Source organism: Strongylocentrotus purpuratus, unplaced genomic scaffold (assembly GCF_000002235.5).
Source record: "Strongylocentrotus purpuratus isolate Spur 01 unplaced genomic scaffold, Spur_5.0 spur5_contig_842, whole genome shotgun sequence".
NCBI lineage: Eukaryota > Metazoa > Echinodermata > Echinoidea > Camarodonta > Strongylocentrotidae > Strongylocentrotus > Strongylocentrotus purpuratus.
This window is the reverse complement of record NW_022145549.1, coordinates 1,111,704-1,183,792: the sequence shown is the minus strand read 5'-3', so window position 1 is coordinate 1,183,792 and position 72,089 is coordinate 1,111,704. Positions and strand designations below refer to the sequence as shown.

At 36.9% G+C, this 72,089-nt stretch overlaps 1 protein-coding gene across 1 annotated transcript; it reads left to right on the top strand.

Annotated features, from left to right (window-relative positions):
* Positions 1 to 19,371: 19,371 nt before the first annotated feature.
* LOC105442892 (protein crumbs homolog 2-like) lies at positions 19,372 to 28,634 on the top strand. Its single transcript, XM_030989666.1, has 5 exons — positions 19,372 to 19,480; positions 20,389 to 20,421; positions 24,987 to 25,100; positions 26,988 to 27,124; positions 27,943 to 28,634. The coding sequence occupies exons 1-5, from the start codon at positions 19,465 to 19,467 to the stop codon at positions 28,183 to 28,185; spliced, it is 543 nt and encodes a 180-aa protein (XP_030845526.1). The 5' UTR covers positions 19,372 to 19,464; the 3' UTR covers positions 28,186 to 28,634.
* Positions 28,635 to 72,089: the final 43,455 nt, after the last annotated feature.

Genomic DNA, 72,089 nt, shown 5'->3' with positions numbered 1-72,089 from the left:
AGTTCTTTCTCTTACTTCACTACCGTCAGGCTAAATGTATAATCTATTGCCTCACTCTAAACCCCGCGCATGGTTTTATTTTGATAACAAATGCAGCGATACACAAATAAAGGAATCTGTCGCTTGTAAAAAAAATAAGGCGCCATTGTATATTCAGCTGCACACCCCGCGGTATGTTTTGCGTTTCAAGAGGGAACAAATGCCGTCCTTAATTTTATTCTGGGGGTAATTCAATTTAAAAGTCTGGTTTCTTTGATTGTTAATTAACCCCTATCCTCTGTATTTACAAACAAAGATTTTATTATCAGAATCGGTTTCATATCCCCTTTTGAATGGTTTGAAATGCCATTACATTTATATACACTAAACTCATTATAATTTGAAAAATAATAGCTTTGTAATAATGTTCATTCTTTATGGGATGTCGTCTGCTAGGGCAGTATTGGTCCATCATGTGACGTCATTAAAACATCGTTATTTTTCTGGCGAATCTTTCTTAAATGGAGGTGGTTGTATTTGTATTTTAAAAAATCACCCGATATGTAGTTGACCTAAACCTTGTACGGTGGCCATCTGTTAAGTTACCAGTTTCTAGTGATACATTAGATGACATATTCGTGATTTTCTTTGAATTTCCACTTTAAGGAAGTTTCGGAAATAAAGGTCGGTTTCTTGAATATTAGTGGCAAGACCGTTTAAATGTTTTTTAATGCACTCATGGTTTGTCTGATTCTTTTCTTTTAATTTCACCCAGTAATGTTCACCATACCTCCATTACAATTAGATAATAATAAGAAGAAGATATTTGTATACCGCAAATTGCAAATTGCCTCTAAGCGGTTTAAAAGGGGAAAAAAGTTAATAGGTAAAGTATCTTCTTCATGATCATCCGGTGATTCATTAAGTTATTATCAACAATGCAACTTCTCTTGTCCGACTGCTTATAACCTAACGGGTCCGTCGTCAGCTGGCCATTAGGGACTTTTCGATTGAGTGGACGAGAACACGACGAACGCCGACTGATCATGCGTGTCAACGTACTCAACTGCCCATGTTGACTACAATTAGATTGCACTCGACGATATACATGCATGCAGGAAGTAACACTATGAACATGACAGACAAAATATACAGTTACTCCTTCTACCCTCAACAATTGCTGTGGTAGACAAAAGAACATCCCTTCTCTGCTATTAGGTACAAATGTGTAGAACAGGTGAATATGCATGTAACACCTGTTCTACACATTTTTACATAATAGCAGAGATGTTCCGTTGTCTACCTGAGGAACTGCATAGTGTATGCGCACGCGGCATACTAGTACCATACTAGATTTAGGAAAATCAAGGTTGACGCATTCTCGATCGCCGACTGGGACGACGTGACGCATGCGCAGTGCCTCAAAATGACGTCACACGTTGCAGTCAAAGCTGTCGACGTGCAAATATAAAAGTCCCTATTACCAGAAATAGGTTTGACTTAATTAAGTTGTATTCGGGCGTGTCCGCCACTTTTATTCATTTTCGAGTTATTTACTACATCTATAGCTCAGGGCATGCTCTCCGATTGGGGTAAGCAGCAAGGAGTGGGGTTTCGCCTTTTAAGGACGATTAGGAATTAAGGTCGGGTCCATGAATATTAGTGGCAAGACCGTTTGAAAGTTTTTTAAAGGCACTCATAATTTGCCTGATTCTTTTAATATTAACTCAGAGATTACGTGCACCGCACCTTTGGTAGACGAACACGTGAATTCTTCGTGTTCACCCAATACATCAGTAAGCTACAATGAACGATGCAACTTCTCTTGTCCGACTGGTTATAACCTAACGGGTCCATCATTTGTTACCTGCACGGGCTCGGGAAACTTCTCGGAACCGTTTCCTGAATGCGTGGGTAAGTGTAATATAGGAGTACTGTGGTGTATTGTTTAAAGTAGATATTCCTTGATTTTTAAAACTAACTTTATTTTCATTATTACAAAGTTGAAACTTGGATTCCACACGTTTATCAAAAATCTATTCTTGGAAACAGTCGCAGTAATGATTATGATAAATTACAAAATGCTTAAATACAGCCCCGACATATCACCTGAAGAGCTCTCCGAACGCTGCTGAGATGTGTGAGATCATAGGATGGACATGATTTGCACAAGCAGACGATGTCCCGTGACATCTCACATATTTTCAGCACCTGTTTTTTTTCATATTCTCTTGAGTTTTTTCTTTGATGCTACGGTCACAAAGGTTCGTACGAAAGATAATTTCGTACGAATCTCCCTGTCTTTCCATTGTCTGAAAATTGTTCGTACGGCGTTTGTAGGAGTTCGTAATGGCATTGTTACCGAGGCTTAACTAAACTACCGTCAGGCTAAATGTATAATCTATTGCCTCACTGTTTTGCTACGGTCACAAAGGTTCGTACGAACGATAATTTCGTACGAATCTCCCTGTTTTTCCATTGTCTTACCGAATTTTCATTGTCTGAAAATTGTTCGTACGGCGTTCGTAGCAGTTCGTTATGTCATTTGTAAACGAGGCTTTAACCCCGCGCATGGTTTTATTTTGATGACAAATGCAGCAATACACAAATAAAGGATCTGTCGGTTGTAAACAAAAAAAGACGCCATTGTATATTCAGCTGCACACACCGCGGTATGTTTGGCGTTTCAAGAAGGAACAAATGCCGTCCTTAATATCATTCCGGGGGTAATTCAATTTAAAAGTCTGGTTTCTTTGATTGTTAATTAATCCCTATCCTCTGTATTTACAAACAAAGATTTTAGTTATCAGAATCTGTTTCATATCCCCTTGCGAATGGTTTGAAATGCCATCACATTTATATACACTTAACTCATTATCATTTGAAAGATAATAGCTTTGTAATAATGTTCATTCTTTATGGGATGTCGTCTGCTTGGGCAGTATTGGTCCATTATGTGACGTCATTAAAACATCGTTATTTTTCTGGCGAATCTTTCGTATATGGAGGTGGTTGTATTTGTATTTTAAAAAATCACCCGATATGAAGTTGACCTAAACCTTTTACGATGGCCATCTGTTAGCTTACCAGTTTCTAGTGATACATTAGATGACATATTCGTGATTTTCTTTGAATTTCCACTTTAAGGAAGTTTCGGAAATAAAGGTCGGGTTCTTAAATATTAGTGGCAAGACCGTTTAAATGTTTTTTAATGCTCTCATGGTTTGTCTGATCCTTTCTTTTAATTTAACCCAGTAATGTGCTCCATACCTCCATTACAATATAAATAATAAGAAGAAGAAGATATTTGTATACCGCAAATTGCAAATTGCCTCTAAGCGGTTTAGAAGGGGAAAAAAGTTAATAGGTAAAGTATCTTCTTCATGATCATCTGGTGATTCATTAAGCTATAATCAACAATGCAACTTCTCTTGTCCGACTGCTTATAACCTAACGGGTCCCTCGTCAGCTGGCCATCACCAGAAATAGGTTTGACTTAATTAAGTTGTATTCGGGCGTGTCCGCCACTTTTATTCATTTTCGAGTTATTTACTACATCTATAGCTCAGGGCATGCTCTCCGATTGGGGTAAGCAGCAAGGAGTGGGGTTTCGCCTTTTAAGGACGATTAGGAATTAAGGTCGGGTCCATGAATATTAGTGGCAAGACCGTTTGAAAGTTTTTTAAAGGCACTCATAATTTGCCTGATTCTTTTAATATTAACTCAGAGATTACGTGCACCGCACCTTTGGTAGACGAACACGTGAATTCTTCGTGTTCACCCAATACATCAGTAAGCTACAATGAACGATGCAACTTCTCTTGTCCGACTGGTTATAACCTAACGGGTCCATCATTTGTTACCTGCACGGGCTCGGGAAACTTCTCGGAACCGTTTCCTGAATGCGTGGGTAAGTGTAATATAGGAGTACTGTGGTGTATTGTTTAAAGTAGATATTCCTTGATTTTTAAAACTAACTTTATTTTCATTATTACAAAGTTGAAACTTGGATTCCACACGTTTATCAAAAATCTATTCTTGGAAACAGTCGCAGTAATGATTATGATAAATTACAAAATGCTTAAATACAGCCCCGACATATCACCTGAAGAGCTCTCCGAACGCTGCTGAGATGTGTGAGATCATAGGATGGACATGATTTGCACAAGCAGACGATGTCCCATGACATGTCACATATTTTCAGCACCTGTTTTTTTCATATTCTCTTGAGTTTTTTCTTTGATGCTACGGTCACAAAGGTTCGTACGAAAGATAATTTCGTACGAATCTCCCTGTCTTTCCATTGTCTGAAAATTGTTCGTACGGCGTTCGTAGGAGTTCGTAATGGCATTGTGACCGAGGCTTAACTAAACTACCGTCAGGCTAAATGTATAATCTATTGCCTCACTGTTTTGCTACGGTCACAAAGGTTCGTACGAACGATAATTTCGTACGAATCTCCCTGTTTTTCCATTGTCTTACCGAATTTTCATTGTCTCAAAATTGTTCGTACGGCGTTCGTAGCAGTTCGTAATGTCATTTGTAAACGAGGCTTTAACCCCGCGCATGGTTTTATTTTGATGACAAATGCAGCAATACACAAATAAAGGATCTGTCGGTTGTAAACAAAAAAAGACGCCATTGTATATTCAGCTGCACACACCGCGGTATGTTTGGCGTTTCAAGAAGGAACAAATGCCGTCCTTAATATCATTCCGGGGGTAATTCAATTTAAAAGTCTGGTTTCTTTGATTGTTAATTAATCCCTATCCTCTGTATTTACAAACAAAGATTTTAGTTATCAGAATCTGTTTCATATCCCCTTGCGAATGGTTTGAAATGCCATCACATTTATATACACTTAACTCATTATCATTTGAAAGATAATAGCTTTGTAATAATGTTCATTCTTTATGGGATGTCGTCTGCTTGGGCAGTATTGGTCCATTATGTGACGTCATTAAAACATCGTTATTTTTCTGGCGAATCTTTCGTATATGGAGGTGGTTGTATTTGTATTTTAAAAAATCACCCGATATGAAGTTGACCTAAACCTTGTACGATGGCCATCTGTTAGCTTACCAGTTTCTAGTGATACATTAGATGACATATTCGTGATTTTCTTTGAATTTCCACTTTAAGGAAGTTTCGGAAATAAAGGTCGGGTTCTTAAATATTAGTGGCAAGACCGTTTAAATGTTTTTTAATGCTCTCATGGTTTGTCTGATCCTTTCTTTTAATTTAACCCAGTAATGTGCTCCATACCTCCATTACAATATAAATAATAATAAGAAGAAGATATTTGTATACCGCAAATTGCAAATTGCCTCTAAGCGGTTTAGAAGGGGAAAAAAGTTAATAGGTAAAGTATCTTCTTCATGATCATCTGGTGATTCATTAAGCTATAATCAACAATGCAACTTCTCTTGTCCGACTGCTTATAACCTAACGGGTCCCTCGTCAGCTGGCCATCACCAGAAATAGGTTTGACTTAATTAAGTTGTATTCGGGCGTGTCCGCCACTTTTATTCATTTTCGAGTTATTTACTACATCTATAGCTCAGGGCATGCTCTCCGATTGGGGTAAGCAGCAAGGAGTGGGGTTTCGCCTTTTAAGGACGATTAGGAATTAAGGTCGGGTCCATGAATATTAGTGGCAAGACCGTTTGAAAGTTTTTTAAAGGCACTCATAATTTGCCTGATTCTTTTAATATTAACTCAGAGATTACGTGCACCGCACCTTTGGTAGACGAACACGTGAATTCTTCGTGTTCACCCAATACATCAGTAAGCTACAATGAACGATGCAACTTCTCTTGTCCGACTGGTTATAACCTAACGGGTCCATCATTTGTTACCTGCACGGGCTCGGGAAACTTCTCGGAACCGTTTCCTGAATGCGTGGGTAAGTGTAATATAGGAGTACTGTGGTGTATTGTTTAAAGTAGATATTCCTTGATTTTTAAAACTAACTTTATTTTCATTATTACAAAGTTGAAACTTGGATTCCACACGTTTATCAAAAATCTATTCTTGGAAACAGTCGCAGTAATGATTATGATAAATTACAAAATGCTTAAATACAGCCCCGACATATCACCTGAAGAGCTCTCCGAACGCTGCTGAGATGTGTGAGATCATAGGATGGACATGATTTGCACAAGCAGACGATGTCCCATGACATGTCACATATTTTCAGCACCTGTTTTTTTCATATTCTCTTGAGTTTTTTCTTTGATGCTACGGTCACAAAGGTTCGTACGAAAGATAATTTCGTACGAATCTCCCTGTCTTTCCATTGTCTGAAAATTGTTCGTACGGCGTTCGTAGGAGTTCGTAATGGCATTGTGACCGAGGCTTAACTAAACTACCGTCAGGCTAAATGTATAATCTATTGCCTCACTGTTTTGCTACGGTCACAAAGGTTCGTACGAACGATAATTTCGTACGAATCTCCCTGTTTTTCCATTGTCTTACCGAATTTTCATTGTCTCAAAATTGTTCGTACGGCGTTCGTAGCAGTTCGTAATGTCATTTGTAAACGAGGCTTTAACCCCGCGCATGGTTTTATTTTGATGACAAATGCAGCAATACACAAATAAAGGATCTGTCGGTTGTAAACAAAAAAGACGCCATTGTATATTCAGCTGCACACACCGCGGTATGTTTGGCGTTTCAAGAAGGAACAAATGCCGTCCTTAATATCATTCCGGGGGTAATTCAATTTAAAAGTCTGGTTTCTTTGATTGTTAATTAATCCCTATCCTCTGTATTTACAAACAAAGATTTTAGTTATCAGAATCTGTTTCATATCCCCTTGCGAATGGTTTGAAATGCCATCACATTTATATACACTTAACTCATTATCATTTGAAAGATAATAGCTTTGTAATAATGTTCATTCTTTATGGGATGTCGTCTGCTTGGGCAGTATTGGTCCATTATGTGACGTCATTAAAACATCGTTATTTTTCTGGCGAATCTTTCGTATATGGAGGTGGTTGTATTTGTATTTTAAAAAATCACCCGATATGAAGTTGACCTAAACCTTGTACGATGGCCATCTGTTAGCTTACCAGTTTCTAGTGATACATTAGATGACATATTCGTGATTTTCTTTGAATTTCCACTTTAAGGAAGTTTCGGAAATAAAGGTCGGGTTCTTAAATATTAGTGGCAAGACCGTTTAAATGTTTTTTAATGCTCTCATGGTTTGTCTGATCCTTTCTTTTAATTTAACCCAGTAATGTGCTCCATACCTCCATTACAATATAAATAATAATAAGAAGAAGATATTTGTATACCGCAAATTGCAAATTGCCTCTAAGCGGTTTAGAAGGGGAAAAAAGTTAATAGGTAAAGTATCTTCTTCATGATCATCTGGTGATTCATTAAGCTATAATCAACAATGCAACTTCTCTTGTCCGACTGCTTATAACCTAACGGGTCCCTCGTCAGCTGGCCATCACCAGAAATAGGTTTGACTTAATTAAGTTGTATTCGGGCGTGTCCGCCACTTTTATTCATTTTCGAGTTATTTACTACATCTATAGCTCAGGGCATGCTCTCCGATTGGGGTAAGCAGCAAGGAGTGGGGTTTCGCCTTTTAAGGACGATTAGGAATTAAGGTCGGGTCCATGAATATTAGTGGCAAGACCGTTTGAAAGTTTTTTAAAGGCACTCATAATTTGCCTGATTCTTTTAATATTAACTCAGAGATTACGTGCACCGCACCTTTGGTAGACGAACACGTGAATTCTTCGTGTTCACCCAATACATCAGTAAGCTACAATGAACGATGCAACTTCTCTTGTCCGACTGGTTATAACCTAACGGGTCCATCATTTGTTACCTGCACGGGCTCGGGAAACTTCTCGGAACCGTTTCCTGAATGCGTGGGTAAGTGTAATATAGGAGTACTGTGGTGTATTGTTTAAAGTAGATATTCCTTGATTTTTAAAACTAACTTTATTTTCATTATTACAAAGTTGAAACTTGGATTCCACACGTTTATCAAAAATCTATTCTTGGAAACAGTCGCAGTAATGATTATGATAAATTACAAAATGCTTAAATACAGCCCCGACATATCACCTGAAGAGCTCTCCGAACGCTGCTGAGATGTGTGAGATCATAGGATGGACATGATTTGCACAAGCAGACGATGTCCCATGACATCTCACATATTTTCAGCACCTGTTTTTTTCATATTCTCTTGAGTTTTTTCTTTGATGCTACGGTCACAAAGGTTCGTACGAAAGATAATTTCGTACGAATCTCCCTGTCTTTCCATTGTCTGAAAATTGTTCGTACGGCGTTCGTAGGAGTTCGTAATGGCATTGTGACCGAGGCTTAACTAAACTACCGTCAGGCTAAATGTATAATCTATTGCCTCACTGTTTTGCTACGGTCACAAAGGTTCGTACGAACGATAATTTCGTACGAATCTCCCTGTTTTTCCATTGTCTTACCGAATTTTCATTGTCTGAAAATTGTTCGTACGGCGTTCGTAGCAGTTCGTAATGTCATTTGTAAACGAGGCTTTAACCCCGCGCATGGTTTTATTTTGATGACAAATGCAGCAATACACAAATAAAGGATCTGTCGGTTGTAAACAAAAAAGACGCCATTGTATATTCAGCTGCACACACCGCGGTATGTTTGGCGTTTCAAGAAGGAACAAATGCCGTCCTTAATATCATTCCGGGGGTAATTCAATTTAAAAGTCTGGTTTCTTTGATTGTTAATTAATCCCTATCCTCTGTATTTACAAACAAAGATTTTAGTTATCAGAATCTGTTTCATATCCCCTTGCGAATGGTTTGAAATGCCATCACATTTATATACACTTAACTCATTATCATTTGAAAGATAATAGCTTTGTAATAATGTTCATTCTTTATGGGATGTCGTCTGCTTGGGCAGTATTGGTCCATTATGTGACGTCATTAAAACATCGTTATTTTTCTGGCGAATCTTTCGTATATGGAGGTGGTTGTATTTGTATTTTAAAAAATCACCCGATATGAAGTTGACCTAAACCTTGTACGATGGCCATCTGTTAGCTTACCAGTTTCTAGTGATACATTAGATGACATATTCGTGATTTTCTTTGAATTTCCACTTTAAGGAAGTTTCGGAAATAAAGGTCGGGTTCTTAAATATTAGTGGCAAGACCGTTTAAATGTTTTTTAATGCTCTCATGGTTTGTCTGATCCTTTCTTTTAATTTAACCCAGTAATGTGCTCCATACCTCCATTACAATATAAATAATAATAAGAAGAAGATATTTGTATACCGCAAATTGCAAATTGCCTCTAAGCGGTTTAGAAGGGGAAAAAAGTTAATAGGTAAAGTATCTTCTTCATGATCATCTGGTGATTCATTAAGCTATAATCAACAATGCAACTTCTCTTGTCCGACTGCTTATAACCTAACGGGTCCCTCGTCAGCTGGCCATCACCAGAAATAGGTTTGACTTAATTAAGTTGTATTCGGGCGTGTCCGCCACTTTTATTCATTTTCGAGTTATTTACTACATCTATAGCTCAGGGCATGCTCTCCGATTGGGGTAAGCAGCAAGGAGTGGGGTTTCGCCTTTTAAGGACGATTAGGAATTAAGGTCGGGTCCATGAATATTAGTGGCAAGACCGTTTGAAAGTTTTTTAAAGGCACTCATAATTTGCCTGATTCTTTTAATATTAACTCAGAGATTACGTGCACCGCACCTTTGGTAGACGAACACGTGAATTCTTCGTGTTCACCCAATACATCAGTAAGCTACAATGAACGATGCAACTTCTCTTGTCCGACTGGTTATAACCTAACGGGTCCATCATTTGTTACCTGCACGGGCTTGGGAAACTTCTCGGAACCGTTTCCTGAATGCGTGGGTAAGTGTAATATAGGAGTACTGTGGTGTATTGTTTAAAGTAGATATTCCTTGATTTTTAAAACTAACTTTATTTTCATTATTACAAAGTTGAAACTTGGATTCCACACGTTTATCAAAAATCTATTCTTGGAAACAGTCGCAGTAATGATTATGAAAAAATTACAAAATGCTTAAATACAGCCCCGACATATCACCTGAAGAGCTCTCCGAACGCTGCTGAGATGTGTGAGATCATAGGATGGACATGATTTGCACAAGCAGACGATGTCCCATGACATGTCACATATTTTCAGCACCTGTTTTTTTCATATTCTCTTGAGTTTTTTTCTTTGATGCTACGGTCACAAAGGTTCGTACGAAAGATAATTTCGTACGAATCTCCCTGTCTTTCCATTGTCTGAAAATTGTTCGTACGGCGTTCGTAGGAGTTCGTAATGGCATTGTGACCGAGGCTTAACTAAACTACCGTCAGGCTAAATGTATAATCTATTGCCTCACTCTTTTGCTACGGTCACAAAGGTTCGTACGAACGATAATTTCGTACGAATCTCCCTGTTTTTCCATTGTCTCATGACTCATGATTTGCCTGTTTCTTTCAATATTATAACGCAGAGATAACGTGCACCGCAACTTCAGTAGGCGAAAACGTATCTTCTTCGTGTTCACCCGGTGATTCAGTAAGCTACAATGAACGATGCAACTTCTCTTGTCCGACTGGTTATAACCTAATTGGTTCATCGTCTGTTAACTGCACGAGCTCGGGAAACTTCTCGGAACCGTTTCCTGAATGTGAGGGTAAGTGTAATATGGGAACACTATGGTATATTGGTTAAGAATTTCGACTCAGTTACTTATCGTTTAACAAAATAACCATGCAATGAGAGCTATTCGCAAATCTGGTAGGATCAATCCTTGAAATGCACTGTGCGTTCATAACGGCTGCCTCCGGAGCTAGAGCTAGGCTAATAATTTTCAAAGCTCTTTGTAAGCATAAGGACGTTAGTTATACAGTGCGTTCCAGAAAAAAACGAAACCGAGAATTATCGATGTTTTATCATAACGTTATCACAATTATAATTAATAAATGACATATTTGTAAAGCTTAGATCCCCCTCTTTCATTTGATGAAACTCATATGATGCATATTTCACGCATGAGTGTTTAAAAAACGTCTTGAAGAGAGGAAACAAAAAAGTTAATTGGCGGGCGGTATCTGAATTTCAAAGAGTAATTCACATTCCTAGAAAGTCCAATATCTGCCCTTTCATATGAAACCTCAATCAGGAAAAATGAGCCAGGAATAACAAAGTTCTGTTTGTTTAAATTATTGCTTGCATTTCCATAATTTGATTAAACGAGTTCGTTTTCACTGGCTTCCTGCCGTAGCAACAAACAAAGTTGACAAAGACTTAACTCCGTTTCATTGACAATCAGCCATGCATGAACACTTTCGTCTATGTCTGATCATCAATGAAACGGAGTTAAGTCTTTTGTCAATTCCGTTTGTTGCTACGGCAGGCAGCCAGTGAAAACGAATTCGTTTAAATCAAATTATGGAAATGCAAGCATCTTTTTAAACGAACAAAACTTTGTTATTCCTGGCTCATTTTTCCTGATTGAGGTGTCATATGAAAGAGCAAAAAATGAACTTTCTAGAAAAGTGAATTTTTCCTCGAAATTCAGATACCGCCCGCAAAATGACTTTTTGGTTTTCTTCCTTCAAATTGCTTTTAATCACTCATGAGTGAAAAATACATCATATGAGTTGCATCAAATGAAATAGGAGGATCTAAGCTTTACAAATATGTGTCATTTATTAATTATAACTGTGATTACGTTATGATAAAACTTCGATAATTCTCGGTTTCGTTTTTTCTGGGTCGCACTGTATATAATTGCTATTATCTATAAATAATTACAAATCACAAGTTCATTAAATATATACAATCAAAAAACACATTGTCATTATTCATATTTTAATTGCTATTATTTATAAATAATTACATTCACATTTTCATTATGTATAAATAACTACAATTCGAAATGTAATCATTTATAATTAAATTCCCATTTTCCTTGTTTATGAATAATTGCAATTAACTTCAACATTTATATTAATATTTTATAAATAATAACGATTCCCCTCTTCATTATTTATATATTATAACAATCCATGAACCTATCATATATATTTATATAAATATAATGAAAAGCGTTTTACATTTTAAATATACATGTATATGTATATAATGGAAATGCGATTCTCATTATTTCACGGCGTCTCATTTTCAAGTGCCGCCCGGGTTTTGTGCGACTTTGCCACCTTGGCCTGATATGTCATAAACATCCCTTTTGGTTTCGTTGACGATCAGCCATGCAGAAGGAAGACGAAAGACTTGATGGGACTGGAAGTGTTTATACGTAGAGACTGGTGTATGGCGTGGGTATACAGCAATTTACGCTCAAAACGTCACAGAAATGAATAGAAAAAACCATAAAATTTCCTTAAAGCACTCATGGTTTGTCTGATTCTTTTCTTTCAAGTTAACCTAGTAACGTGCACCGTACCTCCATTACAAGATAACGTATCTTCTTCGTGTTCACCCAATACATCAGTAAGCTACAATGAACGATGCAACTTCTCTTGTCCGACTGGTTATAACCTAACGGGTCCGTCGTCTGTTAACTGCACGGGCTCAGGAATTTTTTCGGAACCGTTTCCTGAATGTGAGGGTAAGTGTAATATGGGAGCACTGTGGTATATTGGTTAAGGATCTTGAATCGGCGTAACAAGGGAGTTCGGTGGCGTGGCTCCCAGGTTACGACCGATGAAGTATTTGGATGGGACTGTAGGTGTTTATACCTAGATTCTGGTGTATGGCGTGGGTAAACAACAATTTTCGCTCGTATCAGTATCAAAACAATCAATATAAAAACAGTTAAACACGTTGACAATAATTCTGGGGCTATGATGGCAGTGAAGACAGTCCCGGCAATTTTTTTTTTTTTTTTTTTTTTGGGGGGGGGGGGGGGGGGGGGGGGGGGGCAGAGGGGATTTTTCGTGTCGGTCTTTCGTGCCCGTCTTTTGCTGGTCATCACCAGAAATATGTTGTAGGCGGTCGTGCCTAACACTTTTATTCATTTTCGAGTTATTCACTACATCCATTGCTCAGTGCTGACTATATGCTCTCCGATTACAAAGAATGATGGTTTCGCATTTACTAGGAAGTTTTTGGAAAATTAGGGTCGGGTTCTTAAATATATATGGGAAGACCGTTTGAATGTTTCTAAAGGCACTCATGGTTTGTCTGTTCTTTCATTATTAACTCAGTGACGTGCACCGTACCTTCATTAGGAGCAAACGTTAATTCTTCGTGTTCATCCGGTACATCAGTAAACTACAATCAACAATGCAGTTTCTCTTGTCCGACTGGTTATAGCCGAGCGGCTCCGTCGTCTGTTACCTGCATGGGCTCAGGAAATTTCTCGCAAATGTTTCCTCAGTGTGAGGGTAAGTATAATATGGGAGCACTGTGGTATATTCGTGAAAGTTCTTGACTCTCCTACCAGGGGTTCCGGGTTCGATCCTTGCTCGGTGCTTACATACTTGGACAAGCCGTTTTGCCTCCATGTCGACCTCTCTGCTCAGGTATAAATGTGTACCTGTCATTGATTGCAGGGTCCACAGGAAGAGTTCTATTAATGCTGATATGGCTACCCTAAGCGATTAAGAAACAATTAATATTTCTTTCCTTATTATTTTCGAAAACCAGTCAGGATGAAAAAATTGGTCCGATCATGCAATGCGGTGTGTGTATTGGGGTTTTACAGACGTGTATTAATCAGATATGATTTTTAAAATTACGAGGGCCAAAAAAAAAAAATGTGCTCACTAACCCCCCCCCCCCCCCCCCCCCCCCCCCCCCCCCCCCCCCCACTGAGCGAAGTTTCGGCCGGCGCGATTTTCAAATTTTCGGGACCCAAACAAAATAAAAAAAAGTTGGGCCCCCTCCCCTAGGAAATCCTGGATCCGCGCCTGTAAACAAGTACCTGTCATTGCTGGGTAACAATCGATTTCAGGGTCCACAGTAAGAAAAATATTACAACTGATATGGCTACCTTGGGTGAATAAAACACAATGAATATATTTTTCTTATTATTGTCGAAAAAAGTCAGGATCATAAAATTGGGCCGATCAAGCAATGAAAAATATATCTAACTATTTAAGGCTTAATTTCCGTAAAATAAAATGCTGTTATTGTTCTTAAAGATAAACTTGAGTTCTGTTTAGGAAAGAAAATGAATTCTCACAGAATCACACGGAACTTATAGTGCGGTACGGTATGTAATCCCGTAGGATTTTTGTGCCAAAGTTGATTTTTTTTGTTGCTGTTTTGGCTTCTAAAGGGTCCCAATTGGCCAAAAATGATGGGGTTCAAATTTTCAGACCCCTCCTTCATTTCCTGGGGGTCCTAGACCGGGAGCCAGTGGGGGTCAACCTAGCTGGGCAGGAAACCAATTTTCATGAGCACAGATGTAAAGATCGCATAGCTCCACATATCAAATTGACCGTCTGGAATGTTTTAAGTGGTGGGTGTGGCCAGGGGGAAGCCCCCACCAAAAAAGTGTCCCTTTAGACGACAAAATAGAATTTTGTAAATACTATTTTAAGGAAACCTTGAACCACAATGAGTTATGTGTCATATAAAAGAGAGTTAAATTATCTACATTTTGATACCAATTTCAAAGAATTTGGGATTAATTAACATCGCAAATTTAAGTAAAAAACATGATTTTTGTGATTTTTTCGAATTTTTTTATTTTTTTATAAAAAAACATTATTTTTCCATATATCAAAATTGGAGAATTGCATTTTTTCATAACTTTCCAGGAATTTGTTTATGTACAACGAAAATATCCTGTGCGAGGGAGAGGTTTATATATCGTTTCAATAAAAAGTTATAGCAATCCAAAGTTATTGATTTGATATCCACAAAAACAACATTTTTGCCTACATGTGTAATAGCTGTATGCATATACGTGCATTAGTGTGTTAAGGACCTGCTTGGTGTGTTTACATCGAGTTTTAAAGATAACTTGGAACTAAAACCTCTAATCACCATCTATGTGGTGTCAAACGATGGACAATTAAGATACCTTCATTCTGATATCAATTTCAATGAGTGATGTAGTGTGTGAAATATAAATTTTGACCCAAAAAGGTGCTTTATTGTAGATATTCCTCTGATTTTTGCCAGTATATCGGTATATTAACTGGACAAAAGTGATTAGGCATTTAGTATTGCAGAAAGTTCAAAGGATTTAGAGCGCTGAGTGCAATTGATAAGTTCTTCTCCTGTACTCTGGGACGTTTCAGGAAATGTTGGCATTGACAGTTGCCTCCCCCCCCCCACCCCCACCCCGCCCCTTCCAGCCGCTTGTCATAATATTGCCAATGCCCAAGACAATTTAGTGCATCGATCAACATGAATATAATATAATATCGCCATATTTGGTTTAATGGTTTATTTTGCCTGACTACTAAGAAAACATGTGTATGCTTAAAGCAACCAATACTCCGCATAATTCCTATTGTGATAAGATTAGAATGACATAAACTTTTCTCAAAAAATAGTTTCGGCTACGTATGCAAAGTTATTTTTTCTCTCGATTACAAGTAATTCGGTACAAAAATCAAAGGAACATTATGAAACTACTTGATTCGATTGAATCTCAGTTTTAGTCTTTGTGTGTTTCAAATAGGAAGTTCCAGAACTACAATTGAGATCAATTTAAAATCTTTCCTGCTTAGCCATAAATAATTTAAAATCGTTACTAACTCCTTAAACTTCTATAAAGGATCTCACGATTTGATGATTGTAAAATGTCATTAGGTACCAGCGTATAATTTTGACAACACATCACCGTCTACATTAGAGTTCTATCATGCCTGTTGCATAAATCATATGGTCTTTTTGAACATGTTGCTGAAATGACAAGATTTTCTGTGATTTTTTCTCTTTTTGGGAGGTAAATTATACTTTTGTATGCCTTTGTTGGAAAATGACAAGTCTCCCAAATTTAGAAGTAGGCAAACAAATATGATTATTTAGAAGCATTCATGTCAGGGCCTGCAGAACGGTAGGGCTCGAGCCCTCCTCACTTTTTTGAAAAAGTATGTTAAAGAGAAAAAGAAAGAAAGAAAGAATGAGTGACCTGCCAGTGTCACAAATGAGGTATCAAAATATGCTCTTCTGACCGTAATTAAATACCTAAACCCCTGAGCTTCCGGGGGCTCCACACCTTGGACCCTACTTCAATAAGTGACATGGCAGTGTCACAAATAAGGTATCTAAATATGCTTATCTGACCGTATTTAATGCCTGAAACCCGTGCAGCTTCCGAGGGCTTCGCCCATTGACCCCGCCGGGGCAAAGACACTGGACCCCACGCCAATTTACGGTGCACTCGCTTCGCTCTACCTGATCGTTAATACTCCACTTAGAAAAACGTTCCACGGGGCCGGCATGTAATGTGTAAGAGTGATGGTGGTGCAGATTTTTCTTCTGCCCCCCAAAAACGTTTTCGCTCATTACGCCACTGCCCCTGAAAGGTGAGCCCCTTGGAATGTTTGCCCCCTCCCCCAATCCCAAACTGTTGCACTTTCTGCACTACTAAATGTCTAATCACGTTTGTCCAGTTAATATACTGATAAACTGGCAAAAATCAGAGGAATATCTACAATAAAGCACCTTTTTGGCTCAAAATTTATATTTCACACACTACATCACTCATTAAAAGTGATATCAGAATGAAGGTATTTTAATTATCCATCTTTTGACCCCAAATACATGGTGATTAGAGGTTTTAGTTCCAAGTTATCTTTAAAACTCGATGTAAACACACCAAACAGGTCATTAGTACACTAATGCACGTATATGCATACAGTTATTACACATGTAGGCAAAAATGTTGTTTTTGTGGATATCAAATCAATAACTTTGGATTGCTATAACTTTTTATTGAAATAATATATAAACCTCTCCCTCGCACAGGATATTATCGTTGTACATATGCAAATTCCTGGAAAGTTATGAAAAAATGTAATTCTCCGATTTTGATATATGGAAAATCATGTTTTTTTATAAAATTACATTTTTCGAAAAAAATCACAAAAATCATGTTTTTTACTTAAATTTGCGATGTTCATTAATCCCGAATTCTTCAAAATTGGAATCGAAATGTAAATAATTTAACTCTCTTTCATATGACACATAACTCATTGTGGTTCAAGGTTTCCTTAAAATATGATTTACATAATACTATTTTGTTGTCAAAAGGGACACTTTTTTGGTGGGGGCGTCCCCCTGGCCACACTCACCACTTAGAACATGCCAGACGGTCAATTTGTTATGTGGAGCTATGCGATCTTTACATCTGTGCATATTACAATTGGTTTCCTGCCCAGCTAGGTTGACCCCCACTGGCTCCCGGTCTAGGACCCCCAAGGAAATGAAGGAGGGGTCTGAAAATTTGCACCCCATCATTTTTGGTCAATTGGGACCCTGTTGAAGCCAAAACAGCAACAAAAAAAAATCAACTTTGGCACAAAAATCCTACGGGAGCTGTCTCAGTGACATACCGTACCACACTATTACACTGAATGTTGAAGATTACAAATAAATGTCATTTGCCAAACAATTGTGTTAGAAAATGCATACTGGCTGAGTATTAGCATAGAAAGATAACGAAATCAAAATGAGTAACCCCGACACGATTTGTGTAGTCCCACATACATTTTTCTGTGTGCAGTGCTTGTTACTTTACCAAGACTGGTCCAAATTTATTATGATTTTGATGGCTCCAGAACCTTGCAAAACTCACCTTTATCTTTAAATTCAGTTCAGCTCATGAGTCAATGCAAAGTTTAAAAAAAAAATTTGCTTTCATTTTATTGTGTCCATGGATCTGCTATTCAATACAAGATTACTTTAATCAATCATCTTTACGCTCTAAAAAATACGAATTCCCTGTTCTTCTTCAGCTTAATACTTAGTAAAAAGACTCATCGAGAAAATAATCGGGTCACCTACTCGTTTAAAATATCATGTGTGTAAAATTTCACTAAGAGAAAAGTGGTGTATTCACCAAATGTGTAAAATGATGCATTTATTAGATATATTCTCTCGACTGAATGAGTGAGCTACGAGTTTTATTCACCATACTTAGTTCCGTTTTTGTGTGTGTACACACAAAGAAATATTTGGGTAATCTTACTCAAATAGGCAAATAAACTTTGACACTATATTGACACATTTAACTGAATGCAATTACTCATTAAATTGAGATTAATAACGCACAGGGCGGGTTCTCATATATTCTCGAACGAGAATTATAAAGTAAAATTGTGACTGTAAAAATGGAAGTCCTTTGCCATGCACTCCATACACTTCGGTCGTGCACAAGAAGAGCTTCAAAATTTTAGCACTAGATCTAGATTCTATATGTAATCGGTATCCTTAACTTGTTATAGAAAAGGTCTGAATAAAATTCAAGGGATCCCCTTACTACTAACTGATTGAAAATTAAGAAAAATCTAATTTACTCACACTTATTCTGTGGCTCGTCGGCCGCTAAAAACGTGACGACCGGGTACGTACGTACGATCACGAACGCGTACGAATATGCAAAGAGTAAGATAGCTCCTAAGACGAGTACAGCTTCGAAGAGACCGAGGTTTTTTTTTTTTTACTCATCCAACGAATAAAGAGTCTGTGAAAAATTAGGGAGCAAAAAGCCACTCTACACACTTGTGAATATTTTCACTCATTCGGTCACTAAAGTTGGAGAATACTCATCCAATATTAACTTACATGTACTTTAATGTCTTGAGTAAAAAGACTCATCGAGAAAATAATCGGGTCACAAACTCGTTTTAAATATCATGTGTGTAAAATTTCACTCAGAGAAAGGTGGTGTATTCACCAAATGTGTAAAATAATGCATTTATTAGATATATTCTCTCGACTGAATGATTGAGCTATGAATTTTTTTACTCACCATACTTAGTTCCGCTTTTTGTGTGTAGTCAATTATTTATATTATTTTCACGAGGAGTGATTATTTGATTATTTGAAGACCACATAATTAAATGAGTCAGAAATTGTTTTTGAAAGTCTTTATCCCCCCTTTTGTCTTCAATTACAAAGTTATATCAAATGCTACATGTTCTATCTTCTTGAAATTTCGCAAACGTGTAGATTTACATTTGGTTTCGAGAAAAGTAGGCCTACGTTATGATGCCATAGTTGTTACAGGACGTCATGTCGGTGCTCTTTTGTTTATTTCAAAAAGCGAAATATTTGTTTTCATTGCAATTTAGCCTCTTTAGGTTCATTTTATTTGATGTTATAAGGTGATACCATAAACAAAGGAAGAAACAAATAGCATGAAATAAAACACACAATAATTCAAAATATGTTCCCATTGTAGATATTGACGACTGTGCTCCTCAGCCCTGTTTGAATGGTGGGACATGTACAGATGGTGTCAACTCCTATAGCTGTTCATGTGCTACCCGTTACAGCGGAATGAACTGCTCAATAGGTATAAACTACTTTGTTAATATTATGTCACTTTCACTTTTCTTTAGATTACCAGATTAACTTCATTATTATGTTTTGTTTTGGAAAGATTTGTCCATTTCCTATGAACGACGTAGTATCAAAAGCTACATTTGGTTTTGTATACGTGTTATATAGTACATCTGCTGTAAGTGCAATTTTGATGACGCATTGTATTTTAAACATTATCCATACAAGCCTTTATACGAGTTTTTAAAATTTGAGTTTCTAACGATAACAAATCTCATTTTGTTCAACGTTCGTGAAATCATCCGTAAGATCGCTAAGGCTACCATAATATTTCGTCTACAGACCGTTTTTTTGTATTCATTTCAACCTGAAAGTTAGTGACCAGTGTACCAAGAATCATGTTTGTGAGTTTTTAAATTTTCGATCACCTAATTTGATGACCACCACCCAGGAATGTTTTACCTTTGTTTAGAGGTTTGACATCAGAACTCTTACAACATATCAATATTAATGCAATATACTAAAGAGAGCGACTGGACGTATTTGCCAAAATATTGAGAAGTAAAGAAGAGAAATCATGGTGATAAGAGTGTAGAATGAACCACAATTAAAAAGGGAACCTTCACTTAACAGATTGTGAAACATGACAAAGGTATGTGCACATAGGGGTGGGGTTGTAAAGCAGATAACAATGAAGGGTGAAATAGAAATGGCGGTTACAAAAGTTCAGGTAATTAGACAGTGAAGAACGTCCAAGGTACTATAACGATGAAACAAAATGGTTGAAATATTTGAGAACTCGCAAACATGACTCTTATCATGGTTTTCTGTTTAGTTCCGTATGTATGCATCACCTGTGGAAACACTGGATACTGACTAGTGTATTGTACAATTAAAATATTTTATCTATTATTTTTGCAGACTGTGAAAACACTTCCGCCGGTTGTAAAAGAGGTATGTTTCTTTTAAACCTAAGTTAAACAAGGGATAGTGATTGTCCGACCTATTTTTTACCCGTAATGTTACACTTAATATAGCCCAAAAATAATCTCTTCGTGTCGCGTAGTATTTATCGTGGGATACATATACCATAGGCTTCCATATTAGTTAACAGTTGAAAACTAAAACTATTATATCTATCTCACTATCTGTCCGACTGTCTATAGGCGGTGTCACACAGAAAAATCCCGACCCTTGTTGAATAAACCAGATTCTAGAAATCTAGTTTTTTCATTTACGTCGGTGACAGACTGGCTACGAATAATCCGGATAACTAAAATCCAGATTCTTGATGGGCCATTGCGCACGCGCCGTTTAGGTAGATAAGCATTGTGACATCACAAAGTAACACGTCTCATTAAATGCGCGCTAATATAATTGTGCGCGGGTCATTGATAGCGTGTTGACTTTACACTGACCTTAAAGGGGATTATTTCAACATTGGTGTCAGACAGAAAAATCCCTTTAAAAAACCCTTGAAAAATCCTTTCAAGAGAGAATTACCTTGCTTCATATGAGGACTTTTGAAGGGATATTTGAAGGGATTTTTTAAGGGATAATTGATGTCAGACAGCCAAAAAGAGGATAATTAAAAACCGGATAACTAAAATCCGGATTTTGGGGCTCTGTGTGACACCGCCTTATATGTCCCATTTGCGTATTTGGCTTGCGTATTGCTGCGTATTACCCGAACGCAGACAAAGGCAGTCATACCCAATAACGCGCAATACAACGTGCTCACTACGTACTCAATACGCAGACTAGCGCATATGCCTGCGTTGGTCGCTCGCTAGTTTAACATTTTCTAAACTATCGCAAGCAAACGCAAGGTCAAATAGCATACGACCGGATACGAGTGGCAACGAGTGAATGCGAGCGACAGCGAGTGGCTTAGCGCAGGTTAACGCAATCATACGCACCTCTTTTTCGGAGCACGTTTAGCTGCGTTTCCTGCACGATTTACCTCGCTTTAGCTCGTGTCCATACGCACGATTGCGCGTATTGTTGCGCTGTTGCTCGCACATCGCTGCGATTAGTTGCCTTTGCGCTGCGTATCGGAAATATAAGGCGGGGCGCCTTACGGGTTGGAATCATACCGCAGTCAACATTTGAAGAATATACAACTACTGAACAAGAAGATGCCTAAATCCAAAGCGAAAAGGGGGGGGGGGGGGGGGGTGACGACGAGGACGAAGCCAGTCGAGCCGCCTAGGTCCCATCGCCCCCGCCGGCCACGGAGTCACCATCGCTGGGTGAACAGGAGGAGACGAACGTGGTGAAGAAGCTGCGGAAAGACCTAGTCAATTTCTCAAGTGACCAAGAGAAGAAGCTTGCCTAATGTTAAGAATGCCAAAAGCATTCTCCACCAATCTCCTTGCCCAGGACAGCCGGTAGTTGTAAATTCTCTCTTGTCTAGCCATAGCCCTCCTTGCGTACGGCTTCATTAGCCATGTCATCATGGCGAAGGTCTCGTCTGCCACAAAGAAGTAGGGGTGTCTTCATCATCGTTGGATTTTGGCTCTTGCAGAGGCACTCCAAAGTTTTCAGATTCAAGACGTTGTTTTAGTTCACACAAGTTGAAGAGCTGTGCATCAGAGGTTTCGTATCCGACATCTCTACACACCAATTTGTACTTGGCGTCGACCAGGGCCATGAGTAAAATAGAGTAGAAACCCTTGTAGTTGTAAAATATTGACCCACTATCCTCAGGGCACTTGATTGCAACATGCTTGCCGTCCAAAGCATCAAGGTTTGGGGAGAATTCCAGCGGTCTTCGAAGCCCTGTGCGACTGCTTTTCATTCATGTGGGCTGGTAGGTCACCTCACCAGCTTATCACCGTATTCCTCAATGATGGCAGTGCATACCTCACGTACTATGAGGGAAATGGTATTGTGGGCTTCCCTGAAGCTTTACACGAGTGTCTTGTAGCTGTCACCCTGGCCAGCTTCAGCACGGGCGAGAGGGTTTTTCTGAAGGTGTCCCACTTCTCCAGTCTTTCATGTAGTCTCTGCTCAAACTCTTTAAATATTTCAGGGGTAAGCCTCAAAACGTTTGTGAATGCCTCTTGGTCCTCGTCTTCCAGCACCCTCATCAGTTGGTCGAATTGTCCCTGGTCCTTCCTCCGGTAGATCCAGGACCACATCCAACAACTCCAACGGGATACTTCGTTGAAGCAGCTCATTCAGCAGCTTCCCTTGCTCATAATCTTCATTCGCCTCTCTTCTTCCAGCTGAACTAAAAGCTTAAGCTCTGCTTTAGGGACATTATTTTATCAGATTTATTTTTCTTGTAGATGTAGAATTGTCAGAACCTAAGATGTTTATGCCCAGTCCCGCAAAATGACTAGTATTTTTACATATGCCACAGCCCGAACGAGCTGGTACGCTGTAGCGCGAGCCGACACGCATCAGAACGAACAACAGACTAGCTAGAGCGAGCGAACACGCGTCGAGACCAACTGGTGCGAGCTACATACGCAACATGGCGAGCAAACTGCGTATTGAATCGTACTGCTATGAGCAACTATAGCGTGGCCATACGCAACCGTAGGCAGTCTTTGTACGAGCGGCGTACGAGCTACCTACGAGCTAGATACGCAATAATGTGACTGCTACCTTCAAATTTGCTGCGTATTGCTGGGCACGGCTGCGTATTGATATACCCCGCAGAGCGCACAATACGCAGCAACATACGCAAGGGTGTGACAGAGGCTTTAGACGCCGGTGGGGCGATAATTAAATATATAGAAATGGATCTTGAGGCACAGGTTCTCTATAATTTTCTGTCTTCAGCTGCTCTAGTTAGCTGCTGAAACGACATTTCCTTCCTTTGCATTCTGAGCTTATGAAGATTATAAATGGCTATCCCTGCAAAGCATTGTGTTGCAGAAAACAATTCTTTTGTCAGTTGGTGCATATAGATTTGTGCCTATACTGTGTGAGTCAAAAAGAGTTTACACCTACACCTTCTTTTGTATTGGCATTTGTATGTAAGTCGCCATGAGGGTCACGCCTAACGGACCTGTTGCGCTTTAAAAGAAGCCAACATTATTATCATTATTATTATCCCCGACAATAATTTTTCACTGTGATTGATTTTCTCTTTAAGGAGGATTAAGTGGCTCAATGAGGCTTAGAACGAAGGGATGCAACGCCAGTTAAGATTAAATAATGTCAAAACGTTCCTGCATGGTATCGGTAAAGCTTTTATTATTAGCACACATGTGCATTGTCCGTAAAGGCTACAAGATAAAATGCTCCCCAATAGAGTGGAGAGTGTACACTGTGCAGTGTAAAAAAGTTTACACCTAGAAAATTGCTAATTATTTAAAAAATCATCTATGAACAGTAAATTATTATACATCTTATGAAAAAGTGTTTTATCCCAAATCATTTGGTATCATATTCGTGTGGTATGTGTTCACGCTTGGATGAACAGTAGACATAACAACCACTCTCGCCATCGCCCTGCCCATCGCCTTTCTACTTCTTGTTGCCATTGGTTTTCTCGCATTTTTAAATTAAAAATTACTGACCAGTGTATTTACAGTATTAAACAGAAATATTAATAATAGTCATGTTTGAGAATTCTCAAATTGTCGACCACCTTATTTCATGACCATCGTCAGGAACAGAAATATGTGAATAAACCTGTTACCTTTGTATCATTATGGAGGTTTGACATAACTCAAATAACATAAAGACATTACATGCATACTATAAAAGAGAGTGACTGAAATTATTTTCCAAAATATTGAAAAGTAAAGAAGAGTAATCGTTGCGACAGTAGTGTAGAATAAACCACAATTAAAAAGATCAACAGACATGACAAAAGCATGTGCAAATAGGGGTGGGGTACATTCTGAATGTAAAGTAGATAACAATGAAGGGTGAAATAAAATCGGTTGTTACAGAAGTCCAGGTAATTAGACATTGAAGAACGTCCTATGCGGAATGGTCATGGTCCTAACGATGCTCATAAAACAAAGTGATCAAAAAGCTAAGAACGCTTTTCGGGGTTTTATGTTTAGTACTGTATATGTACGCATCGACTGTAATATTAGTGGATAATGATCAGTGAATTGTTCATTTAAAATATTTTGTATATTATTTTTTGCAACAGGTAAGTGTTTTTAATATTATTTTCAAGAGGAGTGTTTTGATTATTTGAAGACCACAACATTTAATGAGTCAGAAATTGTTTTTGAAAGTCTTTATCCCCCCTTTTGTCTACAAAGTTGTATCAAAAACATGCTCTATCTTCTTGAAATTTCGCAAACATGTAGATTTACATTTGGTTTCTAGAAAAGTAGGCGTACGTTATGATGCCATAATTGTTACATGACGTCATGTCGGTGCCCTTTTGTATATTTCAAAAAGCGAAATATTTTTGTTTTCATTGCAATTTAGCCCCTTTAGGTTAATTTTATTTGATGTTATAAAGTGTTACCATAAACAAAGGAAGAAATAAATAGCATTAAATAAAACACACAATAATTCAAAATATGTTCCCATTGTAGATATTGACGAGTGTGCTTCTCAGCCCTGTTTGAATGGTGGGACATGTACAGATGGTGTCAACTCTTATAGCTGTTCATGTGCTACCCGTTACAGCGGAATGAACTGCTCAATAGGTATAAACTACTTTGTTAATATTATGTCACTTTCACTTTTCTTTAGATTACCAGATTAACTTCATTATTATGTTTGTTTTGGAAAGATTTGTCCATTTCCTATGAACGACGTTGTATCAAAAGCTACATTTGGTTTTGTATACGTGTAATATAGTACATCTGATGTAAGTGCATATTTTGATGACGCACTGTATTTTAAACATTATCCGTACAAGCCTTTATACGAGTTTTTAAAATTTGAGTTTCTAACGATTACAAATCTCATTTTGTTCAACGTTCGTGAAATCATCCGTAAGATCGATAAGGCTACCATAATATTTCGTCTACAGACCGTTTTTTTTTTATTATTCATTTGACTAAACCTGAAAGTTAGTAACCAGTGTACCAAGAGTCATGTTTGCGAGTTTTTAAATTTTCGATCACCTAATTTGATGACCACCGCCCAGGAACGTTTTACCTTTGTCTAGAGGTTTGACATAAGAATTCTAAAGCAGGGCTCCCACTTAGCCGAGTTGTGGTGAGTTGCCTCAAAGAGGCAATCGCAATAACTCGCGATAATTCGGTATGGCTTAGCGTAACTCTTTACAACATTCCAAGACTCTCCTCGAAGTCGCGAGCAGTTCCAAAATTTTGAACATGTTCAAATTTTCCCCCCGATTCGTTGCAATTCGAGATGAACTCGCCTATATTCGTTATATACACGCATTACGCATTACATGGGGGGGGGGGGGGGGGGGGGGTGGGTGGGTAAGAGGAAAATTTTAAAATATTCTTTTTGGTGTCCCAATATTTGAAAATTTGGCCGATCGATATTTCGTTTGGTTGGGGGGGGGGGTAAGGTTAGCTCATTGGGGTCACCCATTACCACAATTTTTTGTTTTTTTAATGTTTTTATTATTATTTTTTAAATACAAAAAAAAAAAAAAAAAAAATGGGGGGGGGGGGGGGGGTCCTCAAAAACACACACATAAAACAAAGTTAAAAGGGGGGGGGGGTTCAACCCCCAACCCTCCCACCCCCCCCCCCCTGCGTACGCGCCTGCATATACCATAGGCTCCCATATTAGTTAACCGTTGACAACTAAAACTATTATATCTTTATCACTAACTGACCGTCTGTCTATATGTCCCATTTGTGTCCCATAGCTTAGACGCCGGTGGGGCGATACATAAATATATAGAAATGGATCTTGAGACACAGGTTCTCTATAATAAATAAGTCTTCAGCTGCTCTAGTTAGCTGCTGGAATGACATTCCCTTCCTTTGCGTTCTGAGCTAATGAAGATTATAAATGGCTATCCCTGCAAAGCATTGTGTTGCAGAAAACAATTCTTTTGTCAGTTGGTGCCTATAGATTTGTGCCTATACAGTGTGAGTCAAAAAAAGTTAACACCTAGAAAATTGCTTCTTTTGTATTCGCATTTGTATGTGTGGCGCCATGAGAGTCATGCCTGACGGATCTGTTGCGCTTTATAATAAGCCAACATTATTATCATTATTCTTATACCAGACAATTTTTTTTCACTGTAATTGATTTTCTCTTTAGGTAGGATTAAGTGGCTCAATGAGGCTTTAAGAACAAAGGCATGCAACGCCAGTTAGGATTAAATAATGTCAAAACATTCCTGCATGATATCGGTAAAGCATTTATTATTAGCATACATGTGCATTGTCCGTAAAGGCAACAAGATAAAATGCTCCCCAATATAGTGGGGAGTGTACACTGTGCAGTGTGAGTCCAACAAAAAGTTTACACCTAGAAAATTGCTAATTATTTTAAAAATCATCTATGAACAGTAAATTATTATACATCTTATGAAAAAGTGTTTTATCCCAAATCATTTTGTATCATATTCGTGTGGTATGCGTTCACGCTTGGATGAACAGAAGACATTCTCGCCCTCGCCCTGCCCATTGCCTTTCTCCTTCTTGTTGCCATTGGTTTGCTTGCATTCGTCTGCCATCGCTATAGAGTGATCCACGGTCGGAAAGGACGTATTAATACGCCTGAGCCCTTGGTGCAGGTAAGTCTTCAGGAGCGCTTTCAGGAGCGTTTGGGGCACGATTTAGTGAGCGTATTCGTTATGGATGAAACCTAACCAGACCTTGAAAGTGAAATTGCTTAATCAAATTGATGTCTGTTCTAGTTTCTGGGCAAGCTACCTAAATTCTTAAAACTATTGCTATATAAACAACATGCATTTGATAATATGGGATTAATATTTTTGTTAAAGTGCAAAAAATACCAACTCGTCTGTTTGGAGCCAGAAGGGCCTTAACCCATATACTTTAACACAGAAATAACGCCCTTCTGGCTCTAGACGAACTCAAACTCGTTCACAACTCACAAGTATTCAAAGCTGGTGATATTTTGATTAGAAAGTAGAAGAACCGGATGATGATTTCCACAGGGGCGCATGTTGTACAACCCACTGCATCAACTAAATTACGCGAACATTACAATGATGTATTACAAGATCCGAACGTCGTTTCCAAGGGATATACAAAAGGGTATTGAAATCACCTTTATATTGATTGCTTGACAAAATTGTATACAGTTTTTGGCACAACACCCCTGTTTTATACCATGCATTCGACATTCACAGTGTGAGTAGTTGATACGCTTCTAAAGGCTCGTTCTGATTTGACGTATAACCACCTGAAAAAAAACGCCCGTTTTTTATTTTTTATTTTTTTCTTCTCCAAACGTGTAAATGAATGTCAAATGTACACAGCTGTATTCACTGAGCTATGTCTGAGAAGATACATATTTGTAAAGCTGATATATACTTTATGTCATGATATTATAAAACCACCCTTCTTTATTCATCTGAGTTATCAGGAAGGCACTTTGGGAGCAGGACTACACCTGCCTTCAGGGGGCATCAACCCTTCATTGGCGCACGAGTTCAACGATGGGCTAGAGATGGACTCTAGATTTAATAGTGATGAGGTGGATCGCCATGATGCCGAAGTCAAGGGTCTGTCCTATCGGCAGACGGTAGATGAACATCGAGCATCCAGTGGTAACCAGGCAAAAGAGTCCGACTTGAATGAGGTCCCCCAAAAGGAATTGCGAGTATAAAGTCTACCATTGATCTCTTGATACCTAATTCGAAACGATTCTGTAAACCAGACATGGAGATTTTGCCATTTTGTATATTTGGGGTTGAGGGGGGGAAGTGACCTTTACATTCACTCAGTAGCTCATTCAGGGTAGAATTGGGCTAGCAGAGCCCACCCCCCTCCTAAGCTGTTTAGGTTCTTCGACACACAAAGGAATACTTCTTCTTGCCGTCAGTCCTATGTCTTCCTCATGTTGGGTTTCCATTCTATTCCACATTTCTCTCTGGTTGGGATGTCCCCATCATTACTGGATACGCCAATGTGCTTATCTATCCTCATGCTGTCACTTTGCTCTGTGTGACTTTTGCTACGTTTTTTAAAATTTTTTTATCGCTTACTGTTCACGGTATAAATATAAGCTTTATTATCAACCTTTCTACCCTTTGTATGTTGAACTAACATTAAGTTGAATTTGTTAATACGGGGTGTTTAAAAGAAAACGCAGCAAGATGTTGATTGGTAACATGTGGCTGTGTCTCTTAAGTACGTAGGCTTTAGTGAGCAGACACTAATACGCACGAGGGTTTGTGCTTGCACACTAAATGATAGGCGGGATTAAAGCATGTGGTTCGATTTGTTACATCACTGGATGCAGCTGATTCGAGATTATTTACACAATGAATTATTATTAACGATAACATGATATCAAGGATTATGTGTAGTATTGTAGGAAAAAGCTGTAGCTTTAATGTTAGTAATGGCGCCGGCTCCTACCTTCTATTCTTTCATGTTAATGGGCCCCATTTACAAGCTTTGCTTCTCAGGGGTCAGTACCAGTACCAGTGTGATGGTAAATTGTTTTTAATGATTGGCTGAATAAATTGAAGTGAATTTTACAATGTGTGACCAAAACATATTTCCATATATTCTTGTAAATTTGGATGAATTAAATAATTGAATTGAATTGAATCTAGTGCTCACAATGTCCCGGCGTGTCGACAGCCGTGTCCCACAATGCATCACCAACTGCATGACGCGTGCATGATGATACTTGGGTACAGGAACCGGAAGTCGCTCTATGTACGCAATTTAAAATACATTACAGCAGTGGTAGCAGTATCAGTGAATCATCCTGCCTTTGAAAAGGAATTTGTTTAAGTTTTTTAGGTTTCTACTGGTCTCAAATTTAATGGAGGCATATCTTAGCCAAACTTGACTTTTCTACTTTAGGATCGGCGCGCTACCCTGAAATCCCACGTGTCGCATATAACCCGTTCAACTTTACTTCTGGAAGCGTGTGAACATTACAATGACGTATTGAGTAATTTGGAAATAATTAACGTGTACATAGGCAATACTACCATGGTGTATTGAAAATGCTCTTAAACTGATTTAATGAAATAATGTAATAGCAGTAAGGGTATTCGTTGTTATTATTAAACTTGTTGTTATTATTATAATTATTTCAAATATCAATATTATCATCATCAAAATCAATGTTATCATCATCAAAATCAATGTTATCATCGTATATTGTTTATTCAGTACTACTTTAATATTCTATTCATATTAAGTGGTGATTGTTATAAATGGGGCTTGTACTTCGTTTCTGTATTAAAATATATTGAAATAACTAAGATTCTAATGATATTATTTTCATAATTTCACTCAGTCATGAACGTAAACGATAGATTATTAAGAAATATTACTCAGTCATGATACAACATTGTATCCTTCGCTACCAATAACAAAAATTATTAAAATCAAATTTAATATCCCTGAGCCTCACTTTTCGAAATGAGCAAACATTACAATAACATGCACTGCCTTATATATTGGGTCTTTATATATTTACACAGAGCTGAAATAAACATAACTGTGTCTAGTCATACTGTTGTCCAAATGAAGTCAACATGTGGAGAATTACGTCTTCCAAAATTGAAAACGACATTCATTTTCATTGCCTTTTGTAGGCAGTGAATTTTGGAGTAGGTTACCTATTAATGTCAGATTGCCAAGGTCTAGAAATAGGTTTTGGGAGTTCATTAACATTTGTTGATCAAATCATGAATGAAACTCTTTGTAAATAGTGTTTATATATACAAGAATTATATTTCATTTTTTATAAGGTTGTATATTGTTAGACATTGTTAAGTATTTGTTAAAGCCCCACTGCACTTCTTATAGCTACTGCGCCCTCTATATAGCAATCAATTCCTAATCGGGGACCATTGGTCCCCAATGATCCCCTTTTTTTATGTTACTTGAGAGCTGATTTGATGATAACCACCTGTCAGTGACCATGCAGGGAGGTCTAATCTCTCCTGGCCAAACTAGTGCAGTGGGGCCTTAAAGTGTCGATTGTAATAGTAATTTCATTATCTTGTTTTGTTTTGTTTTCTGAAATTCACTTGTAACATATACTTTGTGTAGCTGTAAGGTCTGTAGTGGTTAGGCTCGACTGTGCTATAATCTGGCCCCTTTTACAAACAAAAAGTTTCTGTTCGTGTGTATGTAAGTATCATTGTATAACATGGTGAGCTCAAATTGCTGAATTGTTGTTTGTAAATAAAATCAAACCAAACAAAAATATAGCCATCATGTCAGAAAGAAAACATTGCTTTTGAATGCATTATGATTTTAGTCTATAATATAATTGACAATTACATTCAGAATGTAACAAAATGTAATTAATGCAGTCAGGATTAACAACATGTAATCATGTAATTACCACTATGAACATGACTGACAAAGAAAGCGGACAAAATATACAGTTTCTTAGGTAGACAAAGGAACATCCCTTCACTGCTATTATGTAAAAATGTGTAGAACAGGTGTCACATGCCTATTTACTTTTTACATAATAGCAGTGAAGGTATGTTCCTTTGTCTACCTGAGGAATTGTATATTTTGTCCGTCATAGTCATAGTGTACGTTCATCACGTGGTCATGATTACCATGTTTACATGTAATCATGTTAATCATGTGATTATGATTATCATGTGATCTTGTAATTGCGTAACCATGGTTACAGGTTACATGTGGTCGTGTAATCATAATCATGTGTTCATATCATGTTCATTTATAAAGCGTGGCTGCAACACAGACATAACATACCTACTGTGCTCAATACAGAGTACCATATTATTACTACCGGCTGTAATATCGTCGCCATGATAAGGCGGTAAAACAGTCTACGAATCTCTTCCCACCGGGTACCCATTAAAGGGAACCAAAACCTTCATACTAAGTTACTTTTATTGTAGAGTTTAAGATATTTGAAAAATATCAGTGAAAATTTGAACAAAATCGGGCAAAGAATAAGGAAGTTAGAGCTTTTTAAAATGACTAGTCACTAGAGGGCGGTAATCAATGTGATGACATCTGTGGACAACTCTCCATGCCTTTTGTACATCAAATTTCATGTTTTTCCTTCTTTCTTGTGATTGAGATAATCTACTCCCCTGAAAGCAAGATATAGAATGCAAAATTATATTCTAATTCACATGTTATGATGTCGGATCAAAAACAAAAATAAATACGAAGAAAACGAAAAAATGGTGAAATTTTATGAACAAAAGGCATGAAGAGTTGTCCACAGATGTTGTCATCAAATTGAATACCGCCCTTTAGTGACTAGTCATTTCAAAAAGCTCTAACTTCCTTATTCCTTGCCCGATTTGTTCAAATTTTCACTGATTTCACTGAAATCTTTTAAACTTTACAATAAAAGTAACTTAGTATGAAGGTTTTGGTTCCCTTTAACTTTACCCGAGTGGAGAGTAGCAAATGCAACTACATGTAAATGTCTAGACAAAGTACATTAGTACCACGGTGGGATTCGAACCGCGAATCACGTGATCTTGTATACGTCATCATTTCGTGATCGGGTAATCGTGACGATTCATATTTATAATTGTCGTCAATATTATCATTTGATCGCTGATAAATACAATGATTTGGCTACACTTAAAACAATGTGCTTAAAACTCCAGTCGGTTTCTTGACAAGTTATACGGAATACACAAAGATACAAGGATATTCCTACCGTGGAAACCACTAATGTACAATGTATGATATTTAAAAATAAGACTTAAGCATAAAGTGTGAAAATAAAGGTATGACATCCACCGAGTGACCCCAACATTATTATGGCCCGTTAGCGCATAATTTTTTACACAACTGTTTAGCCACTTCAGTCAAATATACTGTGCAAACGACTAGAGACAGAATCTAGCATTACATTTAGCAGTTGTGTTGGATTGCTGGAGCTGTACATGCGGGCGTACATGTATACTCGTTATTTGTTTCGGGTTACTATCCTCTCTTCTCTTTGTGCTTATGTCAAGAATATGAAATATTTTTCCATTATAACAAACTGGATGAATTATGGGTGAAAGTAACACTTACCGAAAGTAATCATTGTTTCTGTTCATAAGTCGATCGGGACTCGATTATTTAAAAATTAATGCTAAAAGGGCACTATTTTTAAGAATAGGGCCTTTTAGATTTGCGTGGACTTAACGTGTGACGTCCATTCAAGGCAGTGCATTATAAGGACGTCGGTCGTAGCAATCCACGTTGTCGTTGTGCAAAACTAAAAGTCCCTAATAGTGATGACAACTTGACTTTGGCTTTTAAAAAGAAAATTAGTGATAAATAGATAAATGAAAAGCATTTGTCATTGGGGGGCTAAACACCTATTTTTAAATAACTTTAAAGATAAATACCAGTTATGGTCATGCGATTGCATTGTGAAAGAAACGTTGTGGAATCGATCAAAAAAGGTTGATCATCTAGCATATAAATATTGGTGTGTACTGTAAGGTTCTGGAATCATCAAAATGATAAGAAATTTGGCCCAGTCTTCGTAAAGTCACAAGCACTGTACAGAGAAAGATGTATATGGGACTACGCACACGTGCGTTTATCTCTCACACACCAATAGATAAACTAATTTACCAAATATATCAATTAGTAGGCGGTTTCCCGGCAAAATTGTTATCATCATGTATTAGTCAAAACATACTCTTTCACATGATTGGTAATAAGAGCTTCCATTTCATTTTTTGAAATTGGGGCGTTTCCAATGCTGGTCTTTACCTTTAAGCACCGGTCACAAATGCCATTACGAACTGCTACGAACGCCGTACGAACGAGTTTCAGATAATGGAAATTCCGAAAAACAATGGAAAAACAGGGAGATTCGTACGAACGCATCGTTCGTACGAACCTATGTGACCGTCGCTGAAGAAACGATTTTCTTTGGTAATTGAATCTGATTACGATTGTTGTCAAGCAGGATATTTGCAGACGCATAGTATCACATGATAATAATAATACTTCCAGTTTTACAATTCATGCGAAATCCATTGCTGCACCAGTTTAAAAATCATTAGGCCTGTCTAGGAGTATTTCTAATTGCAACCCTAAGTGACAACGATTCCTTAAAATTGTATATTTTGTATATTGTTTGTTATTGCTGTATTATGCAGAGTGCTAAATCCACTTGTGCACTTCACGCCATGTAAGTGCTTGTTCTTACCATTGTGCATACAAATGTGCCCCTACACTTTGCAGCCTTTTTTCATTATCATTTAATATCGATCATCTTTACATAATTCATTTCCTAATTATTCATAGTGATCTTGAAAATGTTTTTGTTCTAGGAGTTGCAGGGCATGACTTTAATAATCTTGGCACTTTGTAAATGTAGGCCATCGGCTAATGATGAAATGCTGCTAATAATAACTGTCGTAACTTTTAAAAGAAAAACAAGAAAATGTCACTAAAATTTTCTCCGAATTTTCTCATGATTTTTCTAAACAATAGACTATGCCACATTCACCCGTTGGCGTCATTATTTATCTTGATATACATCTTAGGAAAGTTAATTTCAGAGAGTTTCCTTGTATATTTTCTTCTTTACCACTTTTTAATGTTTGGTAGGGGCTGCATAATTCTCTGAAACTTCCAAATAGGCCTGAGTAATAAGTTGTGGGATATTCTAGTTTATTGTGTTGAACCTTGCATGGATAAGATACCACATCTCAATAATTCGTAATGTAGCCTATTAGTAGTAAGGCTAAAAAAAAAAATCCTGAAAAATCTGTCCTTGACTTAACAATAAAGGACTCATTGTAATCTACTCCATACTAGAGCTATCTATACACAGAGTTTGGCCAACCCGGTTCGAGTTGGACACAATGGCCCGAAATTCACAAAGGAGGTGTCGACAAATCTCCTGTGTGAATTCGGGCCAATTTGGCGACTACTGCTTTGTTAGGCAAGCACAAAACAAAAGAATATAGGCCATGTTGTGACCCAGTGAAACCAACTTGACCAAACCCCGTGTATAGAGGGCTCTGTTTCATACTCCACAATTCTGCCCGCTACAGCAGTTACAGTGTGTATTCACAATGGGATAGCAGACTACACTATATGTAGAAGACTACCCTAACTTCAGAGTCTCTGTTTATTCAGGCCACCCTAAGTAGCAAGAAACAAGCATTTTTTTCTTCACATTTTACGTCATAAAAGGGTTTTAACCATTCCTCATCGGCTTCTTCCTTTTCTTGTTCGGAAATTAACTAAAAGTTCCAAGTCTAAACTATATACATATGAATTGTAAGTGATCTGCCGCTATGATCGAGATAACACATGTAGAAACACAATGGGAGGATTGGTCTTTACCCAAATATCCCTCCTCCACTCATACTTATTGCACGCCTATGTGCAAGCTCATTAGTAGATGTGCTAGACCACGCGGCCGATTATCTAACACAGAGTCAATAAGAAACTCGGACTTTTACAAAAATCCTACCCCCATTCATATAAAAATCATAATGGCAGAGTTTTCAGTCTTCACCTAAAATCCGAATTTAGACCACGATTCCCGTCTTCGAATCAAAAATCGAATCATAGTACATTTACATTTTTTTGAGGAGTAAAGTCTCAACTAAAAAATCCCTTCCTTAGGATCAATAAATTAAAAGCACTGTTTTTTAGTGGACCCCCCCCCCCCATTTCCTCAGAAATCAATTAAAAAATAATAAAAAATTATTATGTGCAAAGGGTATTTGTATAATTACCAAGAAAAAAAGGTGAATTGTGTATGAAAAAAAATGTAATACCTTCGTTTATCTTTCTGTTGGAGATGAAATAAATATGAATTAAATTGAATTGAATAACCATCCATATGGCACCTGTCATGAAAATTTCATAGTCATTAACCACGCCATTCATGAGATATGAAGCAAAACCAAACCCATACGGAAAGAATAGGGGAAAAAATAGGTGTTGATAAAATCAATAGGTGCTCTGCTGAGCTACGCAGTAGACCCCCTACAAAGAGATAGGTTCTGAGCAAATCAATAGGTGTTCTGCTTCGGTACGCAGCAGATCATCTAATTATCAAATAATAAAAGAATATTTTTTTATTATTATGCCACCTGTGCTGTCCAAACATATGCCGTGAACAAGGCTGCTGGAGCACCATAGGCCATATACATAATACACACACAGTACATACACCATACGGATCAAAGACACACACGCACACACACACACATACACACACACACAGCACATGTATATTGAGCGTGCTGTGCTATGTACGTTTTGGAAGATCTGATTTCTGCTACAAAATAATAATTTTTAGATGTAATGTGTACCTTTTTCAAATCACAACATCGGTCATTAGTGTTTTTTTTTTTTAAAGTAACAGTTACATGCTACATGTATTATTGTGTTGGTCGAAATCGCAGACCACGAAGAGTGTGAATTTTGGTGGTCATCCCATCGACTATTGGACTCGGTATGATTAATCACCCTATGAGTATAATGTTATTCCCGTTGCCAAGCACAGTTTTGCATCTATGAATAGCTTACCAGGAATATTAATCAGAACGGGATTCAGCATGTACACTGTCAGAATGAGACAGGCATGCATAATCGATATGTTGCGAGTTATTACTATTGCTTGTGATTTGGATATGTAATGGAGTATAATGTTAATTTCCGTTGCCAAGCACAGTTTTGCATTTATGAATAGCTATTACCAGGAATAATAATCAGAACTGGGTTCAGGATGCACATTGTGTTAATGAGACAGGCATGTAGAATCGGTCTGTTGCGAGTCATTACTGTTGCTTGTGAATTAGATTTGTAATTGACAGTCTGGGATAACGGATATTTCTTGAGATAGGCGAAATTGCATATTGGGATATATTTGCCAATGTGTTTGCGACACCTTGAGGTACATGAAATAGTGCAGAGGTGAGTACATACATTGGAGTAGTAACAAGTATAGTAACTGTTGAGTGCCAAAAGGGCGTTTAGTAAACGCCCGTCTGGAAATCAACAAATTTGCAGCCGCTGAAATCAATTTTAGTAAACGTAGTTTAAACAATATTGGGTTGGTTTGATAATAACTGGGGGAGGGGGGGGGGGGGGGGGATGAAGCCCTTTCCGAATAATGTATGATAGGTAATAAGAAAAATAATGCTTGTCAACGCTATTGGGAATGAGAGAAATTCGCATCATTTGGATAATTCCGAAATCCCAGGGTACATGTATTTACTAATCCCAGGTCTTACGATTCATGCTGGCTGGTATATGCCATGGCAACGGATGATTGTGTACAGACGGATGTTGTGACTGTTGCTGATGATGAAGTGAATAGTCCAGAACCAGCATCAATTTGGAAACAGAGTATAACGCTTAAGCTTCAACCAATAAAGCTTGATTCAGAATCAAAGAGACTATCTACAGTTATTGTTACTGATGAGGACCGCAAAAGAATATTTTCATGCAGTGTTTACCTGCCATTTTATGATAAATGTCAAAATAGGAATTTGAAAGAATATCCTGGAATTTTGAACGATATTGACATTCTTCTGCATGGGGCTTATGCTGATTATGTTTATAATTTTGATAGAGACAAGAGTATAAAATGGCAGCTGCTATTGCAGCAGGTAACTCTAGATCTTTTTTGAGACAGGCAAAGAAATGTGATAGCTATATATAAGATGGTAAAAAATGGTCCAAACTTTGTAGATGGTATGCATGGGAAGGATAATATAACTGGAATGTTTTTTAAAAATATAATAGTGTAAGTTTGAATGAAAAAGAAATGACAACTCTAAAAATTGATATCGATGGATGTGACTTTTGTATGCAAGGTGATCATATATTATCAGCAGATGAAATTTGTATTTTCAAAAGGAGAATTAGGCTTTCTTTTGAATAGTGACTAGGCTATTGCATTCCCCAATCAAATATAATTTGTAGTGTGACTTAATGCATCTTTGATGTTTGTGTATAAACTTTGATTGTTTTTTGTTAATGTATGTATTTATCATTGTTTTGCGTTTAAAAATGATTTTTGTATTTATGAATCAGTTATTGTTTTTTTTCCCTCTTAAAATAATAATTCATAATAATTACTTTTATAGAGAAGCCTACACCCTACAAGCTTTGCTTTTTAGTCGGCCCTCTTTCCCTTTCAATTTGTATATTTTTATATTTTTTTTAATGTATTTTATTATACAAATTGATCTATATGTATATTCAAATGTGAATATGTAAAAATGTACCATCATTGTAAATAAGAACAATTGAAAGAGGAAAAATAAATGAATTGAATTGAATTGAAGTAGTATCATTGTTGTAAAAATTTGAAAATTAGTTATTATGAAAAGAGAAATAATACTCTATGTATAAATGATCTACAGTTGGGTTTTAAAAAGGGACTATCTACAACTATTTGTACGAGTATAGTGAAAGAGACTGTTTAATATTTTGTTCATGATAGGAGTCTACTCTATTTATGGTCTAGTTTTAGATGCCAGTTTAATTGATAGAGTGAATTTCGTAAAACAATTTGAAATAATGTTACATGAAGGGATATGTCCTATGTTCTGCAAGCTGCTTTTCAATATGTATTTGGATCAAAAGACAAGGCTCATATGTAATAAAGGTTATTTTGATGCTTTAATGGTTACTAATGGTATTCAATTGCAAAAACTATCACTGGTATGTTTGTTTCTCTCCCTAACGGTATTACTTTGTTTGTCTATATGAATGTTTTTAATTTTATTTGTTTCATGTTCACCTCAATTTTCTAACCTTGATTTCTTTCATGTACTTGTGAATATTAAGCGAGTAAAGAACATGAAATTAAATGAAAGTCTTATTATCAAATATAAATCACTATTGTATTCCTATAGTAGTTGTTAGTGGAATTATGAATTTAATTGATGAATGAATCATCTATCAACGATTTATTTTCTCTATTTATTTTTCTATTTCCTCACAGCTGAAGATGAAGCATTTATGGATCTATGTCGTTTTTCTCATTGTCTTACATTTTCAAAGAAGTAAGTTATTATCTATCTGCGCTTTTCACTAGTCCATTTCATTCTTAAGGATCAGAGGTTGAGGCATAGCCTGAAATAAATATACATGTGGACATGATACTTATGACCGTGACCATAGCTATTTGAGAGACATAAATACCAAATGGAATTTGCTTCTGATTTGTCAGGCACTTCACGGAGCTTCAAACTCTTCCCTTCCATGAAAGATCGTATGTGGAAGGGAACTATTTGGAGCTTGATGAGTTAACATATTGTTCTGCGCATGTCACAACTATCTCTTTCAGAACGTTATTGTTTTGATACACGCACTCATACGCGATCAAAGGTTAATATAAGGAGCTCCTAATAGTTCCCTCCCACATATGATTCTTCGTGGAAGGAAACTATTTCATGCTCCACGAATTCAATCTAGGAACGGGTCGGAGGTTGGTATGATAGGACGTCCAAAGTTCGCGGACATCAGGTAGGAAAGTTCGATCCGCTTTGGCCAACTTGGTTTAAACTAGGTCTTGTAAAAGACTTACGTGATCTTTCTTATTCTTTTCATGTTATTGTGGCAGAGCATCATGTTCGAAACGTCCTCTGGAAGGTATTGCTCTCTACATGCCATGACATTTAAGGAATAATTTGTGTGTGCAGTCCCATATACACATTTCTCTGTGCAGTAAATGTAACTTTCAACAAGACTGGGTACATTTTTTATAATTTTTATTATTTCCAAACCTCACATTTTACCCCGATTCTTATGAGCTACATAATCTACATTTCATGATTCTAGACAGTTTCTTTCACATTGTACTCACGTCATCCGAACTTAACTTTTTTCTTTTAGTTGATGATTTTATTGTAAGAGGTTCAGTTTGTTATTTGTCGTTCTTGAAATTGTTACCCCTCCCTTCTGGCTGTTCATGCTCTTTAACTAATTTCCATTTTATTTTAATCACCTTCGCCAAGTTCATGTCTCTTTCGTTGATGTTTTATCATCATTGATGAGACTACCCCTGACTCATCCTTATCCCATTTCATCCTCATCGGTTCACCTTTCAACATTAGTTCTTCTATTTTCTGGGTGCTTCCATACTTTAATAGTCTCTCTTTATCACTAATTCTGAATGTATTTCGATATATTTAGTAAAATCACGGAAAGTGAGGTCTAATGTGCAGGCCATTTAATCAAAACAATATTGGGCTTCTCCTTGTCTACATCTTTAATTGTTTAGTACTTCTGTTCAGCTACATATAGGTTCTTGATTTAATTCATTTGGTGCTCTCTTTACCTGTTTCTTCGTCTGAGTTTGTTTCTTACATGAATGGTTGTAGGGCGATTCAGCATTTTGTGTATAACATCATCTTTAAGGTTCATTATTTGATTTTATCAATTCCACTTTAGTACCTGCATCAGACGTTTGTTTCAGTAACGAGCAAACATATAATTGTAACTGCGCATCTCCTCCAGTGGAAGTACCTCCATTCTTCGGTGAGTATATTCTAAAATCGATGAAGATTTTTATTTGCAAAGATTAAAATGATGTCTCCCCGTGAATCGAAACTGGTTTGAGACTCCAATTCCATACTACTAGGCCTTGATAACAGACCAGTGGTTTCGGTGACTACATCTTGGAACCGACAGTTTTGCCAATTCTTTAACCTCTTATATGTGTTATTTTGTGATAAGCGCTATAAAAATGTTGTTAATTATTATTATTATTATTATTATGTATTTGATCTTAGAATAAATGCACCAACCTATTTGACACTAAATGTTACGCACATACTAGAACATGTAATATACCGTTTTAACTCTTATCATGCCACAAGGCTAATACAATTTTCAACCAGCATTCATTTTGAACTTTGCACAAATCGCACCTGAAGTTCACCAGATTGTTCTCCTTTACTGCAAATGACTAAGCAAGCGGGCAACTTTTACCCATTCTTTTGTTCTTTCTTATTGATAAAAACACTTATAGTAAACATTTGTAATCCGACATGTCTGTCAAACTTGATGCTCCTGGCACAATTGTGGGAAATGTGGCATAATTGTAGACGCTCATCTGTAAACAAAATTCAAGAAAAAACAAAGTACATTCTCATAAACGATAGATTGAAAAATCACTTTGAACATAATAGCAAGGTTTCTGTCTTTCTAGACGATACTTTGAATACAAAATCTATGTGCAAATTGTATGACAAGTCATTGTGGATGGCAAGAATTAATTTGGTATCGATCTGATTAAGTTTTTATACTTTACTACATTATGTACTTCCAAGAATTACTAAACAGCATTAAGTGAGTTTTTAAGACATAATTTGTCGGCGTTTATCAAAATTTGTTTATTATTTATTATTATGCGAAGATGACTTTTCGGTTGCAATATGAATAGAATAATATCAGAATCTTCAACAAAATGAATAACTGACTTGGTCATAGAAGAACACTGGAATTAATTATTAAATAACAAAGGACCAAGAAGAGATCCTTGTTTTCTTTCGTGATAACTTTATCAATATCTATATTTGGGGTTCAGTACTCTTTATTATCGATAGATTCAAAATATTTTTGAGAGGGGATGCTTGTTCTCCAATTTCACATTTATTCAGGGAAAAAGAAGGGAAATACAAAGGAGCAGTGTACATGCAGTGTGTAATTATATAAAATGAAACAAGACAAACATTATAATAAACGAAACATATGACAATAAAACATATCAAATGTACACATGTATAAAGAGAGTTTTTGTTTAATGATGTCGATTCAATAAAGCTAGTTTTGGAAATTGCAATGGGAAATCGTAAAATATCTAGGTATAACAGAATAAGAAAGTAGATAATGATAATATTTCCTGAGCGTCGATTCATTACAATGAAACACGTATAGATTACGTAGTATGACGTTTATAAGCGGATAACTTCTTACAGTACTTACAAATATATTTCGCGCTATTATGTTTGTAAATAAATCCACCTTGTTGTACTACCACTTGAGGTTATCAGGGCATATACTACGATATCCTTACAATTGCATACGGTACATTTTTCATTAAGTTTTTTGCCCCAAAGTTTCAGATTTTCAGGAGTCGGAAGAAAATTGATTGCTTTACGATTGGTGAAACTAAAAAGAGGCCCTTTTTGTCGGGGGTGGGTTGGATATATGAAATACCCAGGATGGACCATTTTAGGAAGCAGAATGAACTCAAGTGAAGCTCATGGCCACCAGATCTTTATAATCTTTATTGTAGTTTGCATCCAGAAAACCCTGCAATCAGAAAGAAAGACAAAAAAAGATAAATAGCATCATTCCTTTGTTTCACATTATTACAGAAGTAATAAATGCTAAATGACAAATGTTCCATTATACTAAATTCATTTCTAACTGAACCATGCAGGTATAAAATATCGAACAATTTATTTTGATTGAGCCTTACAATCTGTATCAAGTATGCGTACATGTATTAAATATATATGTATTCCAAACAACAATTTCTGGTAACAACAATTATTTACTGAATCAGATTCCTAAATTAAATATTTGTATGAGACAGTTGACATCTTTCAACCAATTGCCTTAAAGGACAATTTAGAAATTCAATAGTAAATGCCTAACCAAAGTTTTAAAAGGCTAATGGTGGTCACCAACCATCAACATGTCTAGAACCTGCAGGAAATAAGGTCATCTTGAGTCATGATGCATTACACAGGTCAAGCTTGCCCGACTTGCACCAGAATCAGAGCAAGCCATGATCATATAACCACCCTGCCGAAATTCATTGCAACTCGGATCCCATCCTTTTAAAATATCACTCGCTGTAGCAGAGTTACTGTAACAAAGCCTTTTTTTTTAGAGTAAAATCTTTTACATGCAATCCATCGATAACATAAAGAATCCCCTATATCAGCAAAATATATACAAATTACTATCAACATCTAAAACGATACTATGGCTAAGGAACATCAAGCACCTAGGATAATCAGGCTGAGGATCTAAAAATTCCGAACACCTGACTCCAAATCAAATACTAGTAAGTCATTGCTATCATAGCCAGGTCAAGATATGGTTTGACCCCCAAAATTGCAACAAAAGGTTTTTCAACGGTTTCTAGTAGTATTCGACCTCAGGAATAACATACTAAAAGTATACCAAAATCGAAGCTTCAGAAAGCTAATATTTTCAACATGACGAAAACATCCCCTTAGTGAAAATAGACATCACTTTTGCATTCTGGCCTGAAGGATTAAGTCCTATAATCCTAAGCCCAGGAGCTTAATCCAATTACAGTAAGTCCCTCTCCCTCTTGGTGTTCCAGTGCCCTTCACAGTACACAGTCACTTAATAACAGTTATATGCAAATGAGCCAGTGATCGGTCTCCACTCAGTCACTGTATCCCCTACACAGTAATGAATGGGCATCATGTCGCCTATTATGCCAATGCAACATTTCGAAGACTCCACAAAGGAAACATTAATTTGTGTATCTATTTCGTACTGCCAGCGTTTTATTTCCACTGTTGTATAAAGAGATCATAGTCTGATAGTCAAACATAATGGAGCATTTAAATTTCTGCGTAAACAGAAAAGAGAAACATATTCAAAAGTAGAAATAGGTTGCATTTAGTCTCTAATAATACAAAAAATGGTAGAGAGGAGAAGCAGAAACTGATGCAAGAAATTACTAAGAAGGTAAAATGAGAGTAGGAAAGAAAGGATATTTGCTGACAAAATTGTCTGGAAAATCATTCTTGGATATGTTGGTGAATCTTGATTGGATTTTTATTGTGCATCTTTTAAAAGGTATATAATAATAGTAACTATAGAAGTTTTCTATTATCTATGCTTGTAGCGGGGCTTGTAGCAATCATCATCATGATCACCACTGTATTATCTATAATCTAAATTTTTCCTCTATACCTTCCTCCCACCGTCCTTTCCCCCTCTGCAAGTGTCTTATAACTTCAATCCACTTTGCCTTTACCGACCATTAGACACAACGATGTGGATGAAGAATATATACTTTGCAAAGAGTTTTTAATGTCGCAATTGTTTTGATTCGCTATTGCTAGCAACCACGTCTCCATTATCTCATCTTTCCATCTCCATCATCATCATTTTCATCATCATCACCATCACCCTAGCTACCATCTTCATCACCATCATTATCTGCATCATCATATCCACTTCCATTATCATCATCTTCATCTCCATTATCATCATCGTCTACACGAACACCATCATCTTCATCACCACTATCACCATTGTCATCATCTTGCTATTTCTTGCTATTCTTTGCAACAATTGTTGTTAACACTTGCTTACAGTCACTAATAAATAGCAAATGTCTTTCACAACCACTTTGCAAACAGTGACATTCGCCCTTAACCACTAACACTTCCATCTCCTCTCCATCTTTCATTCCCCTGAAATTCTCAAAACAAAACTACTTCTGAAAAATTAGTATTTCCTTTACAATCATTTAATATTTCAAGATAGGTATCATAAAATACAGTAAAGATCAAATGGAAAGCTTACAATATGGAAATGTCTATTGTTAGTGGTCGTTTGGCAAGAGTAAACTCAAGTAAATGTAACTTTACTTTTTAAAAAAGTTACAGGATTTTTCCCACATGTTTTTCACAGATGTAAACAAACAGTGGTGTAATGAGGGAAATCTATTGAGAAGGCCGAGCTTTGGATATGTTATTATTTCTTAAATTTGTGAGCAAGCCAAGTGAGTGAGCAAATACAAATTTGACATTTTATTATATCTTGTCATAGGCTACATAGATAATTTGATCTTAATGTGTCATTTTAGAAAAAAGAGGGTACTGTCAAAATAACAAAATAACAGAAAATCTAATTGGCAAGGTATTCAAGGAAGTTTTATAAAAATCACAATATTCACACAAACAATGATTTAAATCTTTTAGTGAAATTTTTGGGGGTCTCCAGCATGGGGGAAAAATACATGGAAGCTAAGGGCAATTTGCCCTCAATATGTCAACTCCCCCCCCCCCCTCCCCCCACTTCCCCCGAGAAACTCCCCACCTATACACTATACACCAAACTAAACATACATGTGTAATGTTGATAGTGAGCCAACAATATCAGTTATTTGTTCTTTGTTCCAGGTACTGAATCAAACGACAGCCATTGTCAAAAAAATTGCTCAGATTAAGCTAAATCCTTTCAAGTATGTCCTTACATTGTCTGAATTGTACCAAATGATTAGCAATGAATGATCATTCTCAAAATTAACCTGTTCTTCAAGTCAATAAACTTATATCCCTTTTTATAAATAAAAAGGGTATATTATCAGTTGCTATGTGAAATATACAACTTTTCTGACATACATGTACGTGTAAACCAGCCATAAAAATATACATTCAAACAGTAGTAAAAGCCTCTGTACATAAATACGTGTATTGGTTACAAGAGAGAGGCAAGTACATGCAACATCAATGACAATTAATACATATACTTTTTTGTACAGCATCTAACAGTGTTATAAATGGCAAGTCTCTAAGTGACCTACAATAATACAGTATACGGTACATGTGTAATTATAACATCTTATCTTGATACTTAAAAATCATTTACAAAAAATAGCTAAATTGTGATTGTCTGAAACAAACAAGCAATAACCACCCCCACCCAAAATAAATTTTAAAAAGAATCTTCATCAAAAACGTATTCTAAACGTTTAGGCCCAATTAACAATGCAAATGATATCGAAAGCAAAAAGAGAAAAAAGAAAACCAAAATATATCGTAACTTGCTATCACCACTCTTTGAACAATATAAGCAAAAACTTAAAACTTTGACACATTCAGGTAATACAAATTGAAGGGCAAAATAGTCTATATAATACTAATCCTAGGCCAATTTTTTATCAAGGTTGTGAATTCATGTGCAAAACCAAACACTGTGCGCATCACTGTGGGAGTGCATGTGGCCAAAGCCGCTGACAATTTCCTCTAGCGTTAAAAAAGTGGCCATTATAAACACTCATTTCAGAAATACACTGAAATTTAAAAAAAAATCATGAGCAGAATATCATATGATTTTGAACATATTTCTATCCAAGGCAGAAAATGTTAGATTATTAAGTCAGTGTCAGATCAATATTTTGTCTACTATAGAAGTTGGAGATGAGGTTTAATTTCATGATACAATCTTGGTATACACTTTCTGACATACACGTGTACTATTAAATCAGATTATTGTCCAAAGTGCCTATATCAACAATAAAATTCACTCAGTGTCAGGATAATTTTACGTGTACTGACTGGCCTTGAGCAAAATACCTATAAATTGCTCAAACAAGTCTAATATTGCCCGATTCTAAGAGGGCAACATGGAACTTGTGAGGGCAATGTATGTGAAATCCCCCATAATTATCCAAATCAGACATCATACATATTGCAGAATGGCATTTAGTCATGTATTAGTAGGCAATTTTCACTATTGGATGAGCAATGTATGGATGCCATTTTCAAAATCATCTGAAAGGGATAATATCCTAAGTAAGTTCAAATTCTTCAAGTATATTGTGCACAGTACCCGATAAATTCAAGTACTACTACATAATTTGAACAATACACCTCTTATTTACACTTTACAGCAACATTAACATGTACAAATCTGAGTTGTTAGAAGATATATATAGCACAGAAAAATAACATCTTAACTTTACAGTCATCTTATATAAATGTATGCAAATGAAGGAAATGATGGAGACAAAAATAATTTTAACATCTAAAGAATATAAAAATATACATGCATATTCTAATCCTAAAACATAAATATGAAGACAATTACTGGTGTGTATAATATCAGTTGTCTCAAAAAGATGTATTGGCACTTATTTTATAAGATTTTCTAGAGTGTGTCAATGCAAAATGCTGTTTGTTCTGAAATCTGGGCGCAGTCGTATTGTGGTAGTGTATGGCACGCTAAGTTAATGCACTTTGCCACTTTCTTACATTGCACAAGAATCATTTGACTAGCTTGAAGAGCAATTTATTGCAATTTGTCAATTTATTGCACTCATATCCACATCAAGCAATGAGGAAACAAAGGCACAATGGAATGAATCACCCTCCCTCGCCTAGTTTCATAAATACTGTACAATTATAGTTGTACTTGAAAAGAAGAAAGTATATTTACATGCACCCTTCAAATGGATGGTATCACAGAGCATGGATTTGAGACTTCATATTCAACTCCAGAGCATGCACTTATACCACTATGCACTATATAACCAAAGAGAGTAGTAAGAAATAACTCTCCATCATCATATGAGTACATGTATCCCGCTAGGGTGACAAATTCTTAATAGGGAAATGTTCGGGAGAGTGAAAAAAAAACATGGCTGCCAATGGGACAGTTATCCCTTCGACATGGTGTAGTAGCTTCCTTTTTTGAGATAGAGAGCAGGTATACAGACAGGACTCCACTTAGTCATTAAATCATATCATTAAAGCAAAAACAAAAGGCCTAGTCGCCATAGTGATGATACATGTAAATATATGTAAATACCAGAATATGCTTTTGGGGGAATGAGCAATGTTGGCATGTAATTGTGGAATTGTATGCAAGGAATAGCATCTTGCAACTGAGAAATCACCAATCTTCAAATATTATGCAAAAATATGAAACATAATAGGCATGACAACATACCTGAAAAATGCAAGAAATTCAACATCTATGTTCCAATGGAACAAATGGCAATGTTGGCACCTCTACTTCCGTCTTGCAATTACATTAAAGAAAATAAAATCCTTAACTTTGTTTTCAACATTTTTCAAGGATTATAAGCAACTGACAAAGAAAGCAAAAATGTACAACTTAACTTAATATTTTCAAGAAGAAATCGTTGCTTACGCAATTACTATTATCAGCTGTATCAAAGAGACATACATGTATTAGCATATCATCTTGGAATCATATTGATCATCTAACTTGTATGTAGGGAGTTGCAAATGCAAAATACTCCACATGCACTTGAATAATTTAGCATCAACTTCTAGCTCGCATGTCAACTCTCCAAATGGTGATGTCAATCATAACCTCAAATATGTACACTTTTTGTACAGGCTTTCATCTGATGAATTGTAAGTGATCAAATCTCTCCTCTTTTTTTCAACAGAAGCAACCATTTGCTTCTTTTTTTTCCACATATCTTTGTAGAAATCTTTTTGTTCTGAAGGAAGATCTCTGTATTCCTTACAAAAACTACCTATAATCTTACTCTGATCATGGAAAGGAACATTCCTTCCTTGAATGACCTCTCTCCTTTTGATGTTAGCATACAAGACTGCTGAATTTTTTTCTACCAATATCTTTCGAGGATGATCAGACAAGGGCATTTTTTTCTTTCGTTTCTTTATAACACTTATCATCCTAGGCACTTTATTGAAGTGCTGAGCTCCTAATGTTTGCTCCTGTGTAACATTGTCCAGAAATTCTTTCAAATCAACCACAAAGTCTGTTTGAGAACACATGCTATTATGCCTTAAACATTCAAACACAAATTCATATTGGAGGATAACATATCTCCTCTGGTAGGCCTTTCTCAAGTTGTCATGAATTTTTCCTGTACCAAGGATTGCCTTGTTGATGAGTACATGATACACCTTTGTTGACCGCCCTTTCAAACATCCTGGCAAACCTTTACATACCTGTCCACCAAGGCTCTCAACTTTTGCTTGCAACAAATCCTGGGTCCATCTTTTCTTACTATGTGCACATGTTGGTACATAACCAACAAAGAGAAATGTGAGGCCAGTGAACAGATTTGTTGGTGTTTCCTCAAATGTACATGTGAAGTTCTGAATAGAATGGATTTCATTCAAGATATTTCCATTGTGCCTGATATCAGCATCATTGGAAGGAGTAGCTGTCCATCCTCTTTCCTGCAGCATTTTTCTTGTATAGTATCCTCTGTATGCGGACTGTATTTTACAAGCAGATACATGTCTTGTAACAAAATCTGCAAAGTCTTTCTCACATTCAGAAACACTGATTTCATAGGACAACTTCCTGAACATTGTTGCTAACAGGGTATGCTGAGGGTCTGTTCGCTGCTTCCCACCATGGCGAGTAGTGTGGTTGAAAAAGTAGGAAGAATGGCAGTAGTTTAAGTGTTCTGCACCTTCTGATTGAAAACGACATATAGGCAATTGAAGGTTATCCATGAAATATCTGGCAGTGTCTACAAACTTTATCATGTAAGGTGTCAGATTTTTCCAGGTGTAACGGCAACAGAACAACTTATAAAAACACTCAGCGTGTTGCTTGTACTCATCTCTAGTTGCTTGACCATATCCCCATGTGTAGTCTGAAGCAATAAAGGATCCTTCAGGTTTTCCTTTGATAAGAACAGGCTGTGGTTCAGTTCTCAATATTGCGTACATCTCATGTAAACTATGCCATATCTTTTCAACAATGTCAAACTGGCTTATAGGCATATGGCTGAAAAACTCTGCAACAACAATCTGTATTTCATCAGATATAGGAGCACTTGAAACTACATTGAACAGCACATGAGGATACTCCTGTCCTTTACCTTCAGGAGGAGGACTAATTATACCAAGGGCATGGTCCTTATTGAGTGTTATAGGCTCAGGCTTTCCAGTTGTGTCAAATCTAATATCAAAATTGCCACTTCTTATACCTCGTCTATTGATATTGTTTACCAGGTTACTGATAAGTGTCATACCAGAATTAGAAGTTCTCACTTGCTCATGCTTATTGCCTTCAGACAAGATCTTTTCGACTTCTAGTTTCAACAACTTTTCAACAATCCTTGTGAAACCATGCAAGATGTCAAAAATAATCTTGCTTGTTGGAATTGAAGAAACTATTGAATCAGGATGTTGTCTGTCTACCTTCGCTTCTAAATCAGTGCGCTGACCACTGTCGGCAATGCATTTCTTTTGCTCTTTGGTACAAGTATGATACAAATTCCAACCCCTTTCAGAGGTTGGACTTAGCTGACCTGATGCATCCAGCATCTTAATGAGAAACATCTCATCTCCTGACAAATAGAATAAATCTCTCTTGCGTCTGTTGAAAAGCTGCTGGAGAATGTTCCCTCGAGAACCGATGAGATTCATTTCCAGATTATCTCTCGAATCGCTTTCATAAAAAAGAGCGATTGGATAAATAGCATGTGGGTTTTGAAATGATAGGTTCCTTAGATACATTTCATCATTTATAATAGAGAGTGTTAAGGCTGTGCTATGACGGCCACCAAACTCCCTCCCATCACCCCATAACTTCACATGCAATTTGCCAGTAAGAAATGGGTACTTGAAGGTGAGTACATCAAGTAAGCGGTCTGGGTCTATAGCCCATCCTGTAGCAGTGCGCCTAGGGAGTAAAACGGCATTGAAGTTCTTTTTCATATTTCTCTTAACGGTCTGCTCATTCCTGATGGATGGAAAGACTCCTGGCAGGCTCTTTCTTAATGCATTGATGAGCCGACTTCCACTGAAATTTTCTGAATTATAAATCAATTCTTCAGGTGTCAAACACAGTTTAGAAGAATGTACCGAGCCTTCATTTGTTTGAGTTTTCGCATCAGATTTATGTACATGTTTAGGACAATTATCAATTGCCTGAGCAGCAAGTCTCTCAACTTCAAGATGAATCTCCTTCAGACAGGATTCTTTCTCTAATGCATCCCCTGTTTTCAAATGAGTTAGAATAACTTCTAAAGCTCTCAAAGAAATGAATTCTCTCTTTGTCTTCTTTGAATTTGTTGTGTTCAGATTGGAACAAAATGAAGACTGAACATGAATGCCATGACTCTTGAGGCATCTGTCTACATATTTCCATCCATTCTTTTTGACATGTCCTCTTGCCTTTATACGGTCTACAACACGATGAAAATCAATGAAGACCTCTCCTTCTCTGGAAAAAACATAAACATATTCATTTCCCAGGAACATAGTGTTGTGGGGATGATCTGTTCTAGCATTCTCTCTTTGATTGCTACATTTACTTTCATTCCTCTTCTCTTGACTAGCACTTTGATCAAATCTCAAATTGGAAATATTTCTTATCACTGAATTTTTACTTGCCTGTAAATACTTTGAATAGTTTCTCAGCAGAATGAGCAGTGACTGCTTAAGTATCCATTTTCTGCTCTTTCTCACACGAAGTAAGAAGTCTGCAAGTTTTCTGCGTGGAGATTGCTCCAATACTTCATCAATTTTTAGCCTTTGCTATATTTTTCAAATGGCGCTGGTAGCTCTGCTGAACTGGTGGCGGGGGGAGTCCAAATATACTGGTGAGATCAGCAAGTCCCACTTTGCCCAGTCCAACCTCTGATGCTGCCATTACTGCCCTCCTGTTAATATCGGAACAGGACTCTGGCCTTTTTCCCTTGAAGATATTTTCAGAGGTGAGGAATGAGTGCTCTGCCTTACAGACAGAACACTGTAGGATGAGGAATGATCGTAACCCATTCCGTTTTGATGCATCCTCTAGTGGAATTAGGTGTCCTGCAAGTGCAATCATATAATAAAGGAACATGTTAATGATGTAGACCTAGTTACATCTCCCTCAATATGTACAAATAGATATACACTTTATTTCATATTTATTTTTGTGAATATATATAGATCTTTTCAAGAAATGTTTAAATTATTGTAGATCTAGCATGATTAGCTTTCAGGCAGATTAAATTTGAGCTTCACTCGAGCTTGATATCTAATCAGGGTTATAATTATTAACCTTTTAAAGTAAGCAAAAACTAAACAAACATTACACTCATCATATGAAATACATGTTTTAACATTATCTTACCTCCTGGGCATACAGTACATGAGCTTCTTTTAGGGCAGATGTCAGGAGAGGCCCACTGATCAAGTAATAGCCCTCCAAAACATGACGCGTTTCCTAATGGGTGGGGCAGGGCTGTGTTTTTTGGGCTGCAGGGGAATTGTTGAGCTTTAGCTTCCTTTCTGAAGCTGTCTCTTGTAGAGGAACTGTAGTATCATCTTATTTGGCTCTTTTAACACCATCCCACCTGGTTCCATTGAAACCTTTCCTCTTTTTGACAAATCCCTGGTGTTTTCGTGGCATTTTGGTGTACGAATGTGATACACTGTGAGTGTGACAGCATGCAATGTCATGTGGTAGGAATGCAAGATTGTTCAGGTCTTAACCTACAGATGGCAGCAAACACTTTACACATTGAGTGATTCTTGTAGAGCAGAAAGTGCCCTTCAAAATGATATCACACAAATTAATTGCTATTAATCAACTATTTAAGGTACTTCTAGTGCAAATTTTCACCCTAAACTGGGGATTTAGCTTAATTAAATATTACTAAATCAAATGGAATTATAAAAAATTGACAGTGTTTTTCTAATAAATGGGGGGGGGGGGGGGGACATCTCCCTAAGGCATAAATACAAGGAGTCCTATAATTATTGCATCAAATGCATGCAGGTATTAATGTCATACAATCTCTTTATATTCCTTCTTTCTCACAATTTTGATGGTATCTGCTCGCAAAATGATGATTTCCAGACCCTTGTCGGGGAGTTCGGATTTTCCTGGAACGGACACAAATGACACCAAAATTTGCCGATCCCTTGTCAATATTTTCACAATTTATTCCCTATTCACAGACTGACAGAGAAATTTGCACCTGAAGGTAATTTTAGGTTGCTCTTTCTGTTGATGATATCGGATTTTCAAAATTTCAAAAGATACTATTTTGTCTTATCGAATTATGCGACTGCATGTCCGCGAAATATGGACATCCGCGAAGTTTGGACACACTGCCATACTTGCGAATCATTTGCATTTCAAAATCATTCTAGAGTCTATACAGCAATGGCAGATTTTTAATATCGATACATTTCAAATAAAAAGATCACATTTCTTTTTCTTTAAAACTCCTGTAGGCCAACCATATCATTATTTTCGCATAAAGACACAGACAACACACCCGCTCCACATATCATCGTCTAGTTACTGAACTACTGAGAAATTTCACAGCACCCCCGGCCCCCGGACGCCGCCCCCCGGACCCCTCCACCGGGACACACAAACACACACATCCAACAATAGGACTACGGTCATGGGTGTCGATACTTACGTAATACCTATTCATCAGGGGGGATGAATGAATAGATCATCCCCCCCTGATGAATAGGTATCTTGCAGTTGCGGATCGACACCCATGACTACGGTACCCTCTTCTCGGCGGTCTGTCGCCGATCTCCGAAAACTGGAGGAAGGAGAAGTACAATAGGCATAGCACAAGTTCAAGTATGAAGGGGTGACCAAAGTTCGCGGACATTTTAGAACACATTACAAAATGTGATATTCGATCTATAATTTCTCATATTCTACACAAATTTATTTATTTCAATGATTACCAAATGGACGGCAAAGTTTTTTGCTACAGATTGGTTCAACTAAAACAAATTATCGTGCAAGGATTTCGGAGATATCGCGATCTAAAAATTCGATGTCCGGCCGATCGTGCATGCGCGCTGAATCTAAAAAGGTCATAAAAACAACGAGACCTAACTTCACGCACGGGGGTTTACAGTTGATTTATCAAAAAATGTGATGCATCAAAAATAAGGTAATATCATAATTTGCAAGGCAAGACATCATACAATCAGTTGGTACCATTTTTTACTTACAATTTTGAGGAAATCTGCTCTCAAATTAGAGATTTTCAGACCGTTATCGGTAAATTGATGCAAAAGGTTGCAAAATTTGCCGATCTTTTGTCAATATTTTCACAATTTCGTACACAATTTCAAAGAGAATTTCATATCTGGGTAATTTTAAGTTCCTCTTTCCATTGGTGATATCAGATTTTCGAAATCTTACTGGTCACACCACCATACACAGTACAAACTAGAAAGAGAGAAAGAAAACACAGTTAATCTGGCACCTCTCGACCCTATATTGACATTGAAGCCATTGTGGTGGAGGTGATTATGTAATAGCTAGCGGTCCCTCCCTCATTAAGAGGATTAGACTTAATTGGATTACTTGGGGAAGGGGGTCTAGGGAAGAACCTAATCCTCAGATTTGCCCCGTGAAAGTGATGTCTTAAAACCCGAGTAAGCAAGGGACTTAGTAGGGTATGGAGTAGACGGGCCGTTTTCCTCATGAGAAGGCGTCCAAGATGGCCGCCGATCACTAAAAATGGCCATAAATCACTTATTATCCATCCCAGAGACATAATTTTGGTGTCTATCCCATGGTTTCGGGGGTTAGAGAATCCATTGAGACAAGTAAGAATCGTTTGTGATGGTCTAGGAACCCCCAAATCCAAGATGGCGTCCAAAATGGCCGCCATAACATAAAAATGGCCATAAGTCACTTATTATCCACCCTAGAGACATAACTGGGCGGGCTATGCTATGGTTTTCGGGGTCATAAAATCCATTAGGATAAGTTAGAACGTTAAGCAGTGGTTCAGGAAACCATCCAATATGGCGTCCAAAGGGCCACAAAACCACTAAGATTTCTCAATAGAGGGCGCACTTCATAAACAGGAAATGAACTCTCTCTTTCATTTTGATGAGGAGTGTACTTGAGTAAAAATAAATCACCTATTGTTTCACTATTAAGTGACTCGTTCTATGGATTGTGGCATACATCAAGTTGGCAAGGTCCACACACACTGTTACATGGTAGTCCGTAACATCTGCAGGTACAGCGAAGTTGCAATGAATCAACTTAAGAAGATTATTAGGTACATCCTCCGTATTCAACATCACTAAAACCAGGTGATTGTCCTCTAATTTTCCTGCCCCAGTCTGTGACGTCCATGTCTTTTAATTCACTCTCCATCCATGCTATGACTTGGTAGTATGTTCTGAGGGAGTGGAATTTGGTGGAGGCTGGCGTAGGAGGGAGTCGCATTGGCAATATTCTTGACGAACAAGTTGTATCGTAATGATGCAAGTGAGTCATTACAGCAGCAACCAAACATGACAGACATTGCTTTAATACCAAGTTCATCTATTAGTTCCTTTGGCTGACTTGAGAGAAGAAAAGTACTAGCACTGGATTCTTAAGAGGGGCTCCATTTCACAAGCTTCTGGAAGACTGCTCTCTTTCCGATTCCGAATATCCTGGAAGTCAATCGCAACCAGTGTAGGCATGTCAAAAAAGTAGTTGTGAGGCATAGATCTTTACCCAGGTCCAATTTCAACTGTTTAATATTAGGGACTTTCTGATTTGCACGAAGACAATGTGGATTGCTACGGTCGACGTCCTTTTAATGCACTGCCTTGAATGGACGTCACACGTATCAGTACACGCAAATCTAAAAGTCCCTAATATACACCTTCGGAGCCTTGGCTACATTGTCAGACCGGAAGCATAGTTCTCTGCTATCTACATCAGCGTAATGCAAGAGTAACACCAATATGTCAGTGCCTTCTGCCCTTCTTACATCAGAGTAGTAGACTGACGACGAGAAGAATTCACTGCAGCTTTAGCAATATTTCCATCTGCATTCCCGGATAAGTTGATGACGGTGCAATTACTCTTCATCAGTTCCTCACAAATGAGATTTCTGAGTCCCTGCTTATTGCAGTCTCTTGATAAAAACTCATCCTTCTTGCCTGAGAGTACTGTGTCTGCATTGAATCTGACAACTGGATGGGCATTCTTCCCACATAGATGTGGTGTTTATTATCATTAATTGACGACCCTCCACCGTAGCCGTCAAAAACTACATTTGCAGAACCAAATAGTGTGGGGGGGGGGGGGGGTGTGAAATCAGCATATGATCGGTTTATTCTGCCATAGCTGTCTCCTGTCTTCCATGGTATCCGATGCACCAAGGGACCACCATCAAGGACATACTGTTCTGTGTTCTTATATGGCTTCACTCGACACTGATCAGTTATAGCATGAGTTAGCTGAGGCTTCTCAGCCTTCCGAAAGATGTTCCTAGCCTCGAAAAGTGCAGGTAGGAACGGACTGAGCTCAAAGCTCATCACCTCTGCTATTTCAACTTCCCTTTTTTTTTTAATACCTGGAACTGTTGAAACAGCAAAGCAAAGCAGCATTAATGGTTTGTTCAGGTACAATCTTTACTTTCGAAATCTCTCCCAGAGTCGTAGCTTTGTTTTTCCTTTTGAACGGGACTATGAAAACAGCATATTGGGAGGCTGCTGAGCTATAATCATCGATGTAGCCCAGAATAGCCCACTTAAAGGGATTGACTTGCAATTAGGTTGCTTCCAGACCTTAATGACTTTGCTGGAAGCAATCGGTACCCTGATGAAAGGAACTGGACTTCGCAAATTCCTTAGAACAGATAGCAGGGAACTATACTTCCACTCTTACAATGTAGCCAAGGCTCCGAAGGTGTAGAACTGTAAGCATTTGAAAGTGGACCTGGGTACGGGATCTGTGCTCACAACTACTTTTTCTGGATGCCTACACCGATTGCGATTCGACTTCCCGGATAATCGGAATAGGAACGAAAGCAGTCTTCCAGAAGCTTGAGAAATGCAACCTCACTTTGGAATCCTGTGCTAGTACTTTCCTTCTGCCAAGTCATTCAAAGGAACTAATAGAGGAACCTGGTATCAAAGCAATGCCTGTCGTGTTTGGTGGCCGCTGCAACTCCCTCCTACGCCAGCCTCCACCAAATTCACTCCCTCATAACATACTACCAAGCCCGGGTGGGGGGGGGGGGGGATTAGATTAGGTTTGACCGGGGGTGTGCCGCTCAAGTCTCGAAACCCCTACCTATTTTTAGGGGTGTCTTTTCTCGAAGTAAAGCCCATTTTTCACAATGCAAACACCGAAAATTTTTGGAAATTTTGAAAACACGGACCCATGTTTAGGTACATTTTTTAGGAAGATTTTAGGTGAAAAAGTGACTCATTAGAGCGGCACCCTCCCGTATGTCTTAATATGTGAGTCCCCCCCCCCCCCCCGGGCTACCAAGTCATGGCATGAATCATGATGGATGGATAGTGAGAAGACATGGACATCACAGACTGAGGCTGGAAATTGAGGAAAATCATCTGGTTCCACTGATGTCAAATGCGGAGGCTGCATCTAGCAATCGTCTTAAGTTGATTCATTGCGACTTCTGTACTGCTTGTAGCACACCTCGATATACATGCAGAGGTTACGGACTACATGTAACAGTGTGTGTGTGTGTGTGTGTGTGTGTGTGTGGACCTTGCCAACTTGATGTATGCCACAATCCATATATAACGAGTTACTTGATAGTGAAGCAGAAGATGATTTTTCCTTACTCAGAACATTTCTCATCAAAATGAAGGAACGTGAAGATCTACATGTGTAATCGCTATAAGATGACATGAACAACACGAGGTTTTAAACTTTTTTTAATTGTATGGTAGGTATTAAAAGTACTATGTCCCTTTTGCAGCCAACCTCAAATGCTATAGAACTTTGCAGGAATTATGAATATGTCATGTATGTCCTATCTGTGAAATTTAAACGTTAGCAGTGTCCTCATATTCAAATTATGCAAGGAAACCCGTTTACTTGCTAGACTTCACTGTCAGACACTATTGAGTGACTGACTGGCCTTTCTTCTTCTTTGGTAATAACATACATGAAAAGAGTTGTAAAGGGTACATGAGCATTTGTCTACATCAATAACCCACTTCTTGTGATGGCCAAGATTAAACTGATTGAATCTTTGCGCAGCATAAAACGTATGACCATTCGGTACAATTGTCTGAAAATCAAGACTATTACTTTTGGGCTCTATAGCCCTAAAGTCGATTTGACAACTAATAGTCGTTATTTTTCCACTTGAAGACATTTTCAAGCCCCACCTTTTTTAGGAAAGTTCTAAATTAGTATTATCTTTGAAATGCAGTTGGAATTTAACTTTTTCATTTTTTGGGCCCGCAAATGGGACATAGTACCTTTAATGTGTGTCTAGATATTGTTACTTTGTCTTTGTCACCCACCCCCCTCCCCTCCTCGGCCCCCTCCCTCAGTGTTGACAATGACCTGTCAATAGTTGAATCGACGCTTTTTCCGCCTTAAAAAAAAAAAAAAAAAAAAAAAAAAAAATCATTTTCGAATTATGTACTACATACATAGTTCAGGGCATGACAATATGAGGTTTTTGCTTTTTAAGGGAAGTTTCGGAAATAAAGGTCGGGTTCATGAATATTATTGCAAGAATGTTTGAATGTTTCTAAAAGCACTCATGGTTTGTCTGATTCTTTTCATTATGAACACAGTAAATTGCACCGTACCTTCATTAGAAGAAAACGTATCTTCTTCGTGCTCACCCGGTGATTCAGTGTGCTACAAACGACGATGCAACTTCTCTTGTCCGACCGGTTATTACCTAACGGGTCCGTCGTCTGTTACCTGCACGATCTCAGGTTTCTCGGAACCATTTCCTGAATGTGTGGGTAAGTGACGTGTAATCTGGGAGCACTGTGGTATATTGTTTAAGGATTTTGACCTAGTCACTTCTCATTTAACAAAATCCTCATGTAATGAGATCCATTCTTGCTGGTCACCAGCCGAGATTGTCATGGCGAGCTCATGACATTTATTTAAGAGATATACGCTCCTTTAAAGGGACTTGGTAACATTGTAAAGATGAGAAAAAGTGATGTTAAGGTAGTGACTCCAATGCTAGCTGTACAATTAAAGATAATCTGAAAATTTGAGTGAAAACGGAAGATTATTAATGATACACATTGGAAATAACTGATCTGTTCGATTCCTTAATTCTCCCAACTATATTATTACAATTTAATTACATTTTAGGTGAATGTAAATCGTCACAAAGCAATCAATTGACTCCACATGCCATTCCAGACATTTAAGTGTTGTCAGATTTTTTAATAGCCTGTTTTATGTCTTTTTTCCATGACAAAACGGTTGGGAAAATTCAAAAATGGTTGGGAGAATTTACTGTTAATCACTGTTAGAGGGTGTCATACATCAACTTTTACAAAGAAAACCATAGATATCTCCGTGGTTTGAGAATTTTTTCAGGATTTTTTGCATGTCAGAGGGTTAGTACAGTCATTTTATTCTTTAAGAACATTTACTTTCACCGTCTATCATTGTGTGGCTGTACGACACTTGCTCCTGTGACACTCGGCACAATAGTATTTGAGGTTCTTGATTAAATGTGTACACGTGGCTCGGTTCAATTTATTTATAATCACTTTTTTGTGTTTTCTCTATATATATATGTATATATTTATATATATATATATATATATATATATGTATTTATTATATCATTTTTACTTTTTTATTGATTCAATTGAATTTATATATATTGCAGTGCGTCCCAGAAAAAACGAAACCGAGAACTATCGATGTTTATCATAACTTAGTCACATTTATAATTAATAAATGACACATATTTGGAAAGCTTAGATCCTCTTCTTTCATTTGATGCAACTCATTACATGGGCCCATTTCTTATTTATTTTATTTGATAATTGTAGGCCAATATTGAATTTAGTCATATGAATTTTGATTTAGAAATTAACCAAGATGTAACAGAAAATGAATCTACATATTTTACTACTGACGATTTCAACGCTGCTTTTAATTTAAATAATGATGGCCATAATCAACAGTCCCTTAGTTTGTTGCATATTAATGCTAGAAGTATGAATAAAAACTTCGATTCTATGGATTTATTTTTTTCTTCTATACAACATTTTCCGTTTTCCATAATAGGGATAACGGAAACATGGTTGAATAATAAATCACCTCCTTTATTTAATATTGAAAATTATAAACTAATTAAAGCTGATCGTAGTTATGGACTAGGGGGTGGAGTAGCCTTGTACATTCATGATTCCATAACATTTAAAGAGAGACCTGACTTAAGTGTAGATGGCTCCGAATATATTTTTATTGAAATTATAAATAAACAAGCTAAAAATATACTTGTTGGAGTAATGTATAGACCACCTCATAGTAATATTGATATGTTTGTAGATAGATTACAAGAAAGTCTTTCTTTAATATCGCGTGAAAATAAAATCATATATCTTATGGGGGAATTATAATATTAATCTACTTCCACATGCATTGAATAATATTGGACTTAGGTTACTAACTACACTCTCTTCTTATTCCCTCCATCCACATATTAACAAAGCTACCCGAATAACTAGTATAACTGAAACTTTAACAGACAATATATTTTCGAATATTTTTAATGAAAACAGTCAGAATGGAATTTTGTATTCTGATATTTCTGATCACCTCCCCATATTTGTTATCTCCCCTACAATTCAGTTACTTAAACATGAGTCCATGAAGTATATATACGTTCGGAAAGAAACGGATGCTAATATTCAGAGCTTTCGGGCGGACTTAGCATCAGAATCTTGGGTTGATGTATTTCATTTAGTAGTTGCAAATGATGCTTACGATATATTTTTGAATAAATTAATGTATTATTACAACAAAAATATACCTTTGGTTCGAATTAAGTTAAATAAAAATAAGGCTAAGAAACCATGGACAACGAGGGGCATTTTACGATCGATTGCGACTCGCAATCGATTATATAAGAAAGCGTTAAGAAGTAAAGATGATATCGATTTATATAAATATAAAAAATATAGAAATAAGTTAACATCTATTATTCGGCTATCACGCAAATTATTTTACTCAAATAAAATTGCGAGTACTCAAAATAATAATTCTCTTTGAAATATTATCAAAGATCTTACTGGTAAGAAAAAACATATAAATACAACCATTAATGTTAATGGAAAAGACATTAGTAATTTGAATGAATGTGCTAATTATTTTAATAAGTACTTTGTTGATGTAGGTCCCACATTAGCCTCTAAGATAGATGCTGGCAATAATCATTTTTCTCAATATCTTTTAGAACCCTCTGAAAATTCATTATTCTTTACTCCCACAACTATTCATGAGGTAATTAGTATAGTTCAATCACTGAAATCAAGCAAGTCATCAGGACCAGATGGGTTAAGTATGAATCTCATTAAGCAAATAATACACTTTATTGTTTCTCCATTGGTTCATATATGTAATATTTCTCTCTCTACTGGTTCCTGTCCTAACTTATTAAAAATTGCTAAGGTTATACCGATTCATAAAAAAGATGACCCATCTAAACTTCAAAATTATCGTCCCATATCATTATTATCAAGTATTTCAAAGGTTTTTGAGAAATTGGTATAATTATAAAAGATTGATTTCTTTTTTGAATGAGCACGATATTTTGATTCCTAACCAGTTTGTTTTTAGGAAAAATCATTCAACTGATTTTGCTTTAATTAAACTTTGTGATAAAATAATTGAATCTCTCGCAAATAAGAAGCATGTTATAGGTGTTTTTTATGGATCTGAGTAAGGCCTTTGATACCATTGATCATACAATCTTACTTTATAAACTAGAACACTATGGTATCAGAGGCCTTGCTCTATCCTGGTTTGAGGACTATCTTAAAAATAGAACACAGTATGTTTATTATCATTCTAATAGTTCCTCAAAATTGAACCTCACATGTGGAGTTCCTCAAGGCTCCATTTTAGGCCCGCTCTTATTTTTGATTTATGTAAATGATATAATAAAATCTTCAAATACTCTAACTTACATTCTTTTTGCCGACGATACAAATATACTTTACTCACACAAAAATATTGATACACTTGTTGATACTGTAAATCATGATTTGTGTAATATTTCAATATGGTTTAAATGTAATAAATTATCCTTAAATATAAGTTAAACTAATTTTATCCGTTTTAGAACTATTAACTCCCAGGAACAACCACAATGTAATTTGTTTATAGATGGTTTATCCCTGGTTGAAAAACAATCGACGAAATTTGTAGGAGTTATTACTGACTCAAATTTGTCTTGGAACGAACACATTCATAATATAAATATTTTGATATCCCGGAATATTGGTATTTTATATAAAACTAAATGTTTGATAAATGATAGATCTTTGTTTATTCTTTATAATACTTTAATTTTACCGTATATAACATATTGTAATATTATATGGGCAAACTGTAGTAAAACTAAAATAAACTCAATATTTCTTTTGCAAAAGAGAGCAATTCGTATTTGTACACACTCTAACTATCTTGCAAATTCGAACCCGTTATTTAGTCAATTAAAAAGAATTAAAGGTTTATGATATACATACGCTCCAAACTGCCATTTTTATGTATAAGTGCACTTCCAAAACTCTTCCAGCATCTTTTTTAAACTTTTATTTATTAAATGTAAACGTACACTCATATTTAACTCGACATGCTCATGATTACCATCTTAATAATCCCAAACTAAGTTTAGCCCTACGATCAATTAGACACCATGGACCAGATATTTGGAATAACTTACCAAACCATATTAAAACTAGGACCTCCCTGTATTCTTTTAAAGATTATTTGAAAGCATATTTGTTAACTCAGTATAGTTTACTAGATCTTACATAGAAATTTAAAAATTATCTAATTTGTTATGTCTTAAATTGTTCTGTCTTTGTTTGTCAACAGAAATGGACCCTGCATACATTTAATATTATCACCCGTAACTGAAACCAACACACAATTAATATCACGGTATTAGTCTCTTTTTATTCCACCAAGCTAAATTCTTGCACCTTGCACAAATGCACTTCTCAACAAGAAATATTTCACTAAATTTGTTTTGTTATTTTTGCTCAAAATTAATTCAGCCATGCTCACTTTTAATCACTTCAATTATATCTTATTTAACATTGAATACAATGCAGTTGCATGGGTTGTTCTTTTATTTTGTTAACTCGGCAGAGGCCACGGTCATGTTCAAGCATTTACGCTTACGACATGTGGTCTCCTGCTTTTTCCTTTTGTATGAAACTTTTATTTTAACGAGAAACAAATTTTGTCAAACTTACATGTTATTCATCATATTTATTTGTATGTTTCTTTGTATTGATATGAAAAAGTGGAAATAAAACAAAACAAAACAAACAAAACAAAACTCATATGAAGCATATTTTACGCATGAGTGATTAAAATCAATTTAAAGAGAGGAAACCAAAAAGTCATTTGGCGGACGGTATCTGAATTTCAACGAGAAAATCACATTTCTAGAAAGTTGAAATTTTGCCCTTTCATATGACACCTCAATCAGGAAAAATGAGCAAGGAATGACAGAGTTCCGTTTGTTTAAAGTAGAGCTTGCATTTCCATAATTTCATCAAACGAATTCGTTTTCACTGGCTGCCTGCAGTAGCAACACGCAAAATTGACAAAAGACTTAACTCCATTTGAAATTTGAAATTTGAAATTTATTTTATTTCCAGGTACATGTTAAACAAAATATAAATGACAACAAAAAGCATATGATATTAAGAGTTACAGGACAGTGAAAATGCCACCAGCGAACGCCTGAGGATTACCTAAAAGAATTTCCATTCTGTCATGAGGTTCTCCACATCCACTGGTGTTACAAAATTAAATAGATTTAAGAAGTAACGGTAAGATAACATAACATAATTCAAGTTCATCCATCAAGCATAATGACTTTAAGAATGATTGCATGTATGTTAAACTTTTTGGCATGAAGAAAATAACAATCATGTACGGCATGTAACGGTAAAATAACATAAAATAATTCAAGTTCATTCATCAAGCATAATAACTTATAGAATGATTGCATGTATGTTGAACTTTGTGGCATGAAGAAAATAACAATCATGTCCGGCATGTAACGGTAAAATAACATTACATAATTCAAGTTCATCCATCGGGCATAATAACTTATAAAATGATTGCATGTATGTTGAACTTTGTGACATGAAGAAAATAACAATCATGTACGGCATGTAACGGTAAAATAGAATAACATTATTCAATTTAATGTAATTTATTTAATGTAATACCTGAAGGGATCAGAGATCCGCGTGTAGAGACCTCCACGCGCCAAAAAGTTCACTCCTCGAACAGCCCCCCACCGAAAAGGCACTCCGACACAAGTGCCAGAACTCAACTCAATTCAATTCAACTTATTTACTTAAGTTAAGCAAATCAGCTAAGCAGAACCGAACCAAATTCCAACACCTACACCAGAACGCCCTCTCAATGGGAGACTGCTCAAAGAGCAAACCTCTCAGCGCACTCAAACAGGGCGATATAGAGGTGTCCACACACAGATCCCTGATCTCTTCTGGTAGAGTATCCCAGAACCTAGGAAAGGCATAAAAGCATGACAATTTCAGAGCATTTGATCTTGCAAGTCGATGGTTGAAGAAAAGACTTTGGGAGCGTCTTGAACTGGGAATGGGAAGAACATAATCGGGTACATCATGACAACTACGGATGCATTTTACAACAAATGACACAAATAAATGAGACGATTATACAAGGGTGGTAAAGCTAGCTTCTCCAGACGTTGTTCGTATGTAAGAGTGTTGGAAATATGGTATGGAAAACAAGAACGAGTAAATCGTCTTTGAATAGCCTCAAGAGCTAAGATGTGGTTCTTTTGGTGTGGCGGACAAACTGGGATGTTGTATTCAATGACAGGTCTACATATGGAACAGTATAATCGTTTAAGGACGGTTGTATTTCTGGAGTTTACAATCCGACGCACAAAGCCACATAATCGTGCACATCGGGAAATCACAGATTCGATGTGTTTACTGAAGAAAGATCACTCGAGAATATTAATCCAAGATGTTTATGTGAGGTAACCAAATCAAGTTGACGACCCCCCAAACGACTCAGCCAGCCGCTGAATAAGCCGGGGGGGGGGGGGGGGGGGGGGTAAGAGGATACTTTTTGTTTTGTTTTTTGGTCTCAAAATTTGACATTTTGCTTCGTTGGGGGGTCAACTTTTTTAGGTCAGCCATTGGTATAATTTTTTAATTTTTTCTTTTAATTGTTTTTTATTAAAAAAACCCCACAAAAACAAACACACATACAAATTACCAAAGGAAGGGGTGGGTTCAACCCCCCCCCCCCTGCGTACGCGCCTGTCGATTTCTCTTCTAGATCGTGTACATGCATTACTTTGCATTTGGATGCATTGAGTTCCATCTTATTGTGTATACACCATTAAGATATTAGGTTTAAATCATTTCGTTGACAATCAGCCGTAGACGAAAGACTTCATGCATGGCTGATTGTGTCATTTATCAATTATAATTGTGATTAAGTTATGATAAAACATCGATAATTCTCGGTTTCGTTTTTTTCTGGGACGCACTGCATATATACATTTATTTATAGTTTTTGTTTATTTATTTATTGATATATTATTATTATTATTATTATTATCATTATTTTCTTGTTAGCCCCCCCCCCCCCTCTAAGGTTTGTAATGAATCGCAAATGCCATAATATTGATACTGATTATTCCGCTTTGAAATAGCGCTTAATACTTCATGATTTCTCTAACCGCTTTACAGATATACTAAGTGGCATTAATCCAGTATCTTAAATGTTTCATTGCAGCTATTGACAGCTGTGATCCTAATCCCTGTTTGAATGGTGGGACATGTACTGCAGATGATGTCAACTCTTATCAGTGTACATGTGGTACTGAATATACTGGAACGATATGCGGTAACAAATTAATCCATGCAGACTACCAAATAAGATTTGACAGAAAAAGTTTGTCCCTTTTTCCTGTGCAGCTTTGTCTCAAAATTTACATTTTTTTGTGCATACATGTTCTGTATTACAGCTGCTGAAAATTCTATTTTGATGACATAACTGCATTGTGACGTTATTTTGGCGCCATTTTGTATGTTTGTGAGAAAGGGTTTCTTAATAAACCTCAGTTAATTGTCTCTAGTGTTATTAGATCTTAATATCTTATCCTATTCCATCTGATGAAAGAGCATAAATTCGCGATATCGCCAATACTCCCACATGGCTAGATGTGCGACTCTGGATGTAATTTCGAGCCACCTCCTGGACTAACATACTTCCGATGTACGGTGCATGCATGCGGCGTGCTCTCAAATAGCTATATTTTTTTCGCTATAAAGAAATACTTAGAGAATCCCACTACATGTTTATCAGTTTGTAATTGTTATTTGTCAAGATGCGGCAAACAGAGTCGAGTTCATGCAGGGATTTCAAACTTATCTTGCCCTCGGAGCAACTTTCTCCAAATTGCGCGCTGTCTAGGATCAGTTGAGAATTTTACTCTTTAATAGAGTAGTCACAAACTAGACATTCAAGGATATCTCCGAAGGTTTTCTCGTTGATTTTCATGCGACCAGCACACAGCAGATTCACAGTATCGCACCATATTCCATCTGACAATTCAGTTTGTAAAAAGTAGAAAATTGCTTCAGGTAAACTATCAAAAAAGCCGAAGACGAAGTTAAAGATACCACCATCCAAATATTCCAATGCCTATACAGCTAGTTCGGTTACTACTGGTTGCCGCCCAGCGCCGGGCGAGACTGGACAGCACAGTTTAGCCGCACAAAATAGACCGGAAGCGACCAAGCTATCACAGGGTGCATTTATAATGAGGGCATGGAAGTAACATTCTGGCATTGGGGGGGGGGGGGTATTGGCGATAGAGAAAATAGGTTTTCATGCTTTACCGATTGTCCCCATTCTCATTTTTTTTAAATCAATGTACAAAGTGGCTATCATCCAGTGTCTTTTTCAATTTAAGCTCTCTTTCGAGGCAAATCATCCGTCAGATCACCTTGGTTACCACAATATCTTGTCTGCAATCCATTATAACTTGAAAGTTACTGACCAGTGTATTTACTGGCCTGTTGTGTTTCTTTATTTAAAATGATACAGAAATGGCGATTATCGATGTCAACTTAACGTTTACGGATACAACTTCTAGTCGAAGGAAACGTGCAGCTGTTCCCATCGGATCAACAGTGGTACAGAACCTGCTGGATTTAGTAAGTGTAACCTTGGTTATTTCTCAAAATAAAACCTTGAGTTTTGGAAAATCTCTATTTTGCTCATGAATAGATTAATGAAACGATACACCGTCTTCGCAGCAGTGAACCAATTTGATTTGCATATTAAGGCACTGCTAGTGTGACCAACTGTCAACAGTTATCTGTTGATAATACCTGAATTTGTTACGTTTTGCATAAAAATGCTTTGAAAATATTTCTTTTTAAAATGTCAACTGTTGTCATGTTTGTATGGCTTTTTAAAAATTGAATAACTGCACAATGAAATGTATAATTTATTTATCTCTCTAGATCGTTAATGCTGTCGACAGCCTTCCAGAAGTAATTAGTGTAAATGGAAGAGCCATTTCAGCGAATGATGACGTCGTTGATCTCATCACAGCAAGTGTCAGACTGGACGTGACCTTTAGGAGTGACATCACTATTCAACAGTTGACATTACTCGTGATAGACTCTATCAACAACATCCCTGGAGTCAACGTTCAAAGTGAGTCATGCAGCTACAATACTTCATTCGCCACTCTCCACCCAGGTGTTAAAAGGGTACCGGTAGGAAGCGTGGTGGATATATGCCGAAATATTGAAAAGTAAAGAAGAGTAATTATGGTGATAGCAGTGTAGAATACACCACACTTAAAAAGAGAACGTTCTTTCTATTAAAATATCAACAATCAAAACAAAGGTATGTGCAACTAGTGATGGGATGCATTCTGAATGTACAGAAGATAACAATGAAGGGTGTGATAGAAATGGGTGCCGGTAACCGGTCCCGATATAGGGACGCCGAGGAATAACATATCAATGTTGTCGGTTGGTCTGAAGTGGTTGATCTCTCGATCTTCATTTTAATTTTTTTTTCTTGAATAGTCTTTGTATGATATTTGGATGTTTTGTTGTTATATGTATTAAGATATTTGTATTTCATATTTTACGATCGTAAATGAAACCAAACCAAACCATATACCAATCCCATTCCCATCACAACTGGCCCCGCGTAAAAACGGGGTAAAGTAGAACATGGATCCTTCTCTCTAGTTTGCTAATGTCACAATACAAATCCCAATCTGCTATTCTTGATATAAAATTGTTAACATAGCGTGACTGTACTCACAGCTAGTCACGTGTTATTCACTTTCTAAATATGCATGTTTTGTTTGGTATGATTTCTCTCCTCTTTGTAGTTGACTGTACTGGTGTCAACCCATGTCGGAACGGAGGTACCTGTGAGAACAATGCATGTACATGTGCTCCGGGATTTTCTGGACCTTTGTGTGATGAAGGTATGAAATATATTATTATCACTGTCAGATCCGCCTTTTTTGGCGGCTTTAAAAGAGGGTTAGGGCCAGAAAGTGACGGAAGAAGAAAACAAAAGAAAAAGAAAACAAAATATTTAAGGCCAAAGAGAAGAAAACAGGAAAAGCACAGAGTAATAGAAAGAGACCCCAAAAAATGATTCAAAAAAAGAAATCGGTACCCGGCACCACGTTAGATGACACTGTAAGCTATGTGTAATGTAATAATAAGTAGACATTGAATTCGTCACAGGGACGAATTAGGTGATTTGCTGCTTCGATCGAGACATAACACATGTAAAGACTCAATGGAAGATTGGTCTTTAAACAAAAAGTCCCATCCTCCACTCATATAACACACATAGGCCTGTGTGCAAGCTCATGTAGTAATCAAGGATGTAGAAAAAGTAGAAATAATTGTGGTTACTGTTGTTCGGTGCAACCTTGTCACCATTAAATTAGACGAACAAACAACAACATAACGAGTCGTTCATGAAATCTAATAATAATAACAAAAGTTCAGTTCTTGTATAGCGCATACTACGTTATGAAATAACATCTCTATGCGCTTCCAAAGAGCTTTGATTAGTTCTCATAGGAATATGTCAGATCGTACAGAGCAGCAATATAAGCGATGTGAAGGTCGAGAATCGTGAGGTGCAAGAGAGAGAGGACCATTTAGAATATTTGAGTTATTAACTATCATTTTTCTTCTTTTATTCAACGTTCATGAAATCATCCGTCTAATCGCCTTGCCTACAAACCAATGTTAATCCTTTTTAACTTCAGAGTTACTGACCATTGTACGAAGTGTATTTACTGTACGGAACAGAAATCTTTAACAAGAGTCAATGTTCGAGAGTTCTCAAATTTTCGATCAGACACCTAATTTCCTGACCAACATCAGGAACGTATTATCTTTAAGTAATGGGGAGGTTTGACATAAGAAATCAAACATCATAACGACATTTATACAAAATACAAACGAGAGCAACTGGAAGTATTTGCCGAAAAACTGAAAAGTAAATAAAGTTATCATGGTGATAGGAGTGTAAAATATAGTTTGTCCAAAAAGGGGTGGGATGCATATCTGAATGTTAAGGAGAAAACAATGAAGGGTGAAATAGAAACGGGTGTAACCGACCCAGATATATGGACCCCGAGGAAGAACATATCATTTGATCTGAATCGGTTGATTTCTCGATCCTCATTTTAATTTTCGTTTTCTTGAATAGTCTTTGTATGATATTTGGATGTTTTGTTGTTATATGTATTAAGATATTTGTATTTCATATTTTACGATCGTAAATGAAACCAAACCAAACCATATACCAATCCCATCTCCATCACCACTGGCCCCGCGTAAAAACGGGGTAAAGTAGAACATGGATCCTTCTCTCTTGTTTGATAATGTCACAATACAAATCCCAATCTGCTATTCTTGATATAAGATTGTTAACATAGCGTGACTGTACTCACAGCTAGTCACGTGTTATTCACCTTCTAAATATGCATGTTTTGTTTGGTATGATTTCTCTCCTCTTTGTAGTTGACTGTACTGGTGTCAACCCATGTCGGAACGGAGGTACCTGTGAGAACAATGCATGTACATGTGCTCCGGGATTTTCTGGACCTTTGTGTGATGAAGGTATGAAATATATTATTATCACTGTCAGATCCGCCTTTTTTGGCGGCTTTAAAAGAGGGTTAGGGCCATAAAGTGACGGAAGAAGAACACAAAAGAAAAAGAGAACAAAATATTTAAGGCCAAAGAGAAGAAAACAGGAAAAGCACAGAGTGATAGAAAGAGACCCCAAAAAATGATTTAAAAAAAAGAAATCGGTACCCGGCACCACGTTAGAAGACACTGTAAGCTATGTGTAATGTAATAATAAGTAGACATTGAATTCGTCACAGGGACGAATTAAGTGATCTGCTGCTTTGATCAAGACATTACACATGTACAAACTCAATGGAAGATTGGTCTTTAAACAAAAAGTCCCATCCTCCACTCATATAACACACATAGGCCTATGTACAAGCTCATTTAGTAATCAAGGATGTAGAAAAAGTAGAAATAATTGTGCTTACTGTTGTTCGGTGCAACCTTGTCACCATTAAATTAGACGAACAAACAACAACATAACGAGTCGTTCATGAAATCTAATAATAATAATAATAGTTCAGTTCTTGTATAGCGCATAATAACAAAATAACAAAAATAGCATAATACGTTATGAAATAACATCTCTATGCGCTTCCAAAGAGCTTTGATTAGTTCTCATAGGAATATGTCAGATCGTACAGAGCAGCAATATAAGCGATGTTGAAGGTCAAGAATCGTGAGGTGCAAGAGAGAGAGAGGACCATATAAAATATTTGAGTTATTAACGATCAATTTTTTAATTTTTTTATTCAACGTTCATGAAATCATCCGTCTGATCGCCTTGCCTACAAACCAATGTTAATCCTTTTTAACTTCAGCGTTACTGACCATTGTTCGAAGTGTATTTACTGTACGAAACAGAAATCTTTAACAAGAGCCAATGTTCGAGAGTTCTCAAATTTTCGAACAGACACCTTATTTCCTGACCAAGATCAAGAACGTATCACCTTTAAGTAATGGGGAGGTTTGACATATGAAATCAAACATCATAACGACATTTATACAAAATACAAACGAGAGCAACTGGAAGTATTTGCCGAAATACTGAAAAGTAAATGAAGTTATCATGGTGATAGGAGTGTAAAATATAGTTTGTCCAAAAAGGGGCGGGATGCATATCTGAATGTAAAGGAGATAACAATGAAGGGTGTAATAGAAACGGGTGTAACCGATCCAGATATATGGACCACGAGGAAGAACATATCATTTGATCTGAATCGGTTGATTTCTCGATCCTCATTTTAATTTCCGTTTTCTTGAATAGTCTTTGTATGATATTTGGATGTTTTGTTGTTAAATGTATAAAGATGTTTGTATTTCGTGTTTAATGATCGTAAATAAAACCAAATCAAACCATTTACAAATCCCAATCTGCTATTCTTGATATAAGATTGTTAACAAAGCGTGACTGTACTCACAGCTAGTCACTTGTTATTCGACTTCTAAATATGTTGTTTTATTTGGTATGATTTCTCTCCTCTTTGTAGTTGACTGTACTGGTGTCAACCCATGCCTGAACAGAGGTACCTGTGAGAACAATGCATGTACATGTGCTTCGCGATTTACTGGATTGTTGTGTGACGAAGGTATGTCAATATATCAGTATCACTGTCGGATCCAAGTGGGCACGAATCGGCACCCCAACCCTTCTTCGCGGCCTAAAAAGGGGTCGGAGCCAGAGAGAATGACAAAAGAAAAGAAGAGAAAATAAAGAGGAAATAATATTATAAGGCCATAGAGAAAATAAGAGGAAAAGCACCGCAGAGCGATAGAAAGACAAAAAAGAAAAAAAATGATTGAAACAATCGCCACTCTAAGATACGGGTCGGCAAACGTATTGGAAGCCACTGCAAGCTTTGCGTAACAGTATAATAACTAGACATTAAATTCGTCACGGAGACGTATCGGGTGATCTGCTTCTTTGATCGAGTCACAATACATGTAGAAACTCGGTGGGAAATTTTGCCTTTAAATACAAATCCACCCTCTACTCAAATAACACACCTAGCCCTATGTACAAGCTCATTTGGTAATCAAGGATGTAGAAAGAGTAGAAATGATTTCGCTGACTGTTGTTTGGTACAATATTGTTACCATTAAATTAATGGCAGAAATAGGCGAACAAACAACAAAATAACGTGTCGTTAATAAAGTTTAAGTCCTGTCCTGTACTAAATATGTATTATAGGAATAGGTTGGATCGTACAAGAGCAGCAAGAAAAGCGATGTTCAAGGTCGGGAATCGTGAGGAGACAATGTGCAGATGAGTTTTTAAAAGAAAGAACATGAACCGATGAGGAATAGTAAGAACCAAGAGGTATTCACTGAATCTGACCATTAAAAACACAAAGGCTAGACTGCATGTTTAGATTTATGACCCAGCCAAGTATCATGTTTTGACGGCAGTTTGGGTGAGTTGGTGAAAAGAATAACGAGTAGAATGAGTGTTAAACGACCGACTACATTCACGTAAGATATGGGTACCTGATTCTTACAAATTTACAATTATTTTTCCATTTCCTGGGTTTTGGTTTTGGTTTTGGTTTAGCGTTTGGTAAACTGTTTGGGCCATAGTTGAAGTAATCTGAACGACGTAATTTTGAACATTATCTGAACAAGTTTTAAGTTATTTGAGTTATCAACGATCAACATTTTTTTCTTT

Excerpts from the sequence above, each read along its gene's own strand:
- LOC105442892 (XM_030989666.1), top strand. Across the intron at positions 20,422-24,986 it reads TTCCGCCGGTTGTAAAAGAG|ATATTGACGAGTGTGCTTCT; the intron begins GTATGTTTCTTT and ends TTCCCATTGTAG. Across the intron at positions 25,101-26,987 it reads CGGAATGAACTGCTCAATAG|AAGACATTCTCGCCCTCGCC; the intron begins GTATAAACTACT and ends TTGGATGAACAG.